The sequence below is a fragment of the Ornithorhynchus anatinus genome, chromosome 14, assembly GCF_004115215.2.
Source record: "Ornithorhynchus anatinus isolate Pmale09 chromosome 14, mOrnAna1.pri.v4, whole genome shotgun sequence".
NCBI classification, from domain to species: domain Eukaryota; kingdom Metazoa; phylum Chordata; class Mammalia; order Monotremata; family Ornithorhynchidae; genus Ornithorhynchus; species Ornithorhynchus anatinus.
The window spans coordinates 39,769,513-39,841,601 of record NC_041741.1 but is presented as its reverse complement, the minus strand read 5'-3'; the positions used below and the strand labels follow the sequence as shown (position 1 = coordinate 39,841,601).

At 41.8% G+C, this 72,089-nt stretch overlaps 1 protein-coding gene across 1 annotated transcript; it reads right to left on the bottom strand.

Annotated features, from left to right (window-relative positions):
• Nucleotides 1-17,886: 17,886 nt before the first annotated feature.
• On the bottom strand, nucleotides 17,887-68,362 carry TXNRD1 (thioredoxin reductase 1). Its single transcript, XM_007670028.2, has 15 exons — nucleotides 68,247-68,362; nucleotides 64,996-65,105; nucleotides 47,412-47,536; nucleotides 45,195-45,264; nucleotides 41,745-41,864; nucleotides 37,957-38,099; nucleotides 37,735-37,850; nucleotides 36,979-37,204; nucleotides 33,081-33,173; nucleotides 32,251-32,327; nucleotides 31,234-31,390; nucleotides 27,881-27,988; nucleotides 25,894-25,989; nucleotides 24,378-24,512; nucleotides 17,887-20,044 (listed from the first exon to the last, which is right to left on the bottom strand). Exons 5-15 carry the CDS (start codon nucleotides 41,815-41,817, stop codon nucleotides 19,982-19,984), a joined length of 1,287 nt encoding a protein of 428 aa, XP_007668218.2. The 5' UTR covers nucleotides 41,818-41,864; nucleotides 45,195-45,264; nucleotides 47,412-47,536; nucleotides 64,996-65,105; nucleotides 68,247-68,362; the 3' UTR covers nucleotides 17,887-19,981.
• Between the last annotated feature and the right edge of the window lie 3,727 nt (nucleotides 68,363-72,089).

Below are 72,089 nucleotides of genomic sequence, written 5' to 3'. Positions count from 1 at the left end.
GAAGGAGAGTGAGGCAAGGGAAGGAGACAGGCAGGAGAAGATGGAGGCAAGGGAAAGAGACGGGGGCAGAGGAAGAAGAATGGAGACAGGAGAAGGGGCGAGGAAAGGGGAAAGGGATGGGGAAGGAGAAAGGGATAGAGGTAGGGGAAGAGGTGGGAAAGAGGAAGGAGAGTGAGGCAGAGGAACGGAAGTGGGGATTGGGGATGGGCCAGGGGAAGGGGACTGGGGCAGGAGCAGGTTGCCTTGGGATGAGAAAAACTTAGGTGGGCTCCAGCCCCTCAGAGCAGTCATTCTAACAACCTACTGAGCACAACCTACGTGAGGCAATAAGTAAGACCCTGAACAGTCTGACCATTGACTAGTAAAGTAAACACGGAGGTTTGCCAAGAAGCTCAGAGAGCAAGACTTCCTTTGTTGGGGATGGGGCTGGTAGGGGAGGTGGTCGGGGGCAGGGCCGAGGGACATGTGATAATGGGCAAAGGGTTCGTCTGCTGCCGCCGTTTTCCTCTGCATCAAACCACAGCCTGGCGCCCCGGGTAGGCCGGGGCCTGGGATAGCCACTGTGCTGTAGGTCTGCCCCGGGAAACACTGGCAGAAATGATGGGCAGGGGGGTGGAAGGAGAGAGTAGGGCAGGGAAGGAACAATTTTTCCCCAGCAAAGAACTCCATGCTCCTCGGGGTTGTTTGTGCTCCTTAAAAAAAAAAGTGGGGATAAGGGCTTGAAAAGCTCTCTGTTGAATTCAGGCTGTTTTCAAAGTTTTAATTGAGCAGATTAGAGTCCCGGTACTGTCTATTCGGGCTTGGGTGTCTGGGTACACTGAGAAACCTTTCTGAAATGAGAAGACATTTGCCAAGAACAACCTTTTCTGGGCTAGAGTGAATTTCCACCCAAAGAAGGGTGGGGGAGATGGAAATTTCTGGAGCCTTTATCACTCCTTTCTCATTGTGGAATACAAATATTCTTCAGAAATCTGATTAGAAATCACTGCTTATTACCTCAGGATCCTATTTCTTAAGATGATTCATGCTTTAATTATGTTCTGATCCAGTCTGAGTGGATTCAAAATGACATTTAAATGCTTATGAGCAAAACAGCTCCTGCTTTCTAGACCCTGCCAGTGAACTTCCTAGGCCGCAGGGGGCATTTAAGCAGATTTGCTTTTATTTAGGTTTTCATTACTCGCCTGAAAACCTTCTGCCTGAAAACTGAAAACTTGCGAGAAGTTTGTTGTGGAGGCATCCAGACTCAAGTTGGTGATGGCTGCAAGCCAGGAGGCTGGGTGGACCCTAATGGCCCCCATAAAGCCTCCTCAGCAAGGCCACAGACCTGGACGTTAGGTGGCAGGGTGGACTCCAAGCTTTGTCTCTGCCCCCTCTGCTTGCCATCTCCTCACTCCTGTGACCCCTCCAGCACCCCCGGCAGCCCCTCAGCTGTGCAGAGGAGTTCCCACGATTTCAACCTCCTTCACCAGCTTGGCCTTGTGGAAAGAGCATGGGCCTGGGAGTCCAGAGGACGTGGGTGCTAATCCTGACTCCACCACTTGTCTACTCTGTGATCTTGGACAAGTCACTCAGCTTCTCTGTTCCTCAGTTTCCTCATCTGCAAAATGTGGATTTAATACCCGTTCTCCCTCCCTATTAGCCTGTGAGCCCCATGTGGGACAGGGACTCTGTCCAAGTAGATAATCTTGTATCTACCCTAGTGCATAGCATATGCTTAAAAAATACCATTAGGAACGTGGCTCAATGGAAAGAACCCGGGCATGGGAGTCGGCGGTCAGGGATTCGAATCCCGGCTCCGCCACTTGCCAGCTGTGTGACTTTGGGCAAGTCACTTAACTTCTCTGTGCCTCAGTTACCTCATCTGTAAAATGGGGATTAAAACTGTAAGCCCCACCTGGGACAACTTGATCACCTTGTATCCCCCCAGCGCTTAGAACCGTGCTTTGCACATAGTAAGTGTTTAACAAATACCACCATTATTATTATTATTATTATTATTATTGTTGAGAGCCATCTCAGGATTTAGCAGGTTTGACCTCTGCAAAACGGTCTTTGCTCGAGTGCTTCCAGAGCACTGCCACCAGCCCAGAGTAGGTCCTGGGAGTCCATCCAAGTCAGAGTGGGCAATTCTTTTGGCCAGAGGGTGAAACAAGTGGAGGGTTACAATCTGGTTGCTGCCACCTATGGAAGCCCCATCTGGAATCCCACAAGCTTCTATTTTGTGGTCATGGCATGCCCGGAGGTAGCATGGCTTAGTGGAAAGAGCACCAGCCTGAGACTCAGGAGAGCCGAGTTCTAATCCCAGCTCTTCTCCTGCACTACTGTGTGCCCCTAGATAAGTCACTTAAGTTCACTGTGCCTCAGTTTCTTCATTTGTAAAATGGAGATAAAATACCTATTCTCCCTATCTCTTAGATGGTCAGCCCTGCGTGGGAATGGTCAGCCCTGCGTGGGACAGGAACTGTTGTCCAATCTCATTATTTTGTCTCTACTCCAGTGCTTGACATATAATCAAGACTCTGGTTCTGGGTTCCTGAGGCTCAAGGTGAGCTCAAGACATCTCAAAAGTAATAACAGGCTCTAAAAGGCAAGCGTGTCATTGTACCATGTGGAAAGAAATGTTGGCTTTTTCATCTTCCCCAAGAACACTGGCAGTACTGTCCTCCTCAGAAACAAAGGATGGCTCATGGAGTCCTTTATTTAATAATAATTATGGTATTATTAAGTGCTTACTATGTGCCAGGCACTACACTAAGCACCGGGGTAGACACGAGATAATCAGGTTGGACAGTCCTTGCTCCACATGGGGCTCAGTCTAATTATTCATTCATATTCATATCTGATTGCATTTATTGAGGGCTTACTGTGTACCATGCAAGACACTAAGCACTTGGGAGAGGACAAGTAAGTAGGAGAGAGTAGAATTTAATCCCCAGTTTACAGATGAGGAAACAGGTCCAGAGAAGTTAAATGATTTGCTCAAGTCAGGCAAGTCTACCAGCAGGCAGGTGGCAGAGCCAGCCAGGATTAGAACACAGGCCCTCTGATTCCCAGACCCATGCTCTTTTTAGTAGGCCAGGCTGCTTTATTTAAAGATGGCATAATTGCAGTATTTGTTTAGCTTTTACTAAGTGCCAAGCACTATACGAAGCACTGGTATAAGCAGCTTGGACCCGGACCCTGTCCCGCCTAGGGCTTCTGACAATTGAATCATATGCCTGTGAATGTAACTGAAAAGACCAGTGCACAATTGACATTCCTTTTCAACTTTTGCTAAGAATAGGGAAGGGAGTGTATATTATTTCATTTAGTATATAGAAGTGAGGATGGAGATTAGGGACAAATTAGCTGCAAGGATTAATGTGTATTTGTTTATAGGTATATATAGCTATGTATGTGGTGGATCCTTCCTGTAATGAATTTGACCCTGATCTCCATTCTTTTCAGTGCTCATCTACTAGGAGAGTTAATATTACAACTGACAGAAGATAGGTCTTCTGGGAAGCATTATTAATGGGACAGATGCAACAATTTCTGTTATAATAAAACATGTTAGAAATCCTATCACTGATTTTGGTTTGGTTCACAGACAAAATCTCAGGAATCCATTTGAGAACACAGTCAGTCATGGGGAAACAAACTTGATAGAGATTTGGTAGTGATTAGGATGCTGAAGCAACACATATCTCTTGAAGAGCGGGCCAAAGAGGAGAGGCAAGGAGGACAAAGGAAAAGTCCCATTTCAGCACGCGTGGTAGCATTTAAAAAGATAATTTTTCATGAATTAGCATGATGTAATATCATGCAGGCTGTGAAAGTGACAGCTCGTTCACACGAGTTGCTAGTTAAAATATTCCCAATCTTGTTTTTTGTTTCCATTTTTTAAAAAGATTTCAAGCCAAATTGAGAGGAAAAACTAGTATGTAAATAGAGCAGAGAGCCCTGAGGCATGCGATATAAACTAGGCCATGCCTCAGGAGCTCTTTAGGAAGATGCTCAAAATTTGAACTTGTGGCCCCTGATTCTGCAAAAACAATTCATTTCATTTTCAATGTAACACCAGCGAAGTCCAGAAAATCGTCTTCTGAGGGCTTGCATGAGCTAGAGAAGCAGCGTGGCGCAGTGGAAAGAGCATGGGCTTGGGAGTCAGAGGTCATGAGTTCGAATCCCAGCTCTGCCACTTGTCAGCTGTGTGACTGTGGGCAAGTCACTTCACTTCTCTGTGCCTCAGTTACCTCACCTGTAAAATGGGGATTAACTGTGAGCCCCACGTGGGACGACCCGATTACCCTGTATCTACCCCAGCGCTTAGAACAGTGCTCGGCACATAGTAAGCGCTTAACAAATACCAACATTAATGAAACACTCCTAGTACAATCAAATATAGTAATTAAATAATATTCGACTTGGAACGAAGAGTTTAAAGTGGGTTAGAACCACTTGCTTTAGAGATTCAAATACTACTCTCTTGATTGTTCTCTCCCAAGTGCTTAATAACTGCAGTGTTTAGCACAGAGTAAGCCTTCGATGAATACCATTGATTGCTTGATTAGGAAGGAGAGACCTAAGGGAGTGCCTTGAAGTCAATAGTCAGGAGTCTGGGGAGGGTTGGGATGGAGTGGACCAAGGGAATGTTGTGTATGAGAGTCCAAGGATAATGACAAGTGTGTGTGCTTCAGGGAAAGGGAGGTTGGTAATGTTGTCAATTATGTCGGGAAAGTTAGGGGAGGAGATCAGCCAAAATTTATTGTGTTGGACACAGTCCCTATCCCAAAGCTTCCCTGATTAGTTTCTCATCTCATGTTATACTCCTCCAATTGCCATTTCAACCCCATCTAGTCACTTGAACACATATATTCATAACCTCCCAAAATATCCTGAAGGTTCTAGACTCCTGAGTTTCTAGATTGCCGTGTTCCAGCTTCTGGAGTTCAAGGCCCTTGTGGCTCCAGGCTCCTGAGGTTCTGGGCTCCTGAGTTTCCAATTCCTGAGGTTCCAGACACTCAGTGGGTCTGGGTTTTGGGGGAGGAGAAGGGTGCTGTTGCAATTGATTTCTTAGACCCCTCTTCACCCTAAGTGCATGCCCCTCTCATGTTCTTGGCTCTCCTGCTGGTTGAAGTGGTAATGGTATGTATCAAGCACCTACTGAATGCAATGCACTGTACTAAATGCTTGGAAAGGATATCCCCTACCCACAGCATCCCCTACCTGCAAGAGAAGTGTTGTAGTCTAGTCGATAGAGCACAGCCCTGGAAGTCAGAAGAACCTTGGTTCTAATCCTGGCTCGGCCACTTGTCTGCTGTGTGACCTGGGGCATATCACTTCACTTCTCTGTGCCTCGGTTACCTCATCTGTAAATTAAGACTGAGTCCCATGTGGGTTCAACCTAATTAGCTGGTATCTACCCCAGCACTTAATACAGTGCTTGGCACATAGTAAATGCTTAACAAATGTCAATTCTTGAAAAAAGGAGTTTACATTCTAACTGGGGCAATAACAACAGAACAATGAAACAATTAAGTGATCACTAAGAGCAGAACATTATGTTAAGCACTGGGGTAGTTAATCATATTTTACATCCAAGACAGTCCCCATTACACAGTCTAAAATTGAAGGACAGCATGGATCTTATTCACATTTTCCAGATGAAGATCTTGAGACCCCAAGAGTTTAAGTGGTTTGCCCAAGGTTACACAGCAGGCCTTGGCCAGAAACAGGACTCAAACCCAGGACTCCTGACTTTCAGGCCCAGCTTTCAGTGCAAGGCTGGGGTGTTGGTGGTGCTGCCCCACCTCAAATTTGTGGGCAGTGAGTATCCCTCCTTGGGGGTAGGCAAGTGTGGCCTCTGCCACTCTCAGTAAAACCTGGCTTGACTAGGAAGCCTGTGATCGACAACAAGGCACAGTATTTTCACCTTTCAGCTCCAAGATGGCCATAATTTGTGGGAAGCCCTGGAGAACTGACATATCCATAGACTCAGGGACCAAAAGGAACTATGAAGTGTCAGGAAAAATGTCATCCAGTCCTTTGCTCCCAGAGGCCAGGCTTTCCAAAAACTTCCCTCAGAGCCTTTGGCCAGCAAAATGAGGATGTCGCATACCCGGGTGAAACACACTACGGCAAACCTCCTTGACCTGCAAGGAAACATAACAGCCCCGAATGAGCAGGAAATGGCAGGTCTGACATGACTTACCTTCACAAGTCGCAGCATGATGGAAGGCAGTTGATGAATCCCCCGGGGTTCCTCTCTGACACTAGAAGCCAAATGGCAATGAAAACATTTGGGTTTTCTTCATTACTAAGTTTTAAGATCACTTAAATGGCGGAGAGTTCAATCAGACATAATTTCTTCTGTAAATTTTATGGTTGTGTTTCTGCAGAAAATTGGGAGCTGGGGGCTATGTTTTGTTACGTCTAGGCCAACAGTTTGAATGTTACCAATTTTATTCCCATTCTCGGAGGTGTTTTATCCAGGCCTTGGTTTTTAAGCCCTTAACGCCATTGGCCTCTTCAAGGAAAGCAGCTTGGCCTAGTGGAAAGAACATAAGACTGGAAGTTAGGAGGAGAGCTGGGTTCTAAGCCAGGCTCCACCACTTACCCACTGTGGAGGCTCTGGCAAGTCACTTAACCTCTCTGAGCCTTAATTTCCTCATCTGTAAAATGGGAGTAAAATATCTGTTCTCCCTTCCCCTTAGACTGTGAATATCTTGAAATCACCCCACTGCTTAGTACAGTGCTTGACATATAATAAACACTTAACAAAGCCCACTATTATTATTATTATCAGCAATACAGGTCAAACACATAGCACTTCTGAAAAAGACATGTATGACATCTCATTATTCCGCATGCCTGGAGTAACATATGTAATGCCATATTATCAAATGCCACCAGAGCCCACCATTTCAGGTTGTCACCTACAAACTTACCAGGGAATGCAATGCCTTTTCATTGGACTTTCCTCGGGGGAAAAGAACGGACAGTGTGTACGCACTTCCTGGCAACTCTGCCTTGCCTTCATAGAAGGTCATCCTTTGCGGTTTTGACAGAAACTCTCAGAGGACAAAGATAACGAGATCCAACTGGTTCAATTGCTCTGGGCCAGACTGGACTAATGTCAGTGTCCTGAAACCACTGGCTTGAAGAACTCTGGGAATAAAGTGGTTAACTCACTAATTGGTCCCGGTAGAGGGAGAGCTCAGTAAGCTCTTTCTGGAAATGAAGTCTGTGCAATCTTTTTCTGGGATGTATCAATGAGCATATAGAAGCGGGTATACAGCCTAGGCTGGGGATATGTCAGCAGAGCCAACTCGGTAAATATTTGCAAGGGAGGGAAGCATCCACAAGTGAGAAAGCCCACATTATGGAGAGAGAATGTTTTATGTTCATCGAAAAGACATTTGAGACTTTCTGGAGAGCAAGTCCAAAGTTGTACGTGGCTTGCGGGCAGTGGGGAGAGGAGGCAATGAGGCAGGGGAGGGAGAAGGGAGGCTATCTAAACACTAAAAGATGAAATGTGGCTCAGTTTTTTTAATGGAAAAAATGGACCTTTGCCAAGGAACATCTTGTTGCAAACGTTGCCCCATCTGGGGGCTCCTATGGCCCCTGAGCCAAGAGAAGGAGTGTATTTCTACACCAGGCTATCCTACCATGACCAACACTGGAAGAATCAGGACCAAACAGGACTCCTGAATTCTGTCCCCAACTTTGCCATCAACATTTGCTGAGTGATTTCATTTTCCTGCTTGCTGAGACTTAGTTTGAAAGTCAAAGTCCCAGTTCAATTGAGGACCTGATAGACTTTCTTGTATTTCCCTCTCCCTCACCTCCACTCAACTAAATTCTTCTTCACCAGAATAGAGGAAGTGAGCCTGGAGATTAGTGAGCTTAAAATGGCTATCTGTGAGCATACACTGAATCCTGACTTCTATTATTCCGACTGAGCACCACAACAGTAGAGGATAGAACCAAAATGGCAGTGGGGATTCAGTTTGAGTCCCAGAAGGACCTCCTCTGACTTTAATAGGGCTAGACTGTAAACTCCCTCTAGACTGTCAGCTCGTTGTGGGTAGTGAATGTATCAGTTATTCATTATATTGTACCCTCCCAAGCACTTAGTACAGTACTCTGCACAGAATAAGCACTCAATAAGTCAGATTGAATGAATGAATACTCTCTGGAGGGAATGGAAAAGGATGGGGGTAGGGGGAAGCTTGGTGAAAAGGAAGAGTCTTTTGACTCACATCTTTGATCTGGACTGAAGACTGGGAGTGACATCTTCAAGATCTTCTAGTAGGCTGGGCCTGAACTACAGAAAATCTCAGGGGGCTGAGTCAGGGGAAGAAGAGTGGTAGATGCGAGGATTTTTCTGATTTGGGTTTTTTTTGTTTTGCTTTGTTTAGTGGTACTCATGTCAGGTACTGTACTAAGTGCAGGGATAGCTAGAGTGTTAATCAGGTTGGACACAGTCCCTGTCCCACAGTCTAAATCAGAGGTAGGAGAATTTAATCCCCAGTTTACAGATGTGGAGATACTAAGTGACTTGTGCGAGTTCACACAGGAGACAAGTGGAGGAGGCAGGATTAGAGAAACAGAGTGGCTTAGTGGAAAGAGCACGGGCTTGGGAGTCTGAGGGCATGGGTTTTAATCCTGGCTTCGTCGCTTGTCTGTTGCGTGTGATCTTGGGCAAACCACTTCACTTCTCTGTGGCTCACTTACCTCATCTGTAAAATGGAAATTAAGACTGTGAGTCTCATGTGGAACAACCTGATCACCTCAGTGCTAAGAATACTGCTTGGCACATAGTAAGCACATAACAAATACCGTAATTATTATTATTATTCTTATTAGAACTCAGGTCTTGACTCCCAGGCCTGTGATCTGTTTCTCTGTGTTTCACTGTGTCAGGTAATGCACCTTAAGTGGAAAGCTATCTAAATTATGATTCCATGATGATAGGCTTCCAAATCATGTCATGTCACAGGAAAGAGATCTTGACATCACTGCCCCATTTCCTCATGGGTCCAGTGTGTAAGAGCAACAACCCAAAAGGTAAAAATAAGTGCAGAGACTCATCAAGAAGGGCATAGGAAATAAAACAAAAAAAATTCATGTTTTGCCCCTAAAAAAAATATGATCCATCCTCACCTGCAACACTTGTCTGCGATCCAGTCACCAGATTTTAGGAAGAAGATAATGGAGAGTACAATAGAATTAGTAGACGTGATCCTTGCCTTCAAGGATTTGAAATCTAGTAAAGAAGACCCAATAAAATAAATTACAAGTAGGGGAAGTAATATTATGTAAAGTCATGTACAAAAGTGCTGCAGGGGTAGAGGTAGGAGGGGACACAATTACAGTTTTCAAAACATGAACATGATGAATACACAATTGTTTTTGCCCAATTCCACTACATGAGGAGGAGAGGATAATTGCTGAAGGTTCAAGGGGTTGGGTGCAAATCGGACAAAAGGAAACACTTCACAGAGCAGGGGGTAAAAATATGTAATTCTAGATCCTAGGACTCAGGCTAAAAATATCAGTGGCTTCAAGAAAGGTTTAGAGAAATTCATGGGTGAGAAATCCAAAAGGATTAACAGAAGGAAAATCAGAGATCTTGAGGAAAGGTTAGTTGCATCGGATAGTGTACCAATTACAGTTAAGATGGATGTCCAGGAAATTGATGTCTATTGATGATCCTTGGAGGCAGATTACTAGAATACTTGGCTGGGTGGACCATAGGTCCAATCATGTAACGGCATTGCTTACATTCCCTGGTTTCTGTGTTCATTTTAGTGGGATATTTGGCTCAGATCAGAAATTTGAAGCTGGGAATAAGGCCACCTCAAAGATAGATTCAAGTGGACATTTGTCCAGGTCCCGGCCCTACTGGCAAACAAGAACGGTAGCATACCCGAGTCCCCAGTGCTCTGGACAACTGCCTCAATCCCCCGTTGCCCTGACCTAACTGCCACTGCCCAGAGCCTTGATCGCCAAGAGAATGTGGGGAGGTGACAGAAGTGGCTTTCGGGGAGGAAAGGAAATTTAAACCCCTCTTCCACCCCCAACTGATGGGACCTCAAATCTCTGGTTCCACTCTCCAGACCTAAGGAGTTCCCCTGGATTGTCAACCCCATCCAATCAGTCGTCCTCCTCCTCAGTAGTTTTTGAGCATTTCCGACACACCTAACATACAACTCCTCAAAGAGTCTAATAATAATAATGATGATAATGGTATTTGTTAAACTCTTACTATGTTCCAGGCACTGTTCTAAGCACTAGGGTGAATATAAACAAATGGGGTTGGACACAGTCCCTGGCCCATGTGGGGCTCATAGGCTCAATCCCCCTTTTTTGGATGAGGTAACTGAGGTCCAGAGAAGTGAAGTGACTTACCCAAGGTCACACAGCAGACAAGTGGCAGAGGCGGGATTAGAACCCATGACCTTCTGATTCCCAGGCCCGTGCTCTATCCACTATGCCATGCCAGTTCTCAATCCAAGAAGACGCTTCTCATTTCCTCCTCCTCCAAACCTACTCCTGAACATCAGCACCTGTGAGATCCCACTCTCTGGAGACCACGGAGGAGGGCAGATGACATATTCGGTCATGGGACATTCACAGAACAAACCCCTGTGCAGAATCAGGAAGGGGTTCCACGACAACGTTGGCCAAGGATTTGTTGAGCAATGGACAGCTTGCTTGCAGCGCCTTCCTCACCTCCAAAATCAGTTACTCATCCAGACACATAAGAATGAGGAGACAAATGCTGAAGAGAGGGAAGGGGAGTGGGGCAAGGGGGAACAATCCATATTGTTTGCAGATGTCCAATTTTTCTTGCTCATTCGCTTAATAGTCCTAGATATAAAACAACAAAAACTGCCATTGGAAAAAAGTGCATAATGAGCCAGAGACATTAAACTGCAGATGCCACAGGAGAGGCAAAGTAATTGCATTGCTAATCATTTTCCTGTCTCCTACATTTACCAGAAGACATACATTTCAATAACTATTATGTTCCAAATAGTGGCAGCATGAAGGGAGCTGAGCTGGTGGATATCCATAATGTAGCTGATGGGCACCAATCCATCATGGCAGGGAAACCTATTAGCACATTGCCTAATCCCAGCTCAGTACTCTCCAGGAGTTCCTGATTTCTCACCAGGAAACTGCCTGACTGCACTGTTTATTAACCAGTCAAGTCATTTGCACTGAGCCCAAGAGAGGAAAGAATGATCTGTGAGCATTTTTCTAACTGTTCCCAACATTTTTTTTTTTTAATGATTCTTGTGCCAGGCACTGTACTAAGCTCTGGGGTAAATACAACAATATCAGTTTGGACACAGTTCAATTCCCACACTGGGCTCACAGCCTTAATTCATTCATTCATTCATTCAATAGTATTTATTGAGCGCTTACTATGTGCAGAGCACTGTACTAAGCGCTTGGGATGAATAAGTCGGCAACAGATAGAGACGGTCCCTGCCGTTTGACGGGCTTACAGTCTAATCGGGGGAGACGGACAGACAAGAACAATGGCACTAAACAGCGTCAAGGGGAAGAACATCTCGTAAAAACCAATGGCAACTAAATAGAATCAAGGCGATGTACAATTCATTAACAAAATAAATAGGGTAACGAAAATATATACAGTTGAGCGGACAAGTACAGTGCTGTGGGGATGGGAAGGGAGAGGTGGAGGAGCAGAGGGAAAAGGGGAAAATGAGGCTTTAGCTGCAGAGAGGTAAAGGGGGGATGGTAGAGGGAGTAGAGGGGGACGAGGAGCTCAGTCTGGGAACGCCTCTTGGAGGAGGTGATTTTTAAGTAGGGTTTTGAAGAGGGAAAGAGAATCGGTTTGGCGGAGGTGAGGAGGGAGGGCGTTCCAGGACCGCGGGAGGACGTGACCCAGGGGTCGACGGCGGGATAGGCGAGACCGAGGGACGGCGAGGAGGTGGGCGGCAGAGGAGCGGAGCGTGCGGGGTGGGCGGTAGAAAGAGAGAAGGGAGGAGAGGTAGGAAGGGGCAAGGTGATGGAGAGCCTTGAAGCCTAGAGTGAGGAGTTTTTGTTTGGAGCGGAGGTCGATAGGCAACCACTGGAGTTGTTTAAGAAGGGGAGTGACATGCCCAGATCGTTTCTGCAGGAAGATGAGCCGGGCAGCGGAGTGAAGAATAGACCGGAGTGGGGCGAGAGAGGAGGAAGGGAGGTCAGAGAGAAGGCTGATACAGTAGTCTAGCCGGGATATAACGAGAGCCCGTAATAGTAAGGTAGCCGTTTGGGTGGAGAGGAAAGGGCGGATCTTGGCGATATTGTAGAGGTGAAACCGGCAGGTCTTGGTAACGGATAGGATGTGTGGGGTGAACCCATTTTACAGATGTGGTAACTGAAACACAGAGAAGTTAAGTGACTTACCTAAGGCCACAAAGCAGGCAAGTGGTGAAGAGGGCCTAGAACCCAACTCCTCTGACTCATAGGCCTGTGCTCTTTCCACTAGGTAGCACTGCTTCTTTGTGCTTACCTCAGAAGGTGGAGCACAGAAATTTGCTCTTAGCACAGAGTACTCCCCCCTCCTTGTGCCGCCCCCCCCGCCCCCCCCCGACTGTAAATACCTGGAAGACAGGGATTCAGTCTATTAATTTTTTGCACTCTCTCAAGCCTTTACTGCAGTACAGTAAGCACTCAAGAAATACTACTGAATGAGACTCCCCTGCACTGGACTTTTCTTAACTTTGACCTGCAAGACCACCTAGTCTGGGACTTAAATTGGCCAGCTCACAGGTGTGTCTGATTAAATGCAGAAGAGAAAAGGAAGATTCAAGGCAGCAGACTTTTAGAGACTTCAAAGCGTTCCAAATTGGGGGATTTAAATGGTTAACCCCTGCCCTAGATTCCTTTCTGTCTCTAGACTAGCCTGGGGAAACCTTCATCTATGCCAGAAAACAATCTATTAAAGGACCTTCCTACACAAAGCATTGCACTAAGCAATCTTTAGAGTAAATCAAACCATCATGGCCCTATCTCTTTACAAGCTTATTTGTTAAAACAAATGTTCCTGAGGCAGGCACTCAAATAAAAATGTACTCAGTGGGTACCAGAGAGCATAAACAAAAAGGAAGCACAAAAGTGAAACATAACTAGTCAAATATTTACATCTGTGCATAGATAAGTTTTCATTTTGAGTAAGGGGGCAAGCAGGAGGTGGGGTCATGAGAAAGGAGTAGTCCAGCCGGATACTAGAGGAGAAGGCAGGGATTCTGAGGTGCAGGAACACACACGCTCAGAATCTGCCACCAGAAACAGAGCGGCGTTCTTCTGCCAGAGATGGGGGGGGGGGCGGTGGCAAAGTGCAGCTGGAGCCGCCATCTTGGCATGCTCTGTTTTTCGGAACTGTCTTCACCGGGCAACGAGCTGCTCCCACTGCCCCAATGTGGGAGAGAAAGGGGGGGGATCAGCCTCCCACCTCCAACCCCGAATTTGAACCCAAGTACAGATTTTGCAAGCTAAGCATCCCTATGTTGTGACACTGAGCCCTTAAGCGTGGACAGTTGTCCTGGGAGACTGCCAAGTTGGCAGCTGCTAGATGTGCCATTTGCTCTCATCTGCTAGAGATTCATAGGGATTAATTCTGCTTTGATCTACACAGGATGTTGGCAAAACCGGTGTCAGGCACTACAGACAATAAATACAACAGCACAACAAAGGACAGGCTCTGCGTGGGCAGTTTGGTCAAGGCAAGGGGACACACATTGGGCTTTTCAACGTCTCTCACCCATCGGTGAACTGCACTGTCGGTGGCATCTTCTTCAAATGTGAACGGCACCTAAACAAGGATGTCAAGAAGCAGTGTGGTCTAATCCCCGCTCTGCCACTTCTCTGCTGTGTGACCTTGGGCAAGTCGCTTTCCTTCTCTGTGCCTCAGTTACCTTATCTGTAAAATGGGGGTTAAGACTATGAGCCACATGTGAGCCCCATGGACAGTGTCCAACTTGATCAGCTGTATCTACCCCAGTGCTTAATACAGTGCCTGGCACATAATAAATATTAACAAATATCATTCAAAAAGGATGTCAATTTAGAAAATGGTAGCTAAAGGAACATATATTTAGTGAATTAGCATAATCTATTTTTTAAACCTGGGGCTAATTTTTCATCATCAGCAGCATCTATTCAATGCCTACTATGTGCATGGAAAGCAGCATGGCAGAGTGGATACAGCACAGGCCTGGGAGTCAGAAGGTCATGGGTTATAATCCCGGTCCCTCAACTTGTCTGCTGTGTGACCTTGGGCAAGTTACTACACTTCTCTGGGCCTCAGTTCCCTCATCCGTAAAATGGGGTTTGAGACTGTGAACCCCACATGGGACAAGAAATGTGTCCAACCTGATTACACTGTATCCATCCCAGCCACAATGTCTGGCACATAGTAAGCGCTTAAAGCGGAAAGAGCAAGAGTTTAGGAGTCAGAGGTCATGAGTTCTAATCCCAGCTCCGCCATTTATCAACTGTGTGACTTTGGGCAAGTCACGTAACTTCTTTGGGCCTCGGTTTCCTCATCTGGAAAATGGCGATGAAGACTGTGAGCCCCACGTGGGCCAACCTGAGTATCCTGTATCTACCCCAGCGCTTCAAACAGTGCTCCGCACATAGTAAGCATTTAACAAATACCAACATTATTAACAAATACCACAGTTATTAGCACTAGACTGGGAGCTTGTGGAGTGGCCCCTGACCTCTCTCCTCTACAATCTCACATTTCCTCCTGTCTCCAGGTGAGAAAAATGAGGTTCTCCAAAACTGTGACTTGCCTAACTAAGGTCACACAGCAGACAAGCGGCAGAGACAACCAAGTCTCCTGATTCCCAGATCTGTGCTCTTTCCACTAGGCAACACAGCTTCTCAAAAGAAGCTCCCACAAACCAGTCAGTTGCTGTAAGCTTGGGCCCCAGTGAGAGGGAGCCAGAGGAAAGACAGACTGTAGATGGGCTGACATCGAGGTCAGTCTGCCGACATCACAGGTCTCAGGGCCTCATGTTACATTGTCCTAACATTGTCTTAAATAACCCTCATCTGTTTAGGACAATCCCAGTCCACATATTTACACCAAAGGTTGGCCTTATCTTGAGGTCTAATTACCTGCTTCAGGCAGGCGGTTGACTAAGTCATCCAGGATAGGAGACTGTTATGCTACGGTTCTCTGCAGCGATGAAAGGGGCAGAGAAGTGGAACTAGAATAGAAAAGAGGATAAAGCAGTTTCCATTAGACTTGGCTTAATGGAACTGCCCAATTTTATTATAAGAGGAGGGGGGGGGTTTGTGGAATCAAGAGGATGTGGACGGTCACCAACAAAGTTAGGGAGCCACACAGATAGAATGACCTTCAAAGCACACTGAGCATTGTTCCTTAATCAAGAGGAGGAATGCCGAGTCCTCACCTTGAATTCAGGAAAGTTCAATTTGTTAAGCAAAAGGGAGATACAGAGCTGATACCAGTCAAAATTAAGCTAGAAAAAAGAGGACTAAGGACTTTACAAAATGGTCCACAAAACACCACTTAAAAGAACTGTGCTTGTACCTCCAAAAAATATATACCAATTTTTAAATTCCTGGTTACATGCACAGATAAATTATAATTCTCAATTTACTGTATTTTCTGTTCTTAGAAACTTGAAAGATGTAAACTACATCTTGACTTGAGCCTCATTTGTGATAGGCCAGACCACAAGAAACTAATTGGAGCTTCTATTTAGGGACTAACCATATCTTACATTTTGTATTTTTAACTGCTTAAAGCCGACCTCATATCCAACAGTTACTCTCCCCCTCTTCAAAGCCTTATTGAAGGCACATCTCCTCCAATGAATGGGTCCAATGAGAGAAGCAGCGTGGCGCAGTGGAAAGAGCACGGGCTTTGGAGTCAGGGCTCATGAGTTCGAATCCCAGCTCTGCCACTTGTCGGCTGTGTGACTGTGGGCAAGTCACTTAACTTCTCTGTGCCTCAGTTCCCTCATCTGTAAAATGGGGATTAAGACTGTGAGCCCCACGTGGGACAACCTGATTCCCCTATGTCTACCCCAGCGCTTAGAACAGTGCTCGGCACATAGTAAGCGCTTAACAAATACCAACATTATTATTATTGAAGGCACATCTCCTCCAATGAATGGGTCTTCCCTGATTAAGCCCTCTTTTTTCTTCAACTCCCTTCTGCATCACCCTGACTTGCTCCCTTTATTCACCCCCCTCCCCAGGCCCACAGCACCATGTAGATATCTGAAATTTATTTATATTAATGTCTGTCAGCTCATTATAGTCAGGGAATTTCTTATACTGTTATATTGTACTCTCCCAAGAGCTTACTACAATGCTCTGCACGCAGTAAGTGCTCAATACACTTGACTGACTGACCTATGTCTTTCTCAGTTCATTCTTACTCTTTGTCCCTCTGCCTTAGTTTTCCCAAGAGACTGGGACCATGTCTAATCTCCACTATGTATTCTTTCCCACTACTTATTACAGTCCCTCTAGACTGTAAGTTCATTGTGGACAAGGAACGAGTCTACCAACTGTTATATGGTAAGCACTCAAATATATTTGATTGTTCTGCACCCAGTAAGTGCTAATACTATTACAATCACTACAATCCTGCCCAATTGTTCTCTTATAGTCAATTTCCCATCCGTAGGAATTGTTTGCGCTAAGCATCAGAGTGAAAGTGTTAGATTGATGAAATGATTGTCAAGTATGTAAAACAGGCACTTGAAGTTCTTAAACCAGTTCTGTCTCTGCCTGAGGTAAAGATTATTAATTTCTTAAACCTCTGTAAGTCATCACCTGAAAAAGGTATCTTCTTTCTCTTTGAAAGAGTTGAGAGTCAAACTGGCAAGTAAAATAGCTGATGCATTTCATCAAGCAAATTTAAATAGGCCAAAAAACCCCCCACCTATTTGTGAAATCTCACAGCTACAACACAATTTTATGTTCGAAACACACTGTACCTTGGAATTTGTTGTCAAAAAGCCTAACAATTTGCCAAGTCAGAAACCATGTCATTTTTCTCAAACACCAGTGAGACAAAGTCAATATTTCCCTGTTATCTGCTCTCTTGGGAAGCAGAATAATCAGGCTGAGAGGGTGTCCAGTCCCTGCCTTAGTCACTCAATGTGCATAGCTCATATCTCTAGTTTTTTGGATCTGTAAAATGTGAATAACACCTGCCCTGCCTCCCCCCCAACCCCCTACATACCTAACAGGGATTTGGGGGAACTCAATATAATGTCCATGCAATGCATCAAGGATCTTGCTAAGAAATATTCTATAGAAATAAAGGGTGTTAGGGGTATTTTCCATCTGAGAAACAGTATGTTGGATGGAATTTTGGGAGTAAATTTTGCTCTCAGCATGGGTAGGAAGAAAGGAATGGAATGGAGAAAGATATGAATCACTTACCCAGCTCTAAATACCACAGCAGAGGCTTTGACCTTAATAAGTCACATGAGGATAAGCTGAATCATGATGTCTAGAAGAACTACCGGTGGTTGTGAGCACTCAGGCATGGTGGTAGTCCAGAAGTGATGAAGTGGCGGTTGGGGGCAAGACATAACTGGGGATAAGATATTAATCAGGGAGACATGATTTAAGAAGGACTTTGGAGATGGGGAGACCTGTGTGTCAGATGGAAGAGGGGAAGAGGGCTTCAGGGAGGAAGATGTGTGAGCAGGAGGTTGATTTGGGAGAGATATGAATGAGGCACAGTGTGAGTCAGTTAGCTTGACAGGAACCAAGAGCATGAGCTAGAGGGAAATTCTTCCGCAGAATTTGGCTTGCATTCTCAGAAGGCCGCCCCCCCCCCCAGCCCAAGCACCCCTCCCCAAGAAGAGAGAACACACAAAATGATTATAAATATTATTTAATAGTTCACATTCTTGGAGAGTTTTTCAACATTTCTTTGAGAAAAACTACATTTATCTTGTCCTGAATCACAAATTCTTTGCTCGGACATTTAGTTTGAAGTCCAATATAATGATTCTCTTGCCTTCTTTTGACAAATGCATAGATACCATATTAACTGCTACTAGCAAGAAAGAATTATAACATGATGGACTGCTAACCTTACAGCAATCTCAGGACCATCTGCTACTTCAGAGATGGAGAGATTTTGATGTCGACGTGTGAGTTGGCAGATGGAGCACAGCCACCGTCTTAACCCTCCACCCTGAATGCAAGTCCAGTGAATGTTTCTCACTAGAACCATGCGAGTGACTGTGCGAGGGACCGGTAAGAACCCTCAGCTAAACAAGGCTCACCATCCACGCTCAGATCTGGTATTTGCCCACTACATCTTGCCACAGGAAAATGAAAAATCTGCTTCCTCGAGGGCCTGTCATCCTTTGAAATAAAAGTTCAGTGCCACAGCCACTCACAAGATAACCCTCCAGCCATTCGGCCCGGAGCTACACCCTCATTTTAATTTTTGCTCCCCTGAGACAAAAAAATGCCCAATTCAGAGAACTGGAATAGACAGTCAAATGGTCAGTTTCACCTGCCTCCAATTTAGAGATCTAACAAAAGGATAAATACCTCAGTACAAAATTTTTTGCCAACTACGGGCAATTAACTCAAAATATGCAACTCCCGTCTCCTCCACTTGGCTTTATATACAAATCCTTCAAATCGGCCTGTGGGCTTTAAAAAAAATTAAATAATCTATGAAAATAAGTTTCTTGAAAAAGTATTACATACAAACACATAGAGATTCAAATTCCAAGTGTGGAGGGCCCTATTTCCCTGGAAATGAGGTTTCTGCAAACAGGAATAAGCAAGATACACAAAGAATAGAGGAAAATAAACTAAAACCATTACCAGATTTTTAGGCTTTCTGCCCAAACCAAAGACTTGTAGCAAAAGTCAAATGGCTTCTACTGCCAAAGACCTTCATTTGATGTTGATTTTTGCCTGTAAGGCATTAGGGCTAAGGAGGCAAAGCCAAAAAACAGTTTAAAGGAAAAAAAATCAGTTTCTGACAACACAGTTTTCACCATTTCCTACTGAAGACCTGCATTTTGTTCCGTTGATTAGTTTTGATGAAAGTCAAAAACTGTTTTGTAGAGTTAGAAAAAAATATGTATACAACCTTCATTGGTGGCATATCCTATTTCACATTACCAAGATAACTGGCCACTAGTTGTCCTTAAATTCTAACTAAAATTTAGACAAAAACACCTGACAGTGAATGTTTTTGAAAACTGGTAGGGGAGGGGTCAAACCAATGGTTGAATCAATAATAGAAAATGATCTGCAGAATTCATGTCTACATTATCTAGATTTCTCAAGTCACAAAACACTTTCAACCAAAATATCCAGATAAGATACATCACAGGGTACTCAGGGGCCTGAATTATTCAGATAATTTACTAGTTAAGACTCACAGAACAGTTGCTAAATAAATTGCTAAGGAAAATTTTAATTCTCAAAATCTGAAATAAACACTGTAATCTCTCCTCTGAAGGTGGGCCTGTGCTGCAAGAGGAGGAGAGACTATTCGAATTTGTGAACTTTACAACACTGAATCTAAAAATTCAGTAAAAATCCATAGCATTATTATAGTTAGTATTACAACTGCTGAGAATAAGAAACTTAAAAGGTGGGGGGGTGGGGGGAATTTATCCTAAAACTGTGGCAGGAGTTTTTCCATCACAGCCAACCGCAAAATGCTGGCTTTTGGCTCTGACTTCATAAATGCAGCCCTTGGGTGCACTCCTGCAAACAGTTTAAAGTCTTTGAGAGTGACCCCAATGTTGTGCCAAACTGCCCTCTCCGATCATCACAGGCAAGTGACATGCGCCAACGTTGTTCTGCTCTGACGATGGAAGAACCCAAGGGTGTGGTGAGATTAGATGAAGGCTCTTCTTCAGATTTTCCTTGACGTTAGCTTCAAAAAAAAAATCGGAGTTTTTGGCGGCAGCGGCAGCAACACTGGGGTTTAACCTCAGCAACCTGCCTGGATAACGTTTCCTCCAGAGCGCTTAGTCACGGTCAGGGTGGTGAATATCTGCCGGGAAGAAAAAGCAAATCTTAGAATTCCTGTGCAAATAAGCAGTAGGAGGAGAGAGGGTAGCATAAGATCACTCAGGGGTATTTATTGAGTTTATTGTGTGCAATACCACAGACTATTGCGGGACACACAAACAATCCAGATTTGACTATAAGTCAGAATCAGTAACTTGGAGAGGTGAAAACTTGCTCTCTCCCACCTGTGGTTAACAGGAAACTAGATTCAGGAAAGGGTCGTTTAATTCTATAATTTTTCAATTAGAAGGATATATGATATCCACCTACAGGGAAACCAAAACTAGAGGTAGAAGTACTCTTTATGGTTAAAGGATAACCATAAAGGTTATGGTTGGCTTGGAATTAAAGGTTGAGTAGGTTGGCTTGGAATTAAATTTTTATCCTGCACACTGAGTCATAACTGTCAACCTTGCCTAGAATTCACTGAGCAGTTAGTGTGTGCAGAGCACTATATTAAGCTCTTGGGAGAGAACAATACAACAGAGTTGGTAGACACATTCTCTGCCCGCAAGGGGTTCACTGTCTAGAGGGGGAGACACACATGAAAACAAATTATAGATATATACATAAATGCTCATAAATGCTCAGGGTGAATATGAAGTGCTTAAAGGGAGTGCTTAGACAACGTGCAATGGAAAGGGAGTAGGGGAAATAAGGACCTAGTTGAGGGAAATTAGATTTTATTAAGCCTTTTAAGGTACAGAGAGTGGTGGTCTGCTGTACATGAAGAGGGAAAATGAAGGGGTTTTGTTTCTTTTTTTTTTAGCAAAATGAGGTAGCTATGGGCTCAAGGGAGTGTTTTTGTAGGACAGAGACTACATGAGTACGTTTGAAAGCAGTGGGGACGAAGCCATTAGAAAGTGAACGGCTGGAGATGGCAGTTGAAGATAGCGGTCCCTGGAGAGAATATTGCCCTCAACCACACATTGCAAAAACTTTAGTAATAAACATACAAGAGTGTGGCATGGACTTCATAAACTTAATCTAATCAAAGAGTTCTATTTCAGATACAACTGCAACTAAAAACACCTTCATCACATCCTAAGCCCCTACCTAACTAAACTGAAGGAGAGCTAGAAAACCAGTTCTAATTCTGAAGCATTCGTTGTGGTTTAGGGAGACTCAGTGCTGTTGGATGTGCAACGAAGAATTGCTGAGGTTACCTTTGGGGAATTCCAAATAGTTATCTTTATCTTTGTCCATCCACCACAGTTATTCTCCCTTTCAGGGAGCTTAAACACCCAGAGTAAAGCAGAAACCGGCATGAGAAAGTGGGTAACTGAGGAGGACTTTTTGAAATGCCCCCTTCCACCACCCAAGATTTGAAAACTTATTGTTTTCAGTGCCCAAGTCTGAATAGCACTGTGCTAAAATAGGTAATTTCCTGGATGGGCTGGCTTAAACACAGTCTTTCCGGGAGAAAGGGGAATGAATTGGGAAGGTCCAGCCTCAAAAATTCTCAGAATTTAACTAGGGCAGAGCACTTGGAAATGTAAAATTGAATCCTCACCTATAAAATGAGGATTCGATACCCTCCTCCCTCCTTCTTAGACTATGACCCCAAATGGGACAGGAACCGTATCTAATCTGATTTACTTCTATCTTGCCCAACACATAGAACAGTGCTGGACACATAGTAAGTGCTTAATTATCATAATCATTAAATGTATCCCATGAACAAAGGAAATCAAATTCTTAATGGGCATAATTATATCAACTGTTCTATATAGAATTAAAAGCTGAACACAAGAAATGGCAGCTAAGGAAATGGATATCTAAAGTAATTGGGAGAATAAGAATGGACAAAATGAATTATAAAAGCAGAAATGAACTAAATCTGCAACCAACCGATCCATTCTTAGAAGAAAAGCATCTGAAGTGATAGGGATACATCAATCAATCATATTTATTGAGTGTTTACTCTGTGAAGAGCCCTGCACTAAGCATTTGAGAGTGTACAGATACAATATAACATACACATTCCCTGCCCACAACAAGTTTTTCTTTGTATCCAACAGAAAGGATGAAAAGAAAAACAGAATACAGAGAAGCAGTGTGGCCCTAGTGGTTAAAGCGCAGTCCTAGGAGACAGAGGGACCTGGGTTCTAATCCTGACTCTGCCACCTGTCTGCTGTATGACCTTGGGCAAGTCACTCAACTTTTCTGTGCTTCAGTTACCTCATCTGTTAAAATGGAAATTAAGACTGTGAACCCCACGTGAGACATGAATTGCATCCAAATTGATTAGGTTGCATTTACCCCAGCACTTAGTACAGTGCCTGGCACATAGTAAGCACTTAACAACCTAAGGAGCAAAGATAGAGTTGCCAGGAACTATATTCCAGTTAAAAATAGAAGGCTAGGGAATGATGGAAGGCAAAAAGGGATGACGTGAAAAGGACGTCAAACTGAAATGGGACAAAAATGGTGAGAAGTATTTCCCAATGCAGGGAGGCATGATGGGAAGAATGGTAAGGAAGGAAAAGTGGATTTTCTTATTCCATTATTCAAAGCTTTTTGTTACTTTTTGACATTTAAACAAAATAAGTATGTTCAATTTTTAGTGTTAATATCCTGGACCAAAAATAAAATGTATGCGATCCAACTGCTTCATTTAGTATTTGAGGTTTACTATGCAAAGAATAGTCTTCGATGTCCTTTAATCTTTCTCGTGTTTGTGTGTATGCCTTTTTCCCAAAGCCACTTTGGTTTAAACTGCCCAGTGCTGCAGAAATCAATTGGCATCAGATTCTCCTTAGAGAGGGAACAAAAAGAACTACAAACTAAAACCTGCACATTTCAAGCATGATGAAAATACGGCTTTTGGATTCTTGTTAAATAAAAGTGTAATAAGGATAGAATATAGGATATAGGATAGAGATTATTAAAAGTTCTCAGACAGGCATCAGTAAATTATTCACTTCTTCCCCTTTTCAGTATGCAAATGTATCAAGTGAGGATGGTTCATGTAATAAAACCCTGCACCTCTCTTCCCCCTGAGAGAAAAAGACAGAGGAAAAATTAAGCCATCCACTGCAGTTCTGTGGGAATTGAAATGTGGGGTTTGTGTTTCCCAATCAGTGTTTTGGAAACACCAAAATCTGGTGGCTCTTGGTGTTCACGGACTACTGAAATCCAAAACTCTACACTACCTGCCACTGGCCAGTGGGGACCAAATGCCTGCTCTGGTAGCAGTAATGGAGCCAACGACAAGAGTCTTCCCTTCAGGGAACTTTCAGATTGAGTCATGGCAGATGATTAAAGATGGGTATCCTCCATAAAACATTTATTTGGGATACAGTAAGAAAAAAGCCCCATATTGTGGCCTTTAAAAAAACTGCTTATTAAAGGAAAAAACTGATTTAAAAAACCCACCACTTTTCTTGAACGTTAAACAAAAGATTTGATGAGACGGATTCTTGCTCATCTCATTTTCATACCCATTTGATATACTTTCAAACCCATCCTCTCTTTACTGACTACTCTCCTTACACTTTGATTATTTTGTCAACACAAAAGCTGGAGATGCAGTATCAGGAGAAAAACCTTTTGAAGCTGCCCACTAAAAATTCATCACAAAAGATCTCTAAAGGAGCATTTCAAAGGAGGTTGTTCCTCCTAAGTGATTATTTTTTCCACACACACATGACTGTCAAATTACCACTCTGAATTATGTCTAATCAGCTCCCTTCAACTGCAGCAGTTTAAAGTCCAGAATAAATTAGTCATAATATCTTCACACTGAATAATTCTAACAAAGAACATGATTCTCAGGTGTGAAGATTTACTAAAGCATCTATCACCTTAGGCACCGGAACTTTTTCTTCCTTTTTGAGGGCTTCCACCAGGTTATTCTTGGGGATGAATACAAGATCATCAGATAGGATACAGACAGACTTACTGCCTAAAATAGCCCAACAGTCAGTCAATGCTATTTATTGAGCAGTTGCTGTGTGCAGAGTACTGTATTAAACGTGGGACAGTACAACAGAACAATCATTTAAAATTACCCAGAATGAAGCCTAGAAGCTATCAAACATCTGATTTCCACAAAGAAGGGAGGATTACAAATAATCCTGCTGAATATACTTAACCCCATCAGATGCATCTGTGATGTACTTAACGCAGAAGAAATAATAGGCACAGACCTCACGCCTGAATTCTGGAAGGCCAAGGTACCACCCTAACTCTGCCCAGGGTACAGTAGGCACAGCACCACTTGACTGTCAGCAGAAATGGTGAAGACAAGATATCACTCCCACAGAGACGCTATTTTGAGACGCTGGGTGAAAACAAGGGCAGTAAGCACGTACCTCCGCACAGACCGGGTGAATTCCTATTGTGCTGTCCAACTGCTCTTTGGTCAGTCCACACTTGAGTGCAGCGGCAAAACCCTGAGTAACTTCTCCGGCATTGGGGCCCAGGACGTGGAACCCCACTACTCGCTCCTGAATATTTAAACACAGACATTACGTTAAAGTTAGTTTGTTCCTCTTGAAAATTGGTAGGTGTCCACGGCTCATCCTAAAACTCTGTCTTGAATGTTGGCAATATTGGGATCTCCATTTTAAAGTTAAGGCCTTACACACATAAATGATAAATACACCACACACTGTTCACAGGACTGAGGTGGCACAACACAATTAAGTTTCTGGCCTGATAGTTAGAACACATAAATGGTGAATACCGAGGAATAGTCATTTTCGGGTTGTACATGTGTTCATTTTGCAAGCATCAAAGAGGTGTGGGTAGGTGTGTCTTGCCCCAGGAGTTTAGGGTTTATGTCTACAAAGAATTTACAACCGAGACAAATTCAACCTTCTCAGTGAAAACTGATAGCGAGACACTAAATGTCTCAAATTCTGATACATTTTTAGCAGACAGGGCAGTGTGAGAGAGAGAAAGAGAGGCTGGAAACAAGAGAAGCAGTATGGACTAGTTCACAAAGCACAGGCCTGGGCATCAGAAGGACCTGGTTCTAACTCTGGCTCAGCCACTTGTCTGCTATGTAATCTCAGACAAGTCACTTAACTTGTCTCTGCTTCAGGTAAAATGGGGATTACGACTGTGATCCCCATGTGGGACAGGTACTGTGTCCAACCCAATTTGCCTGTATCCAACCCAGCATCTGTGTCAAGAACATTACTCCTCAGCCTCAGTTCAGGCTGGAAACAGGACAACAGACTGGCAAGGGTCAGGCTTGCCCAAGTCCTTTACCTGGGCTTCTCAATGACTCTAGTAAAAGAAAGAAAGAAAAACCTCTTTGCAACCAGACTGTGATAGCATGGCAGCCTACACAGCAATCAAAAGCAATGAATTCCCATTTTTGGTCCATGTAAAAATCAGTGATAGGGGTTAAAATATGTAGATTTTTCTTATATGGCTCAAATTTCTGCTCAAGTTGTACATGTTAATGACCTGCAAGGTGAGAATTTAGATTCCCAGCTAAGATTCAACTGCTTTTAAATAAATCTTGAGAGGATAAGGTAAGGAGGACCCACCCAGGCCTTACCACTGAATGCAAAGTAATAATTTAGCAATGCTGGCTGTAGGTACAGAACTGGATTTCTCCAATGGTGATTTAAAACAAAAAAAAGGACATTTCCCTTTCAAAATATCCATTCTACCATAAAAAGATAGCTTGCTATAAATTTAAAAATTTCTGATTCAATTATTTAAATGCAATGAACGATGGTTCATTTCCCCATTTATTGATGGCCAAATAAAATTCTCTAAAGGGTTGGCTAGATAAAAATAAAAACATTGAACCCACATTCAGATATGTAAATCAAAATACAAAATATACTGCTTAAATCAAAATACACTTACATTATCTTTAATATTGCAGATTATCTTTGCATAGCATTTGTTGTTATCTCTGGATGGGACAGTCCACTCCAAAGGCCAGAAATAACTATGGTAAACCTGAAAATGCATAAGAACAAATTAGTAAAAGAAGTGGGCAGTGCTAAAAATGGGAGCTCCAACAATTAAGATTGCTTTCTTCTGAACAGGAATGCTTTGGGGGACCCTAGTCACAAGCCCCACATCAAGCCCCTCTATTTTGGTGGTTCTTGGCATGACCAGCAGAAGGATAAAGAACTACGATGGGAGAGGGAGTCCCCTTGCCTCTAAGCTCACTGGGGGCTGGGAACGTTGTATTGTACTCTTCCAAGCACTTAGATAAGTGCTCTGCACACAGTAAGCGCTCAATAAATACCACCGATTGATTCAGGCATTTGTCGTCCCACTTGTCCATCTCAGTGATCCCAGAAACAGAGAAAGGGTTGAACCACACCCCACATCTTTCTTCTCTCCTTTCTTCCCCCAAGTGACCAACAAGGCTGACTCCTTCCACTCTCACTCATCACACATTTGGGGTGATGGAAAAGGAAAGGAGAGAGGCAAAACAAGGTTTGACCCTTTCTACACCCATCACTCACTCCTTTCTTTCTAGCCTCAAGCACCTAAAACTCCAGGATGGGGTGTGATATGCAGGTGAGGGGAAGCCTTCAGAACGGCTGTTAGCTCAGCTCTGCTGAGAAAGTCTCAGTTCTGGGACCGAACCTCAATTTAGCCAGGTATAAATGAAACTGATATCCAAGCAATCATGGTTGGAATAATTCCTACACTCATCTTTCCACAGCAGTTGGCACCTGAAATAATTATTCCTTTTTCAGATGCACTCCTAGCTCACTCTCCCATGAAAGAACTTCAGAGAGAGAGCACAGCAGCAGACAACTTTTCTGGTGTGTTTAGGCTGTGTTCCCGCAGGAGGATATAAGCTCCTAGTGGTCATGGATCACAGCTACCAACTCTCTTGTCTTGTGCTTTCCCAATCCTTGGTATTTGTGGAGCAAATATTGTGTACAGAGCAACATACTAAGATCTTGGGAGAGTATAATCCCAAATGCTTACTGCAGTGCTCTGCACATAGTAAGCACTCAAATACCATTGATAAATTGGGGAAAAAAAAATCAAGAAACCCAGTAAACCCTCACTAAAAATGACAGTTGTCAGTACTCAGAAATCCAACTCTTTGAGGAGAGAACCCCTTGCCACCTGTTCCTTTGGTAGTTCACTGCCCATATTTAATTCTTCCTGCTTGAGTACTCAATCCGTCCTTGAGTATTAACACTTGTTACATGCACAGAGCAAAACTATCATCCTTATGAATGTTCCTCCCAAAGCTGAAAACTAAAATGCCGGGAGGCAACAACTTTTCAGCCAATGCTGCCAATTGGTAATACAGTTCCGTGTAAAATGTAGAAAACACGTTACCAAAAGGAGTTTAAAAAAAAGCATTTGTCATGCTACTGATATTCACATATAAAAGTGGAAATTTAATAATTAAGGAATGAGAAGAAACATATCAGATTCGAACTATCATGTAAACAAGCAGGTGCCCAAACAGCTTGGGCCCAGAATGTTCCACACTCAAAAGGATTTCCTGAGGGTATGGATTTTTGCTCTTGAGTAGTCTAAAGCCACATCAAAAATATGAAATTTCATATAGACACATATAAAGATATATCAGCTTCATATTTTGTTTAGCTCCAAAATGATATATGAATACATATAATTATTTTGAGTATGCTTTTCTGTTAGTAATGAGGAAACTTTATATTTTGAAATCAGGCTGAAAGCAGCTGTATCCAGGGAATCTTCCTGAAATCTGGAAGCATTGAGAGGCAGGGGTCACCAAAATGTGACCTAAAAGTAACAGGGATAAAGAAAACGCTTCAGACTTAAAAACTAAGTTTTTAGAAACCAGTTGGAAGATGGGGTCTAAAAAACAAAGGAAGAAATCATTTACCTCAATATTTTCCTCTCCAAATTTTTCTGCAGCTTTCTCCTCAGAGAATCCACAAGCACCATATTCCAAGGGTGTAAACACAGTGGTAGGAACATTATCATAGTCACACTGTTAATAAAAATCAGAGTTAAATGAGCATCAGTTTAGTGACAGCTCTTGACATTTCAAGAGGTTTGCAACTGGGAGAGAAAAAAACCATGAGGACATAATAATAATGATGACAACAATAACGATGGTATTTATTGTTTACTATTTGCCAAGAACTAAACTAACTGCTACAGTAGATTCAAAATATTCAAGGCAGGCAGAGTCTCTGTTTCACATGAGACTCACAGTTGATGGAGGAGGAAGACAGCTATTTAATGAGCAAAGCCTAGTAGTTACAGAGTCAGTAAGACCTGGGTTCTAATTTTGGCCTACCACTTGTCCACTGTGTGACCTTGGGCAAGTCACTTCTCTGTGCCTCAGTTATATCATCTGTAAAACAGGGATTAAAACTGTGAGCCCAACGTGGAAAATGGGCTGTGCCCAACCTGATTAGTTTGTAAGTGACCCAGTGATTAGTACAGTACCTGGCATATAGCAAGCATTTAACAAATACCATAAAAAAAAAAGAGGCACAGAAAAGTTAGATGACTTGTCCAAGGTCACTCCACTGTCAAGTTGTGGAGCTGGGATTAGAACCCAGGTCCTCAGACTCCCAGGCCCTTGCTGTTTCCACTATAAACCATGCTATTTCTCTATCGGCAATGCAGAGTGTGCACCTTGGGAAATGTTAGAAGGCACCAGAGTAGCTTTAGTCTCCGACAAGGTAAGCATTTACCATTTCTCACCAGTAGCTCCCCTGCTGCACTTAGTGAAACCCTGTCTCAACTTTCCTACATAACAGCCGGGCAATACTGGGGGCACGGGAATATGCAGGTGCTCCAAGGAAGCATAAAATTAGGTCTGGAGGTACCCTGGGTTCAGAAGTTCAGGTCATAAAACAGCTCTGTCACAATCTTGTATATAGAACACCATGGGTATGTGCACTTCCTTTTTCTCCAAAAAGAGGTACTGGACACTAGTTACCCATTGTGAAGCGAAAGGAAGCTATTGATGTAGTTTCACAAATTCAGGATTTAAGTAACAGTGACAGAAAAGCTCTCAAGTCAAGATCACTTTCTCTCCTCCTAGCCCTACCAACAAAAAACAATAATAAGTGTGGCAAGCACTATACTAAGCACTGGGGTAGATACAAGATAATCAGGTCCCTCATGGAGCTCACAATCTAAAATGGAGGGAGAACAGGTATTGAATCCCCATTGTATAGATGAAGGAACTGAGGCAGAGAGAAGTGACTTGCCCAAGATCATACAGCAGGTACATGGTGGAGCCAGGACTTGTGACTCCCAGGCCCGTGCTCTTTCATTAGGCCAAGCTGCAATGATTGCTAAAAAGTGAAACATAGCCCATGAAATATCATATTTAACATGTTTGAACCAAACAGAGAGGGGGACAAAGAAAATCAAATTACTTTAAAAAAGATCCTGCCATTTTAGAGGCAGGTGTGAGACAAGCCCAAATCCAACTGGCTCAGTTTGCTGTTTGTCTTTGTCAAGATGGACGTCACCAAAAATAACGGTGGCTCAATCTGAACACCCTGTAGGCAGGCTGCTTTGCTTACAGACACGGGTAGGTGTGTGTTCGTTAGTCCATGTTGTGTGCAATTACGGCCTCAAAACAGCTGTTTCATAAGAAATGATAAAATCCTTGGTTTTAAATCAGATCAAACAAATACTGTCCTTCCTCCCTCCCCAGCTACACAAACACAACGATGCCCTTGCATCATTATAATTTAACCTCCTCCTCAGTTTATTCACTATTCTGGGGATTTGGTGAAGCATTTAGGATATCAGTACCTAAGGCAGGATTCATATGTTTTTCAATTTGGTAAAGTCCCCATGAGAGCCCAAATGAACAATACAAACCACTGTTACTCTCATTCAGGGCAGATCATGTTCAGTGTGGATGAAGAAACAAGCTTGGGGGTCTTGGAAAACACATAATTACAATTTAACCACTTGGCAGATGTGATAGGTTTTGTATTACAACCACACACAGAGTGAGGAGTACGAGGAGACTGAGGGGAGAATGGAAAGCCCCAAGGAATTCTGTAACCAGTGATGGATTTGGAGCTGTCATGGATGTAGAATTTAATTATGGGCAATTTTTTGTTAATCCTTTCCCCATTTTTGACTCCCTCAAAAATGAAAGATCAAAAGTAACTGAATTGTCCTTGGATATACTTTATATACCTTCCAGTCATTTTTCTGCTAATCTGATACTCACAGGAAGCCTGATTGTCTTTCAGAGGTCTTTAAATTTCCAGACAGTAAAATCTTGACCAAAATCGTGCATGATATGACATTTGCCATTCCTTTGGTCCTAGCTATCCCACTTGACCTTTAACAAAAGTATTAAATCCTATTTCTGCAACCAAGTGAATTTTTTTTTTCTGGTTCTTCACATTTTGAATAAACAAGGTCTGGTGGCAGTGTAATCAGAGCTTTGGCTTTCAAGACCAGGGGATGTATTAAAAATATGCTTGTTTTACTTGAACAGCATTTCAGGTTTCCATTACCAGGATGCTATCAGACTAAAATAAACTCATAATTAATCACATCCAATAAACCTCTAATGACTAAAACAGTTAAGACTATAAATTTTACCGGAAATGCCTTTTTTTTTTTTTTTAAAACTGGCTTGGGGGAATTTTTCTTCTTTGTTCACTTTCAAGAAGATTTGCAGGAACGTAAATGGCTTAGTGACACATTTTGATACTTTATAAATATTTAAAATGGAAATACTATAATGCTTGCTCAACATATTTCAAAAGTAAAGAAAATAAATGAAAGGGAACATTTTAATATTCAATCAAGAAACTTGTTCATTAATGCTATCACTTTGATCACCAAATCACTTTAGAGACTATTTAGAGCCATAAAAGGATTTAGGAAATTACTTTGTAAATCAGAGATAATGAAATTGATGTAAATGCAGCTACTATGGCGATTATATGGAATGTAGCAGTGGTAAACTTTAGTTAACTGAATTTAGTCCATTTTACTGTTAGTGTGCTCTCAAGGGGGTGATAATTTCACAGTAGATCAAGTCACAGATTCATAACTCCCTTAATTTGGGTTTGTTTAAAAGCAGCTAAAATAGCAGGCTGCTTGAATCGGTAAGAGAAAGAAGTCAATTTTATTTTTTTTTTTAAAGGAAAGCAAAGATGTGAACAGCCCCTGAAGCAGAGAGGACACAATGCTGGACTTAATGTGCCTGTGATGTGCTAGTTGCCACCGAGGGATTACCTTGACTGTGGAGCCAGAATAAAGCCTCCGGGCCAACAATCTTCCTGCCTGGATTGCTACAGGTGTGAGTTCCAGTTTGCCCTCCAGCACATCCCCAATAGCATAGATATAAGGCACATTGGTCTGCTCTTCATCAGTAACAGGGATTTTTCCCGTCCTATAACAAAAACAAAAAAAAAGGGCATATGAAGTCTCAGTGGCACCCTCCGCCCTACCCTGAATAAAAATCCTTCAATTTATGGAGGCAAAACTCTGTAACCCTCATCTGACAGCCATACACACTGCATTTCTCAATGGCCGGCTTGGCAGATGGAATAAAACTGCACTGGGGTCTCAAGGACAGCTGAGCCTGCTGTCCAGTGTTGAAAGAACTGGAAGATTGTTGAGGTTATTGGACTCAGAAGAAAGAAGCAGACCTCTTAACTCCAAACCTGGAAGCTGACTGGTAAAATAAGTACTTGGGGTCAGAGAAGGACCAAATGCTAGATCCCAAAGTCTTATTCACTCCCTTCCAAAAAAATCATATAGGCTATTCTTAGAAATAACAATAGTGTCCTCTTGGAAATAAGCAAATGTGTGTCAGGTGGGAGAGAGACATTTCACATAGTGTCCAAGGAAGCTTGTGAATCACAGCATATGCTCTTCTCTGAACACAAAATATGTTCCATGTTGCTGGACAATGGGTTCAGGATATAACAGACTTCCTATATGATCTCAAGTTGAGGGGGTTACTTAACTAAGTAAAACAGAAAGGACAAATTTAAAGCAGTTGACTGCTGGGTGACTCTCTCTGGATCCAATAAAAGACTAACATATACTAAATCTTCTACTTAATTTTCTTTTTTGAAATTCAGGATTACTAAATGGGACAGAAAAAAACTATAGCCTACTGTAGAGTAATCTGAAAAGAAGAACTGCAGGTCTATAAAATGTAAGACCATTTTTAAAATCTAATTGAGGACCTTTGACATGGGTCAATCCTACTGAAATAGTAAAAATAAAGATGACTTTTCTTACTTTTCATTGATCTTCACTCCAACATTTTCTAAGCCAATTTTTCTTGTGCATGAATCTCTTCCTACTGCTAGCAACACCTGAAAAATAATAACTGCATTAATGATTTTCTGGAATAGTTTTTAGAGGGACTAAACCTTGATTGTCACTTCTCTCCTGCACTGTTACAAGTGCCTTTGAACAAGAAAATGCAGTGTGTAAGTGAAAAACTGAAAAGGTACCTTGGTCTTTATTTTACTTTCTTTTCAAAAATTAATCACTAAAATGCTTCACTGGCATTGGGTTTTTCTGGAATAAATGGGAAGTCCTGCTTGAATCTTATATTTGGCACTTTTTTTTACAACCTCTGATCATATCAGTATATACAACATATTTTTTTTTTCCAAAGACCTGGGAAATACCACCCCGGTACTATTTGTGACATGAGCTGAACAACAAGAATAAGATACAAAGGGAAATGCATTACCTGAATTATATTTTCTGAGCATAATTCTGTGCTATCTCTTTTTTTAAAGAATCACAAATTATAAATGAAAAATTGATGATAAATTTGGGGAAAAAAACAACAAAAAAAGATTTTCCCCCTCTGGAAAACATTACCTTAAAACCTCAACCATACTAAATTTACAAAAAAAAAAAAAAAAAAGATATTCTCTGAAAGCTAGATCTAGGCAGAAAATGTGATGTGATTATTTATGAGATATTTGAACATGGACTGTCAAATAGTAATATGTAATGTGTGCAGCTATTCTGGGCACCACCCAGCATAACAGTGCATAATTAAGCAACATGACTTGTCTTGGAGTGAAGAAATCAACATAAATTACACTTACAGTGTTGTACTCTCCTTCGATTGTTTCTTGGCCATCTGTGGACTGAGCCACCACTTTGAGTTTGCCTGGCATTCCTTCTTCAATCTGCTCAATCTAGAATGTTGGAAAGCAGAACTAATTTCAGATGAGGACAGGGAGTAGAATTCATGCCCAGCATTGTCACCACTTTCTTAAAAAAACACAAAACTTTAGGATTCCCTAAGTATAGAATAAAAATCAAATTAATAACTTTGACACCTCCTTTCCATCACTTTGACCCTTTCCTCAAGTGCATGCTTGCTCTTATTTGGCTTTTATTCCCTACCTTAAAGTGTGCCAAGTATAAACTGTCCACCCCTATTGTTTGTAGGGCTTTTCATCCCTGTATTGACATTAATGAAAAATGAGTTGAAGTGGAGAGGGGGTGTTAGAAGTGTTTTGAGGAGGGGAGTACAATGGGTGAAGACCAAAAGAAAATTATTGTAAAAATTGGAAATTAACTGAGTTTCCCTAAACTAAAGATCTAACATCCCAGAATTCCTCTCCACTATGTAACTACATTGTCAGTACTTCAATTCCACTAGCTTGACTTTAAACCAGAGGAGGCTTCTTGTGGATTTCAAATGCTTCCAAGTAACCATACTGAGAAGGGCTGCAAGTGACCCTAGAAAAAGCCTAGTCTAGGAAAAGGAGGGTCAGGAAAGGCACTTAATGACAGACAGGGTCGCCACAACCATGGTCTGTCTGAGCTGACAGTCTGGAAGAAGCACATGCTGATGGAAGCCCTCTCCATGAGTATCAGCCCTACTACTACTACTACTAATTATGGTATTCATTAAGTGCTTACTATGTGTCAGGCATTATACTAAGCACTGGAGTAGATACAAGAAAATTGGGTTGGACAAAGTTCCTGCCCCACATGGGGCTCAGAGTCTTAATCCCCCTTATAGACATGAGATAACTGAGGCACAGATAAATTTAGTGACTTGCCCAGTATCACACAGCAGATAAGTGGCTAAATGCTAAAATCCTATCTCCTCAAAGAGGCCTTCCCTGACATATTTCCCCACCCTATCTGTCCTTCACTCTGCATCATGTATGTTCTTGGAATCTGTGCCCCTTAAGCACTTTGATACTAACTTCCAGCCCCACAACACTTATGTACATATATATATCTCCTTATATCTGCCAATTTCCCTTATCTGTAATTTAATATCTGTCTCTTCTTCTAGACTGCAAGCACTCTTTATTGTATTATACAGTGTGCTGCATTTAGTTAAGCACTGAAGAAATACCTTGTAGAAAGAGCAGAGGCCTGGGAGTCAGAGGACCTGGGCTCTAATCCCAGCTCTGCCAGTTGTTTCAGGTATGACCTTGGGCAAATCACTTAACTTCTCTGTGCCTCAGTTACCTCATCTGTAAAACAAGGATTAAATCCTCCTCCCTCCAATTTAGACTATGAACCCCAAATGGGACAGGAGTGTGTTCAACCTGACAAACTTGTATCTACCTCAGTGCTTCGATTAGTGCTTGAACATAGTAAGCACTTAAATACCATATAAAAACAACTGATCGATTGGAACACGCTGAGGTTCCCAGAGAATGTGATGCTCTATGAGTAAGACCACATCAGCACACACCACTGAAGCCACTGAATGCCTAGCACTTAATGTCCAGAAAGGACTACATGTGTTTATTCCATCTTGCAGATGTCTTAATTTAAATGCAATTTCCACTGACTTCACTATGAGGATTTAACTGCTTCTGTAAAACACGAATTAAGTAAGGATTGAAAGGGCTCTGAAATTTCTATTCAAGCATTTCAACATAATCATTCCTTTGTTTAGGATGAGTGGTTTCATTTGGTGATTTGTTTCCCCCCAACCCACCCCCTCTAAACATATACATATAGACCTCAGGGAGAATTCTGGGGGAAGGTTGGAATCATCTTCAGGGGCAGGAATATAGGGCCCACATCAGGGAGCCTTTGCTCATATGGAGAGTTTACCTCAATCACCTTTCATTCATTCAATCATATTTATTGAGTGCTTGCTGTGTGCAAAGCTCTGTACTAAGCTTTCGGACAATGCAGTCTCTGTGGCCAGCAAAGGACCCTGCTTAACACAGCCCAGAGGCAATTTGACCCCTTATCCCCACCTTCTCTTCAGCTGACCCCAGCACCACAAAATACAATGGAAAATCTGCATAGCCTTGGAATACATTCTTCATCAGCTATTTAGATTTCTTTTCAATTTAACAATATTGAAATATGCAAAAATCCCCTCATCTTTGAGCATCCCAAAGGTTTTGTTCAAAAGCCTTTGTTCAAAATAGGTACCCAAATGCAGCAACTCTTTTTACAGTTACTGTCCACAGTTCAAACCTACCTTTCTTGTTCAAACACTTTTTTATCTTGCCAAACACCCTGGAGCTAGCTTAGTATTAGATTTCTCAAACATTTCCTTTTAATAATAATAATAATAATAATGTTGGTATTTGTTAAGCGCTTACTACGTGCAGAGCACTGTTCTAAGCGCTGGGGTAGACACAGGGGAATGAGGTTGTCCCACGTGGGGCTCACAGTCTTAATCCCCATTTTACAGATGAGGTAACTGAGGCACAGAGAAGTTGTGACTTGCCCACAATCACACAGCTGACAAGTGGCAGAGCCAGGATTTGAACTCATGATCTCTGACTCCCAAGCCCGTGCTCTTTCCACTGAGCCGCTTCTGGATGCACTCTCGAATCTAGTGAGAAAATTCAGCAACGATTGATAAGATTGAGGCAATCCTTTAACCTGACAAGGATACTCTTGTACTGGTGTTTCATCACTAGAATGACTGTTTCAGTATCCTTTTATAAACCAACTCTCAAGGGCCCGATCAGAAAAATAAAAAGTATGTACTATCTCACACAAACATATTTCTTTTAAACATTTCTATGAAACCAAGAAAGGTTCACTGTTTTCTTCAAAAAACCTTTCCCAAGACACAGTCTCCTGTATATTTTTTAGGATAATGCAAATTTACTTCTATATGTGGTGAATTATTTCCTGCTCTGAATCTTTAGATGCGAAAACACTGATAGTCTACAGTAGTTCCCCATTTTTTTTTTTATTTTGGGGGGGGTATTCATTCATTCAATCGTATTTATTGAGCACTTACTGTGAGCAAAGCACCGTACTAATTGCTTGGGAGAGTATAATGATAATGATGGTATTTGTTAAACCCTTACTATGTGCCATACGCTGTTCTAAGTACTGGGGTAGATAAAAGCTAATTGTTTTAATTCCCATTTTACAGATGAGATAACTGAGGCACTGAGACGTTAAGTTAAGGTCACACAACAGAAAAGTGGCAGAGCAGAGATTAGAACCCATGACCTCAGACTCCCAAGCCTGTGCTCTATCCACTAGGCCACAGTGCTTCTTTCTGCAATATGAATTTTATTTTATCTACTGGCTTCCCTAATATAAATGCTAGCTAATTTTTTAAGATGATGAATAAACTTTCAGATCTTCAGATGATGTACTATAAGATGAGTACTAGTCTGTGCTAGGACAGAATTCTGGCAGACTGCAAGCCCCAACATATCTCCCCACAAATGGAGAAACAATGAAAAAAATGGCAGAATATTGAAACTAAGCACATGGAGGCCAGTTCTGGTATGTGGAGGAAGAAGAGAAGCACAGCATGGAAAATATTTGGAGGTTAGGAAATTATCAAGGCAAGAGAAAGATAGAATGGGAAAAATATCAACTTGATAGCAAAAGGAAGTGTTTTAACGAATTAGACTGGATCTACAGCACGGTAATGTGTCCGAAAGCCTTGTATGTCTCAGAAGTTCAGGATCTTTTTCGAAACCCAATGTTGCCTCCCTCCCAAACCACGTTCAGAAATGTTTAGACCACACCGCTTACTTTAATGGGCACAAACTTCTTTATAAACTTGATACCATGTTCTTCCATGTGTTCGCCAATTTTGTTGGCCATGTCCTGGTCAAAACCCCTCAAGAGGATGGACCGTACCATAACAGTGACGTCCAAACCAATACCAGCAAGAAACCCAGCGCATTCAAGAGCAACGTATGATGCTCCAACCACGAGAGTCTTTCCTGGGCAGTAAGGTAAGGAGAAGAGGTCATCGCTGGAAAGAGTGAAAAGAAAAAGAAAAAAACATTAGATAACTTATCAAACAATGATGTTTTATGGATCCTTTGCCTCAAAACATTTTCAAGATTAAGTAAGCATTGTTGCACAGCAATACATCTTTGAGATAAAGCTGGCTAAACATTACATACTGAAGTCTATATAAAAATGGGCTTGACTCCCAGTTATGTTTGACTTGGCAAAATTTGGCCAAGTGTCTGCTATTATAAAATGGAGATATGATAGGTGCCAACTTATTCCCTCTTAAGAATTCTGAGAGGGATGAGATAAGTGTTAAAGATCCGGAGTCCCAATGAAAAAGCATCATTGAGTTCAAGGATGATAATGCATGCAGCCTCTAATTCTTTCAACTTCCATCTGAAGTGACCTCCAATAGTTAACCGAAAGTCATCCTGGAAGAAGCAAAAGCTAGTAAAATATGGGAAGGAATTCTGCTTTGGTTTCAAGAATTTGGCTAGGCAGGAGTACTCAAAATTGGGGAAAAGACAAATAAAATCCATCTCTTACCTGCTGATGCAATATTTTTTATCTCCAGGGATGCCCAAATAACGTGGTCTTTCACCAGTGGCAATGAGAAATTTCTCTGCAGTATAAAAATTCTCTTTGCCTTTTTGATTTGTTGCCTACAAGGTAACAATACAATGATTTACACCAAAATGGAGTTTTCCCTGTCAAAAAAGTACCTCTAAAACAGTGACAGAAGACAGTGTGGGCATTCTTTAAAATTACCTTAATCTTGTGCGGCCCAACAAACTCTCCATACGCATTCTCATATGTGACTTTGTTCTCTCTCAGAGCCACACGGTAGCCCCAGTTCAGGGAGCCAATATAATTCTGAACTGCTTCTGTCATGCTCTCCCAATTATGTTTAACTGTTGAGAAAATGGAGAACATTCAAATTTTAATATATTTTACAAAACAATTTTCCCAGGCCATCTTTCTCTGGCCTGTAAAAATCAGAAAATTTTGGTTAAAAGAAAGAAGAATTAGGCATCCTGGTACCCCCTGCTGGCCAAAAGTGAACTTCCTCACCTCCTCAGCCTGAGCCTCCCCCCACCCTTCAAAAAAGGAATATTTTTTCAGAACATTGTTCCAAATCCAATTCTGAGCTGTGACCGCTTATTTATCCCGACCTTATTTTCTACCTAAGGTGCCTAGCCTGCAAGAGGCGGCTTTCCAATGCTCAAAAAGAAATAAAAAGTTCAGTTTTTTGATCTCTTTTATTTCCCAAGTGCAGAATAAAGCCTTTCATAACAGAACTTGGTTTGTGAAGGTAGCACTGGGAATACCTTGACTGCTTTTTCCCCTTAGGTTGTTTCCTCAAGATTTCATGCTAAAAACATATTCTGTCATCTAAATAAAAGAATGCTCGCAAGACACTAAACTGTCTAAAATGTTTTCACAAGTGTTCTGCCCTTGAATTTTCTAAACGAAAAAATGTAGTTTGCTATTCTAAATCAATCTCTAACCAGCAGAGGTCTCTCTTCCAAATTCATTAGTACCCTAGCTCTGCCCCATTAGGAAACAGTTTACTAATCTGCAAAATTAAACAGCCGAAAGTAACTTTTTCAGCATACACAAACAGGACTCACTATATTGGTAATGAGATTAAATGGCTTTTCCTTGCCTTTATATATGTAAAGGATCCCACAGTTTAGAGTCTGCCAAAAATGCTTAATTCCTATTTCATAATTTTTTTAAAAAAAAAGTATTTGTTGAGTGTTTACTATGTGCCAGGCACCATTCCAAGAGCCAAGGTAGATGCAAAGTGCTCAGGTTGGACAAAGTCCAAGTCCCACAGGAGGTCACACTCTTAATCCCCATTTTACAGATGAGGTATCTGAGGATTTAAACTACCCAAGGTAACACAGCAGGCGGAGCTGGGATTAAATCAGAGGTCCTTCTGACTCTGAGGCCCATGCTCCATTCACTAGACCATGCTGCTTCTCTAATTTTAAAATCAGATCAAAATTTATTCTGATCAAAATTGTGACATTCTGTGCCCCTAAAGTCAAATGATTAGACCTGGTAATATATATGGATGTTTCAACTATGCAGTAGGCATACCCAAATGTAGGTTTTCAATTAAGGTTTATGTAGCTATGAGGCTGGATTATTTAAAGGGGTCAAATAAAAATAACACAATAATGACCCAGTGACATAATACACCCAATTTAGGAGGCCAGAACAATTTTAGCTTCAACTGGGATATTTTCTCTGCACCATGCAATTCAAAATTCTCAAAAATATAGAATATAGAATAAGAGCTCTCCCTTTTTTTTTACAGTAACAATTCAGAAATGATTGGCTCAGACAATAAGAATTACCTAGATCAGATTTAATACATTTATTGGCAGAGGAACAATTTAATCTGAATCAAAGCAGCTGGATTACAGATAGTTTAGGAAATTTTGGGATTTTTTTCCAAACTCTCAATGTGAAAACTGATTTACTTTCAAATTGCTTTGGAGAGGGTAAGAAAGACCTGACCACCAGAATGCAGCTTCAAATCATTCAAAGTATATACTTTGAATTACTTTATCTCTCACTACACACTGGCTCAGTGGAAAGAGCACGGGCTTGGGAGTCAGAGGTCATGAGTTCAAATCCCAGCTCTGCCACTTGTCAGCTATGTGACTGTGGGCAAGTCACTTCACTTCTCTGTGTCTCAGTTCCCTCATCTGTAAAATGGGGATGAAGACTCTGAGCCCCACATGGGACAACCTGATTCCCCTCTGTCTACCCCAGCGCTTAGAACAGTGCTCTGCACATAGTAAGTGCTTAACAAATACCAGCATTATTATTATTATTACACCAGAAGAAATTTGCAGGACTTTCTTTTTCCTGACATACAAATGCCTGAGACTGATTTACTTTTAATTTTACAACTGCTTTAGGACTTTTTTTGAGGGTCTAAAGTAAGTTTTAGGAAAGAGGCCATTGCAGCTTTATAAACCAGAAGATTTTTGTGCTTTACTGCAACATTTTTCAATAATACTACTGGTAATAATAATGGTATTTTAAAAGAGCTTACTATGGGCTAAGCACTGGAATAGACACAAGATAATTAGATTGGACACATTCTCTGTTCCACATGGGAGTCACAAAAAGACAATATATAATCACTGTTCATTTTCATTTCAATAGTCTCCAATTTGCTATTTTCTAGTTGTTACTGAATTTATAACATCCAACTTAGTATATTTTGATGGCTGAGTTACTATTCCAATGTTTATTACTCTGCCCAAAGTAAAAATATGCCAAACCTTTCTAGATCCAAATCAATTTTAAAGGCCATTTAAATATTTCATAAAAGTCGCCTGTTGAGTTTTTACATTAAAATGGGCAGGAACCAAATTCAAGCAGACTACTTTATGACTGAATCCACAAATGGCTTATAGATCTGTTATTTCTTCACGGCATGCTACTGCTTACCAAGATTTTAGAGTCAGTGACATCTAGTAAAGGCACCTGCAGTATGTGAACCTGGGGAGTTCTTTTAGTGAGTCAAAATTTGCTTCCATCTTCTTTTCTCCAGTCTTTAAATGAGTAGGAATTCATTCATTCAATCCTATTCATTGAGAGCTTACTGTGTGCAGAGCATTGTACTAAGCTCTTGGAAGAGGACAATATAACAATAAAACAGACATTTTCTCCCCTAGAGCTCACAGTCTAGAGGTGGAGACAGACATTAATATGGGAAGACCCAAGGGCTGAAACCTGGGGCTACTGTTTGGCTTTCCAGCAGTTTTTGACCATTCCTAAGTTGAAGGTCCAACCAGTCTTTTTCTGGGAGCTTTAAACAACAGGAAAAACCACCATGTTTTTCTCAAAACAGGCTTTTTTGAAACACATTCTCTCTGTCTCACATGACAAAGCTGTCTGGAGGAAGATGGGGGCAGCAGACCCAATCACAGCGTGATTCTGTCTCCAGGACCCACTTTCTGAGGGTCCCTAACTATACAGTCCTCAGCGTGAACTCACAGAAGATGCACCCAAATGCTTTGGGGCTCGATGATTCTGTTCCCCTATATGACACCGGGCCCCAGCAGGCCCTTTGGGAGAACTGGGCTGCACTGGTGACACAGCTTTATTTTAAGAGGGAACAAACATAATAAAAATGCATTTCTATACAACATTCCATAAACTATGGATAATTCAAAGTAATATCTGAAAATGTTTTTACGTGGAAGCATCTTCTGCTTTCAGTGATGAAAAAAAAACCTCTCCAAGTAGAATAATTTCTTTGGCCTCATCACTATTAATTGGTAGCAACTTGAAATAAAAAATACTTAAACTGCAGGGCTTTTATCTATAAAAGCACAAGCTATAAAAATAGCTTTCATTTTATTCACCAGAGTATTAAAAATGAATAGTGCAGCACAAGATCAACAACCTAAGCCTGGTCCAAAAAAAAACAAAAAGCACACCACAGGCAATATTGGCTTTCATTAACCTATAATCAGTGGCATGTACTGAATGTCTACTAATTGTAAAGCACTATACCAAGAGCTTACCTGTCTCTTCAACTTGCCATCCATACTTGCGAGAATCTTGTAGGGCTTGGCCCAGTAAAGCAGCCTGGTGCATCAGTTTCTTCGGTATGCAACCCACATTCACACATGTCCCTCCAAGTCCTGGAACAAAACAAATCCACACCCCACTTTATTCTGCTCAAAGTGCAAGCAGAGTTGAACAACCACAATATATTATCTCACATCTTTCTTCTGATCTAGACAGCCTAATAACCATAATATTTTTATAAAACTCTTCTACATAAAATGCATTAGCCTAATAATAATTTTAAAAAACAAGTAATTTTGTAACCTTTCTCCTGACCAAAGTGAACAAAGTCCCTTATTTACCTATACTCTTTCAATGATCCCTTGCAACAGTTCTCCACCATCATCTTTTGTAATATTTTACATGGGGCAACATGTTGAGGGGAAAATAATTTGCCCAAGATTCACAATTAGCCAAATGGCAAAACCAGATCTTTAGTCACAGGACAGTGATTACCCCTTTAAAGAACAATTCTATCTCTATAATCCAACACTTAAAAGAAAAAAAGTAGTCATTATAGTATGTATTAAGTGTGAACAAAGGACTATGTTCTGGGGAAGACTACATGTAATTAGGCAGGGTTTTATATAATCCTTTTATTTTATAGTTCTTCATGATTTTGCAAGGTAGGAATAGCTGTCAAAGTTACCACAAGTCTTGGTTAAACAGTACTGCCACTTCTCAAATTAACAGATGTCAACTCCTTAATCCCAGAAAAAAGTGTTCTATAAAATCCAGCTGGAGCTTCTAGACACACTAGGTAGTGTGTCATATAGTGATGCTGGCTATGTCTTTGAAGCTTCAGAGTGTGAAAACAGAGTGGCCAGATTAAAGTTATATTTCCCATCTCTGCCTTGCCCTGCCAAAAGTCAAACAGGTTGCATTCCCCTGTCTAGTGTGAAATGTATATTATTACTGAAAGTGAATGCATGAGAGGCTATTGATCTAATGACTAAAATCTAGTTCAGAGCATCCTGCACTGAATCACAAACTACCCGGAAAGTATGTCTTGCTTTTCCTCACAGATTAAAAAAGTGAAAACATTTTACTTCTCCAGAGCTCTATTTGGATAAGTTAATAAAAAGAAATCAAAGGTCAAATATAACAACCCCTAGAAAGCCTGAAAAATTCATTCTTATATTGCACTCTCCTGAGTGCTTAGAACAATGCCTTGCACACAGTAAGTGTTCAATAAATACAATTGAATGAATAAAAATGTAATATGTCCTAGAATATGCATGAATTGAAATGAAGCACTGGTATTTATTTGTTGGTAATTTTTGGTACAAAGAATATTAATAGATCTGATTATACTGTCTGTCCTCTGTTTTTCAAACTACAGCTACTTTGGTGGAGGAAAGAAATTTAGCTAGTGTCATTAACAAAAATGCCATAAAACCCATTAACAATAATAATAATAGTATTTGTTAAGTTCTTACTATGTGTCAAGCACTCTCAAGCACTGTTCTAAGTGCTGGGGTAGATACAAGCTAATCAGGTTGGACACAGTCCCTCTTCCACATGGGGTTCACAGTCTCTATTACCATTTTACAGATGAGGTAACTGAGGCAGAGATGTTAAGTGACTTGCCCAAGGTCACAGAGCAGACAACTGGTGGAGCTGCAATTAGAACCCAAGTCCTTCGGATTCCCGGGCCCAGGTTCTATCCACTAGCCCATGCTGCTACACTTAACCCACTAAAGAATACAATTGCTGGGCTTTGAGATTCATCTGGTTTTGGACTATTCCCATTCACCCAGGCTCCAAGAATTCTTACTCAAGGGTAGAAAAGTGGCAGGGAGAATGGCTCAGGAAAATAAAACCAGCACTCCAGGTGCAGATAAAGATGGACTGCTTTCCTTCATCAAGTTTAACTAAAGTGTGTTATTTAATAAGTTCTCAATGAGACCTGCTTGCCTTCAGGATGCAGGAACTGAGTTCTGTGTTTCCAGGCTACTGGGATATGTACTCTGGCCTCTATATCTCTACAGCCTACCAACTGGAAGAACCTTAAAATAATCACATCCTGCATAAAGGAGTGAAGCTCACAGAAGAACTTCCAAATAAACTGGTGGAAACTGAGTGCAAAGAAATATATCTACACTTCCTTAAAAGTAAAACGGCACTGTCATCACATTTGCAAATAAACCCTTTTAACAGAGCAGTCAAATATATTTAGAAGTTCCAGTTGGTTCTCTATCAGTGTACATCCTAATTTCTGAGAATTCTAAGTTTCAATACCATGGGTTCAAAACACAAAGCATGAGCTTCAACAAAAATCAGGTTTCTTTTATTTCCATATATCCTTAAGATTCAAAATTTTAAGTCCCAGTGAACTTGGCTCCTGAATACCCCTCAAACAGAAAAACACAAAACCTACTGTAAAAATATGAGTCATTTAGTCAATATCCTCTACAATTGCCAAGTTTCAAGAATCATCTTTGAAAAAGAAACAGTTCAAGAACAACCACATAGAATAAACATACAAATGCTTCAGAGAGGCCTCTAGACAAGGGGCTGAAATCTTTTGGTTGGTTGCCAACGTGGGGAAGGAAAATACAAGATTCAGTTCTCAATTACTATTATCCTGAGCAAGTTCGTTCAGTTGCCCAAATTGCTTTGATTGAACTTGCCTAGGGGTATAGTAGGGTATTTATTAATTTTGCTGCAGATGAAAAAAAACAATCTTCTTCTGGTTAATTTATGCAATCACAGTGAATAATGCTCACCCAATTCGGGTAAGTCAGATTTAAACTAAACTCTCCAAAGTGCTTCATGAGCAAATTACACCCTCACTCCCATGGACCCATGCCTCATTTATTCAGCTCTCAAGTCTACATAGCCCCTTAATGGTTCTTCATTCAGCAACATCCTATAAATTAATCAATCATATTTACTGAGCGCTTACTATGTGCAAAACACTGCACTAGGCATTTGGGAGAGTAGAATATAACAGAGTTGGCAGATACATTCTCTGTCCTCATGAGCTTAGTCTAGAGGGAGATATAGAAATACATAGATGAGCTTTCACAGGGTGTGTGTGTCTGTATGGACTGAGGTGAGTTCCACATAATCCATTTCTAGCAGTGAGACTCTATTATGTATTTTATATCATGTAAATCATTTCTCTGGGTTAAAAGCAATTTCATTTGACCTCTCAGGACTATCCATATTGTCACCTCCCCAGGGTTATACCCAGGCCCAATAGTTCCTGATAGAGGAGACTGACCTACAATTTTTTAATGGTATTATTAAGTGCTTACTATGCTCAAGTACTATACTAAGTGCTGGGGTTAGACAAAAGATAATCAGGTCAGACAGTCCCTGTCCTCATTGAGCTCACAGTTTAAGTAGGTGTCTATCCAAAAAGTGGAATTCACACTTGAAGTTTCAATGAAACTTACCCCATCTATTTCCAAGAGGAGTTGAGTGACAAAATCCAGCCCATCACTTCTTGCCATATTTGGCTGCCTCCTGGGGGAATAAATTTAATAGGTTCACAGCCCAACATGTGCTGACAAAAGCTACATGACAGTCTATAATCACACTGGTTTTTCATTAACCAATAATGACTGACGCATGACCAGTTATTAATCCCCAGAATATTTTGCTTGTCAGGTTCATTATCATTTCCAAGTGATAAAAATTAAAAACTCCTACACACTGCAAGCAACAAGTGTAATGGGTACTGAAGTTTTAATTGTAAGTGCAAAACATTCCTAGAAAATTCATGTCAAAAATCCTTGGATCCTCACCTATTTAAACCTTCTAACAATATTAAAACTTTAAAAGATCCAGGATATTTCCTAGATACCTGGCAGCTACCTGGGAAAAAGTAAAACACCTTCCTCTCCTCCCAAAAAAAGAAATCAAGCAATCTTTACTTGGTCAGCTACTTACTAAAATTCACAAATCTTAAGGCTGAGTTCACTCTTCTATCAATTGACAGAATTAGTCAAGTCAATTGCTGCTAAATATTACAAGTCATGCACTTAAATTTTGCATTTTTAAAATTACTTGGTAGAATTTAGTTTTGAATATCAACCATATTTATTGAGCATCTATATGCAGAACACTATACTAGGTACTCGTGAAGTACAACAAAAAGGTAGAATACTTGCTGCCTTCAAGGAGCTTACTAGAAGAGACACCATGCATACATTAATATGCATTCTAGAAGAATGAGAGGGAATATATGTATTAGGCAAAAGTAAACACTTTGGTTTCCTGAAATCTAATCTTTGTGTTTTGCCCGACTTCACAGTTTTTTCAACTCAGAATTAAAATAACAATATAACAATAATAATAATAATGGTGTTTCTTGGGACTTACTAATGTGCCAACGCTGGGTGGATAAAGTATTAGCAGATCGGGCACAGTCCCTTGCCCAACGGGAAGGAATATGTTTGTATGTTACCTGCGTGTGGCAGAACACCCAGGTCCCACCCAGGCAGAATTATGCATTCATAATAAATAATTTCTGACTTACGATATACCAGTTTATTCAACCGGTGAATGGAAAATGAAATTAGTATGGCCTTTGGTTACTCTTGCACTGTTTACTTTGTGGTTAAAAAAATATTATTCTTCTAACCCAGGTCATTATGTAGCTAACCTCAAATGAGAGAACTTCCTTGTGAAACAACAATAACCCATTTCAAAATAAACAAGTAGGTGTTGTCAGTGGTGACATTTTTGGTTTGTCCTGGACTTTCCTAAAATTTGTTTTAACCTTTCTTCCTGATTACCTTCAGCAACCACCACAATTTCCCTATCAGCATTTGCCTCTGGATTTAGGATGACTTTCCTCACTTGCAAGATGTACCTCTGCTCTCAATTTGGTTACTGGGGGAATTCCAATGACGCACGCAAACCCTCTCTTCTTGGTTCCTTAGATCTCCTGGGTATTCAATTTTCTCATGTGTAAAGGAAGGATACATTATCTCACCGAAAAAGTTATTTTTCCTACAAAGTTCTTATTTGTCTCAACACCACCAATGTAATGTGATTTGATATCATCAGTTCAATTTTAAAGAGGTGCAGTCACAAAAATATGGTGGCAAAGAGAGTGGCAACACAAACTATTCTTTCAAAACCACTGGTCCAGACTTCAAATTTTCATTTTCAAGGCTCACAGATTTATTTCAGTATGATTCTTGAAGAGCGAAACCTGACCACCCCCAATCTTACCAATGCCTAAAATAGAGGGTTCTGTGGCTAATATGGATAAACCTTCCCTGATAATGAAGACAAGGTGGGGAAGGGAAAGAATCTCATGCTATGCTAGAATCTAGGCTGCAAAGAAAATTAACTCTAAGAATCTTCACAGACAAAAACTTTCAGAGCTTCTCATGAATCAAACCAAAAATTTTAGAAAAGCTCAGCCAAAATAGAGAATGGAGTTTAAACCTTTTTCCATGAAGAATAAGCAAAGTAACTTTTATTTAGTCTTCCCCAACAGCTACATTCAAATTTCCCTTCTACATATATGGAAAGACTTCCAGGTAGAACAACTTCTAAACTCTCAAAGAGCTTTTCTAAAGATCTAATTTAATTTTCAAAGCCAGAAAAGTTAGTCCCTTAGTAAATTACAATACCATAATTAAAGCTGGTATACATACCTTCGCAGCTGCCAGTCCTCCAGAACCACCACCAATGACAATGAGGTCGTAGTCAAAGGACTCAGGAATGTTGTTGGCATTATTCATTTTTCAGGACCTTTTGAAGTCTGCCTTCCTTATAACGCCTGAAGAGCAAACACAAAGAGAAAGAAAATTCACTTAAAAACCAGCACAATTCTGTAGAAATGATGCCATACCTATGCTTTAAAACAAATAATTGCACAGAAATTTTGAAATAGCTTTTTGGTTTGAAGTACCAGAAGAGAAAAAAATACATGGGACTTCTAGTTTAAAGCCAAGGTCTCAATGAAATTGAAAAACTACATCTTTTCAGAAACCCCAGTAACTCTTTATGATATAACTGACCCTTTCTATTACTCCATCTATCTGTAACTTGTCTCTCTCAACACTAAACAGTAAACTCCTTTGAAGCAGGAATTAAGTCCTTTTTATTGCCCAATCACTTAGTACAGTGTCCCTTACACAATAGGCCCTTAAATGCTTTTGTTTAATGCTATTAACCGCATTTCACTGTCACCATTCCTCACAACTCCTACAGCAGTATTTTATCAACGGGTCTAAAGATACTCAATCAGCACTCTTTTCTCCATTTTCTTCTCCCACTACACCCCAACTCGCAAACCTCATTCTCATCTCTCTCATCCTGACCTCGGGTTCATAATATCAATTGTGCCTGCAAACTCTCCTACTCATGCACAGACACACACCTCACTGTGCTGGGCCACTGCTTCTCCATCTTCAAAATCCTTCTAAATCACATCTCCTCCAGAAGCAGCCGACTTTATTTCTACTATTCATTATTTTATTCCCCCACCAACTGCCACTTCAGTACTTCCATGCCACAACTACACTTGAGTCCTCACTGCTCCACCAAAGCATTTCATCCTAGCTGTCATTTACTTTCGCATCTGCCTCCCGGCTCCAACTCCTCAGATAGTGAACTTCTTGAGGGCAGATATCAAGTCTACTAATTCTATTGAACTCTCCTATATGCTTGGTTGGGGCTCTGCATACAGTAGACACTCAATAAATACTACTGATTAAAGTGACTAAGCAACTAACTTCTCGGGCCCTAAAAGGAAGCCCAAAAACCACAAGAAAAAAAGTCAAGGAGTTATCCCAAAAGAAAAATTTTAAAAATTTTTTTCTCTCAGTTCTGTTTTGAATTTCACTAGATTTTCATTTGCTGAAAGGAGATACTTGCTTTCTCTTATCTAGGCAGAGGGAGCCCAGCCTAGAGAAAGGGTAGAAATAAACAAATGAGCGTGGAGCCAGTGCAAATTCAACTGGCTGTTGGAACATTAGGAATGTATTTTTAAATACCTACAGTTTATGCTGAGACACAAGGACTTTCAATTTCAGCACGAATCCTGTACATTTAACCTTTCTTGTGGTTTAATTATCTGGTTTTATTTTACTGAGATTATTCCATCTTAAACATACAATCATTTTGACAGATTTAATTAATAAATTACATCATAATTTGCTTATGCATGAAGTTCTTTGTCTCAGAATAAGGATGAATGAAATCTCAAAAATTTGCACTAAAATATTAGTCTTGGAGTGAATTGAAAATCAAGTATCTTCTCTGCTCTCTTTTACATTAATTGCATTTTAGGCAACTGGAAAGCTACTTGAGAGGGTCTATCAAATTTTGTACTCAGTCGTCCATAAAAATAGCTTAAAAAATCAGTTCCAGTAATAGGGCAACATAAAAATGACACCTCCTATTATACTCTTTCCTGCTTATGACTTCCAATTAATGTTCACGTCTCTATGATTAAATCAAGAAAACTTCAGGAAAATACAAATACCCTCTTTAAAAAAGAGTTCAGTCTTGAAATTAAAACGAAAATAAGACAGGCCCTTAAGACTTACCTGCTCAGGCTGAATTGGATTCTCCTGCCTGTCACCAGAAGCAGAGGGAGGGTGGCAGGGCGGAGGGGCAGGGACAGTGGGCAGGAGCTAGGAGGGTCAGTGGCCTGGGACTCTGGGGCCGTGGGAGGGAGCAGGGGGCGGCAGTTTGGAGCCGGATAGAGAGCTGAGGGCCTGAGTCTCCTTGGCTGCCTCCCTGAGGGCAGGGGTGATGGTGCCGGGATCAGTCGAGAGGGCCAGGAAGACCACCAATGCTCTCCCTGGGCAAAGGGGTGCCTCACTATTGGCCTGGCAGGTGCACTGTTAAAGGTCGGGACACCCAGCCAACAAAAGCCTGGACATTCGAAGGGCATTGTGGCTGATACTTCACCTTCACTCAAGACACTGTGGAATGAAAAGAGAATAATAATAATGATAATAATGGTATTTATTAAGCGCTGTGTGCCAAGCACTGCTCTATGCTCTGGGTAATGAGGTATACATTACAATATAAGGTAATGAGATTGGACACAGTCCCTGTCCCACATGGGGCTCACAGCCTTAGCCCCCAATTTCCAGATGAGGAGTGAAGTGACTTAGCCAAGGTCACACCAGATAAGTGGCAGACCCAGGATTAGAGCTCATGACCTTCTGACTCCAAGGTCTGTGCTCTATCCATTGCGCCACGCTGCTTAACTCAAAAAGGCCAGTCATAAGATCCTGGTGGATTTGAACTATGAGCACCAGGAAATCCCCACTCCCAAAGTACTCACTGGTCTCAAGACATATCATCGATGACATTTTCAATTTGAGTTTTCCATTAACATGGTTTTGGATTTAGCAGTCCAGATGTTCCTTTGCTGCAGAACAGGAAAACAGTTTACCTTTGGACTTTGGGTTGTTGGAAATCATTAACTTTATTTCCCCCAGACCTAGCTGTTAACAGGGATTAGGGGGTTAAAAATTTGAACAATCTTATTAGCCATTTCTACATAACATACAACAAGATTCTAATCAGTAAGCAGAAGCAGAAATTTAGCTTGGTTAAATGACCTAAGACGATCATAAAACAGTTAAGAAAAATGCAAAGTCATGATGATTGGACTGATACTTATGGACCATGAGTAGGGTTACAGTGTTCCATTTAATCATTCATATTTATTGAGCCCTTACTGCATGCAAAGCACTGTACTATATACTTGGGAGAGTAAACAGAATTGGTAGACACACTCTCTGCCCACAAGGAGTTTAGTCTACAGGAGGTCGTAGACACTGAAATAAATTATGGACATGTATATAAATGTTGCAGGGAGGAGGATGGGGTTATTATCAAGTGCTTAAAGGGTACATATCCAAGTGCTTAGACAGAGCAGAAGGAAGAGAGATTAAGTTTTAAAAGAGAGGGGAAAGGTTAGCCTTAATTTTGAAACCATTTCATAATGTTGGTATTTGTTAAGCGCTTACTATGTGCAGAGCACTGTTCTAAGCGCTGGAAGCACTGTTCTAATTTCTTAGCTCTTTGAGGTTCTTCTACATTCGAGATTAATATAGTAGTCATAAATGACAGTTCTTTGCATCAAACCCTTAGTACAGTGCTCTGCACACAGTAAACACTTACTAAATACCATTACTACCACCATATGAACAAACCCCTCTCCAAAATTCAACCCAGACTTGGGCCCTAAAAATAACTATGGGTTCTAAACATCAAGGTTAAACAATAGTCAAGTTCAAGGAATTTGTCCCTTGAATGAAAAAGCATCTATTTCTTTCACGTTTAAAAAGTTAAGAAATATAGAGTCAGTAAATCTCCACAGTTTACCCACACAGATATGTATCCAATCCTGAATACATATGCAGAAACAACCTAGTCACAACTGTTTGATATTCACACTATAACTTAGGTCATTTCCTGGAAAGAAGTCACAGACAAGTTCTCTTGTCATACCGCAAATTCATTCCTCACCTACAGAAAGGTGATACCATATCTTCTCACAAGGGATGGTATGAAGAAATAAGTAGGTGCCCACATCCTGAGAGACTCCCATGTGACAGAAGTATAGAATTGTGCAAAGCATCATCAACATCATCATGTTCTCAGCAGACATACTTCAATCATTTCCTGGATACAGGAAATAGACGCCGAGACTAGTCTTTCCTCTAAGTTCAGTCATACTCTTCATGAACAGTCATTCCTCATCCTGGGTTTGAAAAGCCAGTGAACAAAGGGACTTGATGGAGACCTGAAATTCCCCAAATAAAATCAAGACCGAAACTTAGATTAAGTGGAAACAGCAAAATCAACCTACAGGGTCTCAAGTCCTATTGTAGCAACAAATAACATAAAAATGTAAAGGGAAGAGGTAAGGAAAATTAATCAAGGAATTGTGATACAATAAATATAATCAATCAGCAGCATCTATTAAGCTCTTACTGTGTGCAAAAGCCCTGGGCTCAGTATTTGGGAGAGATGGTAGACAAGATCCCTGCCCACAAAGTCTAGAGGAGCAACCGACATTAAGATACAAAATATAGATAGGGGAAATACAAGGATAATGCACAATAAGTGCCTGCAGCGCTGGGGAGAATATCTTACGTTCTCAGCCTCTTCCACCCACAGGAAGCAAAGATCCAAATTAAAAAGGCCCCAGCTTTCTGAAAGTCTGAATACAATCAAGCTGAAGGCTGGACCATCCTCAAGTACAGAAAAGAGCGTTATTAGTATTCTGATCACAGTTTTTTTCTTTTGATCTCCATATCAAGGTGGAGAAAGAGAAAATGATAGAAAATTAGGGAAGCAGCATGACCTAGTGGAAAGAGCACAGGCTGGGACTCTAAGGATGTGGATTCTGATCCTAGCTCCACCACTTGCCTGCCTTGTGGACTTTAGGCAAGACCTAAATTCTCTGTGGCTCAGTTATCTCATCTGTAAAATGGGGATTTAAATTCTCCCTCCCATTTAGACGGAGCCCCATGTAGGGCAAGGATTGTGTCCAACCTGATTATCTTGGATCTAACTTCTCTGTTCCTCAGTTGCCTCATCTGTAAAATGGAAATTAAGACTGTGAACCCCACAAGGGTCATGGACTAAACCTGATTAGCTTATATGTTCCCCAGGGTTTAATACAGTGCCTGGCATATAGCAAGTACTTAATAAATACCATAAAAGTCTACCCCAGTGCTTAGTAGAGTGCTAACACATGGTAAGCACTTAATAAAATCAACCAATTAATGGTATTTATTGAGTGCTTATTATGTGCAGAGCACTATACTAAGCACTTGGAAAAGTACAATACAAAATTAGTAGTCACATTCCCTGCCTGTGATACAGCTTACAAATGTCATTTTTTTTAAAAATCACCTACCCAGCACTTAGTACAGTGCCTTGAACATAGTAAGCACTTAAGAACCATAAAAAATTAAGATATAAAAGCACTCCTTATCACATCTGAGTCTATAGGACAGCTGAAGTGAAAAAAAGGTCAAGCCTGGCAAGAAACAATGGTTATAATAATAATAATGTTGGTATTTGTTAAGCGCTTACTATGTGCAGAGCACTGTTCTAAGCACTGGGGTATATACAGGGTCATCAGGTTGTCCCACATGAGGCTCACAGTCTTCATCCCCATTTTACAGATGAGGGAACTGAGGCCACAGAGAAGTAAAAGTGACTTGCCCACAGTCACCAGCTGACAAGTGGCAGATCTGGGATACGAAGCCATGACCTCTGACTCCCAAGCCCGGGCTCTTTTTACTGAGCCACACTGCTTATCTAAGGTGCTTCTTCACTGGTTATCAATGATGGAATTCATTTATCAATGAAAATTTATTGAGCACTTACTGTGAACAGAGCACTGTAACCCATTCCTACTGCAGACAGTGGCCTCCCTATTACTGCTTCAACTTTGCTTGTCTTACCTTCAACTTTGCTTGTCTTCCCTCCAACCCCAGTTGCATTCCTCCACTGTTCTGCCCTCTCATCATCTCACATACCCCTGCCCTGCTGGGGAGGCCAAATGCAAAACACCTCTCTCGCCCTGACAACTCCAAAATACAACCACCAGAAACCACGGGAAACTCATCTCCACTACCATGTTCTTCAGCAACCTAAAAAGGGTTCCATCTTCACTACCTGCTTCCTGCTGCTCAAATCCTGTTTTCTCCATAACTACTTTACTCCTGTCGGTTTATATCTTTCTTACCAGTTCTTCTCAAATCCATTCTTTCCTTTGTTCCCTCAGCCCTATTTCAAGCCTAAAATCACCTTACATTCAGACTACTGCAACTGTCTCCTTCTGCCCTCTCCGCTCCCAACTCCTCTCCTCCTTAATCTATTACGGCAGCAAGATCATCTTTCCAAGTGCCTTTTCAAACATTGCCAGACCGATACAGTCAAGGGAGAATACCTTACCTCCAGACAGAGCAGATACTAAGAAACAATTTGCCTCTAGGTAAGTAGATGTCTACTTCCTTCAGACAAGATGGAAATTCTCAGACACACTACCATCCCTAACATCATAGGGATATTTCCTGCCAATGCCTGCACTAAACCCAGTCCACTGGAAAATTTTCCCCATCTACTGTCTTGCATTAACCATTTCCTGCATATCCACTCAGTATCCAGACTACAGGAGAGTAAGAGGAAAAATCTGTACCTAAATTTGAGATCATTTGTCATTTCCTTCATCATCATGTCACCTGGTTAGAAAGCTAAGTCCAAGGAGGCAAATGCTGACAGGGTCTTAGATGTTGCAGTTGTCAATGGCTCCACCCCAACAGATTTAGGGAAAATGTATATTGTTCAACAGGAGAGATTACAATATAATATAATGGTTTTGTTAAGAGATCTTACTATGTTGCTGAGCACTATACTAGGCACTGGGGTAGATACAAGATAATCAGGTCCCACATGCGGCTCAAAAATCTAAGTAGGAGGGAGAACAGATACTGAATTCCCACTGTACAGATGAGGCAACTGATGCACAGAGAAGAGAAGTGATTTGCCCATGGTCACATAGCAGACAAATGGCAGAGTCAGAATTAGGACCCAGGTCCTGATTCTCAGCCCAAGCTCTATCCACTGGGCCACCCTGATTCTCTATCAATTGTTTATGACAACAGTATTTGAATGCATACTGGGTGCAGAACACTGTACTAAGTGCTAACAGAAGGGAGAATGAGTATTGACTCCCCATTTCACAGAGGCAGAAATTGAAGTACTAAGAAGTTATGTGGCCTTTTTTATGGTATTTAAGCGCTTTATTATTACCCTATCTATTTTGTTAATGAAGTGTACATCCCCTTGATTCTATTTATAGTGATAATGTTATCCTGTTTTTGTTTTGTTCTGTTTTGCTCTGCTGTTCGTCTCCCCCGATTAGACTATGAGCCCGTCATTGGGCATTGATTGTCTCTATCTGTTGCTGAATTGTACATTCCAAGCGCTTAGTGCAGTGCTCTGCACATAGTAAGGGCTCAATAAATACTACTGAATGAATGAACATGCCACACACTGTACTAAGCGCTGGAGTACAAGCAAATAATCAGATTGGACACAGTTCACATTCCACTTGGGGCTCAATCTTAATCCTCATTTACAAAATGAGGTAACTGAGGCATGGAGAAGTGAAGTGACTTGCCCAAGGTCACACAGCAGACAAGTGGCAGAGCCAGGATTAGAACCACTTCCTTCTGACTCCCAGGCCTATGCTCTGTCCATTAGGCCATGTTTGCACTCAGCAGGCAAGTGGCAGAGCCGGGATTAAAACTAGTCTTTGCTCCAATCCATAATACATAGACCCTGGAGATTTGCCTGCCACCAATCGCTGTACCCCACTTGCAAACCCCACTTCCAAGGTTTCATCCAATCAATTTTCTCTCTAATCCCTCCTCCTATGCTTCCCTCAGTTCCTGCTCTCCACTATTCTAAGCAAGTTTTCCTCCCCCCTGCAGACCCCATACTTGGCCCCTCCCTCTACTGTCTTAGGCAAGGCCCTCCAGACCAGTATTTTCTTTAACCAATGAGTCCCCGGTTTCCCCAGTTCCCTACTCTTGTTTCCCCCCCATACCAGCTGCAGCAGGAAAAGAGGCAGGAAAATGTTACTGGGATCCCAAACCAAGTTGTGGACTCCCATGGGGGCTCATCTCAATATCTGTGGAAATCCCACGGTAAATAGCTGTTGCCATGGATGATGGCTCATATTATAAAATGAAGAAAAAGGACCTGGGTTTTCTAATCCTGGCTCTGCCATGTACATTTAACTTCTCTCTGCCTCAGAGAAGGATTCAATACCAGTTCTCCCTCCTACTTGGACTATGAGCCTCACTTTGGACCTGATAATCTTGCATTGTCCCAGTGCTTATTACAGTACTTGGCACACAGAAGTGCTTAATGAACACCACTATACTATTTATTATTATAACCCACACCTTTCTGTTCATTTCCCAATTTCTTTGGAGAACCACAAAACCACATGTTGGAAAATTCTCAAGAAATTATTCATGCCTTACTGGGATATATTTATATAAACCACTTTTTAAATGATGACTAAGTGTCTGATGGCAGACCTTCACAATTCACAGGAATTACACTGCTTGAGGGAAAAGGAAAAGAAGCTTATAGTATTCAAAATTATCTGCTTTCATAATGTAATCCTTTCATTCAAGACCAAATTATTGGCAGTGTTTCCAACCAAGGTGTGCAAATTGTATTGATATGCTAAACCACTTCAAGCAGGGGTAAGAAAGTGGTCTAGGGCTTTCAATCAAAGAAGTTCCATGAGAATGGATTCACCCAATATAAGTCCTAAAAAGCAACTGCAGTGTTGAGAGAGAGAAAGAGCAGAGGAGTTAAATATCAGGTGGGGATGAGGCATTCACCCTGCACAGCTTGTCAAGGGAACAGGTGTACCTTTTCAAACAAGACCATGTGGCATTGAACACCATTCTTCAGTACCTTCACTTCTCTTCACTTGACAAGCAGCGTGGCTCAGTGGAAAGAGCACGGGCTTGGGAGTCAGAGGTCACGGGTTCTAATCCCAGCCCTGCCACTTGCCAGCTGTGTGACTTTGGGCAAATCACTGAACTTCTCTGTGCCTCAGTTACCTCATCTGTAAAATGGGGATTAAAAGTGTGAGCCCCACGTGGGACAACCTGATCACCTTGTATCCCCCAGTGCTTAGAACAGTGCTTTGCACATGGTAAGTGCTTAACAAATACCACAATTTTGGGAAGCAGCATGGCTCAGTGGAAAGAGCCTGGGCTTCGGAGTCAAAGGTCATGGGTTCGAATTTCTGCTCTGCCACTTGTCAGCTGTGTAACTGTGGGCAAGTCACTTCATTTCTCTTGCCTCAGTTACCTCATCTATAAAATGGGGATTAACTGTGAGCCTCACATGGGACATCCCGATTACCCTGTATCTATCCCAGCTCTTAGAACAGTGCTCTGCACATAGTAAGTGCTTAACAAATACCAACATTATTATTTTCACAAGGGAGACAAACATCAAACAGTTGAGGGGCAGAAGATATAGTAGAGTAGAAGACCACTGTGAGACAGATTAGTATTCAAGTGTTTAAGGGATATAAGACCAAGTACATAGTCAATGCAGAAGGGAGGGCAGATGGGGAAATAAGGAGTTTAGTCTGGGAAGACCTTTCAATCAACACAAGTTGTCAGAGGAGAGCTCCCTAATTCCCAAATGGCATTCTATTCAAATCACATAGTAAAAGCAATTGGTCTCAAAACCTGGGTGCATTTTGATTACATAACTGAAGCTCAAGAAGTAATATCTTAACCAGAGTTGAGGGTTTCTTAAAGGCATTTGTTAAGTGCTTACTATGTGCCAGACACTGTACTATGTGCTGGGTAGATACAAGTTACTCAGGTTGGATTTTGTCTCTGTCCCCTATGGGGCTCACAAGTCTTAGTCCCCATTTTACAAATGAGGTAACTAAGTCACAGAGAAGTTTGGTGATTATCCCAAGGTCACACAGCAGGCAAGTGGCAGAGGTAGGATTAGAACCCAGGTCTTACTGATTTCCAGGCTCATGCTCTACCCATTAGGTCATGCTGCTTCTCAATGCAAGTTAGCAATGGGGTGGGGGGGGAACTTAAAACCACTTTTAGGCATGTATTTGATTTCAAAGAATGCATTTTGTGTTCTAAATTGTTGGCTAAGCAAAATCACCTCTGTGGAGGATACTGGTTTTTGTATTTACTCAAGGAATATCCATTATTTGTACTATTTTGCATCAACTCATGTGTAAGTAATCCAATATTTTAACATATTAGCAAAAATAAATTATGCATTTTGACTTCCTGATTCTCTGAAGTTTACAGGGAAAAAACTTACTTGTACTATGCATTTCAATCAATGGCATTTATAGAACACTTACTGCGTGAAAGACACTGTACTAAGAACTGGGGAAAGTACAATTCAGATTGTATTTTTTTTTTTTAAAGAAAATATGGCATCTTGTTTAAATTATCTTCAAACTATAGACTGAATTTAGAACTGAAGGTTCAGGATCCATTTCAAGATAAACTCATCACAAAACATTGTCTTTTCTAAATTCTCTATATGGCTATATCATCCCTTTGCATGAAACAAGTTATCATCATTAATAGTATTTCTTGAGAGCCTAAGGGTGTGCCCCATAACATATTCCAGTTGTGTGTACTTAAAGAAATAAGAAATAACTCTGGATTACTTTAGTTAAGAATGAATTGCAAACTCAAAGAGCTTTTACGATTCAACACCTTATATGGTGTTTTAAGTTCTTTTCCTCCTGCAGTCTGAGGTGGAAAAGCCATTTCCCATGCACTGAAGAATACTAAACTGTCTTTTTACACAAAAGAAATTTAACATTCCCATTAGCAAAGGCAAGAGCAAAGTGTTTACGATATTGGGAATTGAGTCAGTAAAAAGAAAACTACATCATTAATACTGGGCTCCCTCAAGAACACGGAAAAGTACGGAGCTAGAATGCTGAGGAAATAAGACCAAACTTAAACCAAGCCATGTGGATTGAGTTAGCCCAAACCCAGGCTTAATTAGCTGAATACTCTTTGATGATGTTATTAACATAACTTAAGAATGCCAATGAACAGCATTGGCTGTTTAGGCAGCAAAGCCAAATGACAGCTGAGTGAGTCCCAGAAGTTAGTACTGAGATCGATAATTTGCACTCAGACACAAATTTCTGACGAACAACAAAATGAAGCAAGCTAGTTGTGTAGTATTGGTAGATCAGAGCTTTCAGATACATCTCCACTGGATGATTTCCTAGGACATTCAACTAAATTACTGAGAGCCATCCACAACTACCAGGGTCAAATGGCAGGGTCCTGTCATTTGGTCTCCACCAGTAAAAGAAGCCAAGGTTTAAGAAATGACTGCTCTTTGTCTATTATCTTTTTTCCTTTCATTTTACAGGCTGGTTTCAAAGCTTCAGTGGAAATCTTATAAATATCCTTTGAACCCAATACAGGTAAAGAGCCCAAGCAGCTGGAGGGTCAGGACTAGAAGCCTTTGAAAACTCAGTCGGTCACTCGTATTTATTGAGTGCTTACTGTGTGCAGAGGACTGTACTAAGTGCTTGGGGGAATACAATATAGCACTATAACAGAATTCCCTGCTCAGAAGAAAACACCAACCTGGCCTCCCAATTAATGGCATTCTCATAAACCAGCAGTTCTGAAATACAGTTTCTAGAGACAGGCAAGAAAATGTCTTCCCCTTTGGAGACTCTTACCTTTGATGCTGCTGCCAATCAGGGCTCTGGACTTGGCTCTGGGCCCAAATGTTCCCAGAAACACTTGGGACATGAAAGTCCTTCTACTCTCGGGTCTGCCATGTAAGCGACATGATTGAGAAGTGAAGGATGAATATTATCAAAACTACTTGCCACTTGGTTTCCATATTCACCCAGGCTGACAAATTCCAATAGTCATATTCCAACAGCTATTTAAATTGGTCTGTATTTATATGGGAAAACTCCAAAAAGATAAGCCAACATTTCTGTTCCCTCCAGTACTTTTCCCATAATGCTCTGAGAGTAAAACAGTAATAACACTAATTTACTCTCTAGAGAGCCTTTCATCTGTGGATCTCTAAGTTCCTTAAGAAATTCTCATAACCTGTTTGTGAAGTATTACTAATCCCATTTTACAGATGTTTCTCAGAGACTGAGTGCCTCCATGACAAGCCGCAGACCACACACAGGAAGGACTATAAGAAAGTTCTAATATCCTGTCAAAATAGAAAGAGATTTTCTGGATGCCCACTCTGATTAATTTTTTTTTTTACTAGCCACTCCAGGACTACAAAAGCGTGCAAACACATAATTGTAAAAGCTGCTGCCCAAAAGAAAAATAAGCAGAAGGCGGAAGCCTAATTCTAATTAAAGAATCTCGATCATTACAGGAATGGACCTTGCTTCCTGAGAAGTCTTGAATCACATACTAGTGCAATCACCCACACTACACACCCACAACATTTTTATCTCAAAGACAATTAGCTCTGTATTTTAACTGTCAGGAAAACAACACATAGCAACTCATTCTTCGGCATAAAATATATTTTAGAAGTCCTTAAAAAAGAAAGGTAGTATTAAAGAGATGCTCTTATCTATTCAGGGTTTTTGAGTATTCTAATTTAATATGAAGAAGGGATACTTGAAAATATCTTAAGCTCACTGCTTCCCACCTAATCTAGCCAGTATGTTGATCAAGCTGGGAGAAACAGTATTAAGAATACAGAGAGAAAACATTTTCAACATCAACTTCACCAAATCTCATTGGTAACCAATTTCAGCTGACATTTGTAGACCTAGAGAGAGAAGCTTTTTGACACGATTAAAAGTGGGTTTTGTGGCCCACACTAAGAATGTTAAATTTGGAAAGTTTTGAGGTTACACAAAGTACATAAGTGTATGAACAGGACCAGACTTCTGGTCAGGATCTAGAACAACCAACTACTGAAGCAAGTTAAACATTATCTGGCTCACTCCTGAAGGGCCTCCTGCTTGATATCTTAAAAACAAGTTTCTAGAGGTGAATAGCTATGATGGGCTGGAGTATACCTGAGGCAGCCACAACTAAACAAACAGCCCCTGCTCACCCAACAGCTGCTTGCCTACTCACTGGTGCAACCTGAAACTTTTCGGATGAGGAGACAAGCAGTTACCTATGGCTCTTCTACGGAGACAGGAAGCAGAGGGCAGGCTACAGTGGTTGGGGAAAAAAGCTGGCATAGGGGCCTGGTTGCCTGGCATGTATAGCTAATAATGATTGATAAATGTTTACTAAGTGTCATGGTAATCCTGTTATTGATAACCAGTAGCTCTCAGACTTTTCTGTTAGAGGGAGATTACCAGGGCCCATAAAAAAAAAACACACATTTCCACACTGTTGTGAAGCAAAAGGCAATTCCCTCCTTGGTTTTGACCACGAGGCTAGCCGGAAAGGGCAAAGCAGAAAAAGTGGTTAAAGAAAAGAAGAGGGGATGGGTTACTGATCACATTAAGAAGCCATTCTACTGTTAGACTGTTCAGAGCTTCTCTTTCTCATTCACTCATTCAATAGTATTTATTGAGTGCTTGCTATGTGCAGAGCACTGTACTAAGCGCTTGGAATGTACAATTCGGCAACAGATAGAGACAATCCCTGCCCAATAATGGGCTCACAGTCGGGCTTCCCCAATACCATGACCAAATTGTCCTGTATTAATTTTTGAATCCAAATGTGCAGACTGGTGAATAAGTGCTGGATAAAGAGACAAGGGGAAACAGCTGTATTGAAGGTAGGTACCTCCAATTTAAAAAAATGCTAATCAGTGGGGAGAAACTGAAAAAAAATCAATTGAATTTATTGAGCATTTACTATGTGCAAGGCACCGTACTAAGCACTTGGAAGAGTACAATATAACAGAGTTGGTAGACATTCCCTGCCCACAGAGATCTTACACTTTAGAGGAAAAGTCAGTCAGGGCTGTTCTTCTGCCTATTCCAAACCACCATCAGCCCCTTCTCTTTACCCTCCTACAGGTGGAAAGGCAGTGAAAAAACTGCTAGTGGGAACACAAGGGAAGAGGCTGTAAGAGGACCACAGGAATGGCCCAATAATGTCACAAGTACAGCAATAACCAGGGCCAGCCAAGAAAGTAAACCATTTCCAACTTGGACCTGAAATCGTGTGTTTGCCTCTGACACCGTTTCAGTATGCACGCATGTGGTGTGGTACGTTTCTAGGCTTGCCTGCAGTCCTACGTATGGAATGTCAGTGGGTCAACTTTTAAAATAAATGGGGATGTTAAGCAAGAGCCAGAGTTTAAGAACAAAATGAGGCGTGAAGTGGATTAAATGAAAGAATATCCTGTGGTTATGAACATGATGTATGCAGATAATAAAAGTCCATAAAGGAACATTTTTTTCTATCCTGGTAAAATTGTTACTTCTTCCAGGTGAGAATCTAGCTGCAAAACTGAAAACACATTTCGGGGAATCACTTCTTCAGTTGCCTCCCTTTTTAGTTTTGCTTTTACTGAGTGAACAGTAGTATATTATTCAACACCTCAATAGGCCTGCCCACCTGATTCTCCTGCCTCCACCTGTTCTATCTCCACCTACACTTTTACTCCCACTCTCTAGCTTCTACCCTATGCTCCACTGACAATTATCTTCAATTTTTTTCTGCACCTTCACCTCTAAGCTGCCTAATTTTCTACCCACCCACCTTCAAATACTTCTTCCTAATTACTTTTTCTTAAAAAAAAATATTCCTGAACTAAATAAGAGGGCCTGAGGGAGGCCAGACATACCTTTGGAGCCTGCCGGATACTCATCTTTTCCCTAGGCAGGGTACCATACATTCTTTGTCACTTAGGTTACTATCAGAATTCAGTGTCTACGAAATGATAAGATCCCACAAAGGGTACTTAGGAAAAAAAAACCATGGCTTCCCATCCAGACCAGATGGGGTCACTTTAATCAAAACCTATCTCCGTTCTACACATAACAATGGATCCTACACAAAAATTAAAAGTCACTTAACATCCTTACACATGACATAAGGAGGATGTAACAAGGAAATTAACTTTCTCTGCATTTGTAATTTAGGGGGTTAAAACTGGGGTGGACTTAGGCTCTGGATAAAGTGCCAAATTTTGTGGGGAAGTGGTCAGAAAAAAGGTTAACATTTTTTCAAGTGCAATTTGGGCCCTATAAAAATATCTGACCACATTACAACAAAATAAACATCATAGAAGGATTCCTTATAGGATTTCAGGGTGCAGAAGCATGGTCACCACAGATAATAACTATTATCATCACCATCATTATGTGCTTATTTTGTGCAAAGCACTGTATTAAGCACTGGGGTAGAGACAAGATAATCATGTTAAACAATCCCAACCCCACATAAGGCTCACATTCTAAATAGGAGGGAGAACAAGTATTTAATCCTCCATTGCATAGACTGTGAATTTAGAGGCAGGGAACATGTCCGCTAATTCTGTAGTTCTGTACCCTCTCAAGTACTTAGCACAACACTCTGCACATAGTAAGTGCACTAATGATTGACTGATTTTGCAGATGAGGAAACTGAGGCACAGAGAGGTTAAGTAACTTGCCCAAGATCACACAGAAGACAAATGATGGAGCAATGATAAGAACCCAGGTTCTCTGACTCCCAGGTTTGTGGCTCCTTCTAATAGGCTATGCTAGTTATCACAGATGTGATGAGGTACTGGATAAGGACTTCCACAGAAGCATGGTGTAGTGGATAGAGAATGGCCTGGGAGTCAGAAGGTCATGCATTCTAATGCCAACTCCACCACTTGTCTGCTGTGTGGCTTTGGGCAAGTCTCTTCGCTTCTCTGTGCGTCAAGTATGTCATCTATAAAAAATGGGGATTAAAAGTGCAAGCCCAATGAGGGACAGGGACTGTGTCCAACCTAACTTGTATCTACCCCAGTGTTTAGAACAGTGCTTGGCACATAGTAAGGGCTTAACTAGTAACATTATTATTATTAGTGTGCAAGAGACAGATTCCTCTTTAAGTGGGAAAAAAAAAATCAGAGAAAATGGTTATGAGGTTCAAAATAAAAATTACTAATTTTTTCTTTAATGAATTATCAATCCCTTTGCTAAAAGATAAAAGCACTGTTTTCAAAGTTTATAATTTTTTTATTAAAACTATTTTATATTTGAAATTTTATAGCTATAAAGGCTGACAATAGATCGGTTTAAAGGTGGCAAAAAAGTAAAATTCATCCCTGTGTTACCTACTATAATATAAACTTTAAAAAAAATGGAATATGGTAGGCATCTTTCCTCCCCTCACCCAACTCTCTTCTAATTCATTTGCTTTCTACCTTCAAACTTTGACCCACTTCGAGCACCACCACTTCAAAGGTAATATAAAGCCCTTTTGTAATTCAGTTTCTGTGTAATGCAAATATAATAAACTAAAAAGAATCACACCTGGCTGCTAATTAAAAAAAAAAAAAAGCTGGGTGCCAGAGTTGATTCCTCGTGCATTTAAGAAGATATATTCCTATATTTTGCTCAATTTCTCTATGCATAGAAATCCCACCCCATTAGAGTATTAATATTTGCTTTATAGTTTCTAAAACCACTTTGGATACCACTAACTTTAGTGGAAGTTCACAAGGACTCAAAACAAACACATCTGATTGGGAAAAATGCTGCGAAGATTTCATGCCGATAACCACAGTCAGAAAGCACTTCACAAATATTAATTCATTAAAGCACACCTACATTTTATAGCAAAGAAACCAAGTTCTGGGAGACTGAACCATTCCCAAATTATGGGTAATGGCTCATTTTGAGCCAAACGATGAAACACTTTGGGCATCTATTTGACTTATCAAAATCTTGCCTCTGGTGACCTGGCCTGGCTTCCTTCTCTTCCTTTGACTTCCCACCTGCCTGAGGATGGACAGGCAAGCCAACAGGTCCTGTGGTCAGGGCAGGCAAACAGGCAGGTGGGCAAGGAGACAAGCAAGCCCAACCAAGCACACAGCCTTCCACCTGCTGCTACTGAAGTGACCTCTCAAACTCTTTATCTCCTTAAAAGGGGCTTCTCTCCTTCAATCACAGACCCACATTTCCTTCTTTTCCTCCAAACCCTACTCTCTCTTTCTTCCCTTTTTTGCTCCCCACTCCTGGGGCACCCAACGGCCCCGCCTCTCTCCCAGGCTGCTGGGTCATCTGACCAAAGATCTGAATTAATACCACAACTTTCTGAATGGGCTCAAAATGGGGACCTTAAGGAAAAACTTGCCTCCAGGTCGCACCCACTCCAAATTCCCACCCCTGAGGCAAGGGCCCCACAAAACCACACAGTTCACATTTCTGCTACAAAAGTTACTCTCTTCAGGAAGCTTTTTTTTTTAATTATAAAAAAGGATCCACTCCATTTAAAAACTAAAAACTATTAGAATTTTTTTAAGCCCCATTTGATTCACAAAATTATTTTAAGGGTCCTCTCTGAAATATTTTCAGCTACTATAATTTACACGTTTTTTGTTAGAGACAAACACACCCACGCAGCTTTTTCTATTAAGATCATAAGCTTGGTTTACAAGTAAAATTTGCCTAAATGTTCAACATACACAGCATTTAAAACACAGGGTGCTCCCTTGTGACGACCAAGGCTCAAACCGTACCGTTCACGTATATCCTACCTTCAGTGTTTTGGCATGACCTCCTATATGCTCCTGTTTCACAAATACAATAGGGGCTGCGGTTTCTGAAGTTAATTCCAACAGAGCTTCCTGGAGTTTCTGACAATCCTCTGTGACACAAAATAAGAGAGGGCAAAGTCTGTAATGTCTTCCTTTATGAAGGCAGCAAGGTGAACTGAAATCACGAGGGGGAGTGGCTTCTTTCACAATTAATTCACTTCCCTGTGACCTTCATTACTTAACCCCGGGAATAAAATACAATGTTTCCTGAGGCTATGATGACTCAAATTGCAACGTTGGCATGACTTGGCTTTATTTCAGCCAAAGACAGAAACTCCACATCCTGGGAGTTTAACTGATTTCAGAACATGAAGTTCATGAATTTATGTGGTTACAAACAAAAGTATTTACTGCATATCAAGACATGTGGATATAGAGGCCCTTACCACAGAATTAGGAAAAGAAGTCTTAATGGCTCATGAAAACTAAATCCTTTACTCTTTTTTTTTAGTGGTAATTTGTTAAGTGCTTACTATGTGCCAGGCACTGGGGTAGCTACAAACAATTCAGATTGACCACAGACCATGTCCCAAATGGGTATTGTCTTAATCCCCATTTTACAGATGACGTAGCTGAGACATAGAATCCAAGGTCACACAGCAAGTAAATAGTGGAGTCAGCATTAGAACCCAAAGCCTCCAACTTCCTGGCCCAAGCTGCTTCTCTTCATTGATTTACATGAAGTGGGAACATTGTTATATACCTAAAAGGTATTTTAAACATAGCTTTTCTAATTTTTAAAATAGCTTTTCATTTGGTCTGAAAATATTTGATATACACAAAGTCCCTAATGCCAAAGAACCTTCTTAAAATATTTTTAAGCACAAGCTGGCTGGTCTCTTGAAAGTCCAAAAATACAAAAGTAGTATTCAAGATAAACACTAGGGTACATACAAGATAATCATATCAGATACAGTCCTAGTCCCACATGGGGCTCACAGTCTACATAGGCGGGAGAATAGACATTTACTCCCCATTTTACCAATGAGGAAGCCAAGGAACACAGAAATTAGGTGACTTGTCCTAGGTCACACAGAAGGCAATGGTAGAACTGGGAGAAGCAGCATGGTGTAGTAGAGAAACCACACGCCTGGGACTCAGACAGTCATGGATTCTAATCCCATCTCTGCCACTTGTCTGCTGTGTGACCTTGGACAAGTCACCTAATTTCTGTGTTCCTTGGCTTCCTCATTGGTAAAATGGGGAGTAAATGTCTGTTCTCCCGCCTATGTAGACTGTGAGCCCCATGTGAGCCTACTTGTTTTGTTTTGCTGTCTCCCCCTTTTAATGATAATAATGCCCATTGTAGGGCAGGGATTGCCTCTTATCTGTTCCCGAATTGTAAATTCCAAGCGTTTAGAATGGTGCTCGACTGAATGAATGAATTCTCTGGGCCTCAGTTACCTCATCTGGAAAATGAGGACTGAGACTGAGCCCCACATGGGATAGGGACAGAGTTCAATCTCATTTGTTTGTAACCTCCCCAGTGCTTAGTACAGCACCTGGCACATAAACACTTAAATAGCACAACTATTACTATTATTACTAGATCGCCTGATTTACAGACCTGTGCTCTTTCCACTAGGCAATGCTGTTTCAGGGGCTTTCATTCAAGAGCACAGCAGCATACGAATATGAAAAACAGGCACTATCATCCCACCTTGCAGAAGGGAAAACATGTAATTCCTTCATGCCAGGGTTTCCCCAAATCACAGAGTGATTCAAAGATGAATGGACAACTAATCCCCAGATGTTACCATCACAGTGTCATTTCAAGATTAAAAAGTTAACGTTTTGGAGTACCCCTCAGGGAGGTAACTGTCAAACCACCCCACGATTTCCCTCTTGGTCCACAAGGCAGCCCTTGTTAAAGACAGAGCATCAAGCTGGACAAACCATTTGCCTGATCCTTGTTTTATCCATATATGCCAGCTCAGGGGTAGAAACCGGGAGAAGAGGAGGAGGAGGGGAAGGAGAATGGGGGGAGGGAGAAGGAGAAAGAAGGAAAAAAGGGAGGTAAGAAGAGAAAGAGGGGAAAAATGAAAGGGAAAACAGAGAGGGGTGGGGAGAGAGATGAAAGGGGAAAACAGGGCGAGGATGAATGGGGAGGACGGAGAGGAGGATGGGCAATGTCGGAGAGGGGCAGGAGGTTGAAAAAACAGTCATTTGCCATTTAAAAGTCTCAGCCTCCAGCGCACCGCACAGGAGAGCACCATGTTTACACAGTTGCTATAAACAGCCCGACTTGTTATCTAGCAGCTGATGACCCATTCACCCTCCCCAGGCCCAGCTCCCCCAGCCCCAACGACCCCAGCTCGCCCAGCCCTCTTCCCATCCATCCTCTCCAGGCCTAACTCCTCCAGCCCTCTCCCCATCATACCCTCCCTAAACCCAGCTCCCCTAGCCCCAGCCCTCTATCTACCCACCCCAGTCCCAGCGCCCCAGCCCCCTCAGTTTTCTCCCCATCCACCCTCCCCAGGCCCAGTTCCCCCAGCCCCTCCAGCTCCCCCAGTCCCAAAGGCTCCAGCCCTCTCCCCAACCACCCTCCCCAGCACCCCAGACCACTCCCCATTCCCCTCCCCAGGCCTAGCACCCCCAGCCCTCTCCCCACCCACACTCCCCAGCCTCCCAGACCACTCCCTCTCCCCAGGCCCAGCTCCCCCAGCCCCAGCCCTCTCCCGAACCACCACTCCCCAGCCCCCCCAGACTACTGCCCATAACCCCTCCCCAGGCCCAGCTCCCCCAGCCCCAGCCCTCTCCCCACCCACACTCCCCAGCCCCCCCAGACCACTCCCCCTCCCCAGGCCCAGCTCCCCCAGCCCCAGCCCTCTCACCAACCACACTCCCCAGGCCCAGCTACCCTAGCCCCAGCCCTCTTCCCAACCACACTCCCCATCTTCCCTTCCCAGGCCCAGCTCCCCAGCCCTCTCCCGAACCACACTCCCCAGCCCTAGCTCCCCCAGCGCCCCCTAGACCACTCCCTATCCCCCCTTTCCCAGTCCCAGCTCCCCCGGCCCTCTCTCCATCCTCCCTCCCCAGCTCCCCCAGCCCTTTCTCCATCCCCCCTCCCCAGGCCCGGCTGCCCCAACCTTCTCCCCCTCCCCAGTCCCCAGCTCCCTCAGCCCGATCTTTCCATCCAGCCCAGGCCTAGCTCCCAGGGCCCCCGGCCCGTCGTCGGGGGGGTCTCTTACACAGGTCCGATGAGCCGAGGCGGCGGAGTCCCTTACAGAGCCCCAAGGAACCGGGGCGGCCGGCGCAGGCTTCCGGCCCAAGTGCACAGCGCGGGCGCCGGCGGCAGGAGGGAGGGAGGAAAGAGGGAGGAGGCTGGGGCCTGGGGAGGCCTGGGGCCATACCCTCCAAGCCCCGCCTTTAGAGCTAGGGCAAAATGCCAGACTCACAGTGACAAAGCAGAAAAAGAAAAAGAAGAAATCCCCCCACACCAAACAAAAAGCACGCCTTTGCTCCCAAGGGTGGCTGCCGCTTTTGGAGGGTTAAAAAAAAAAAAGTAGGGTATTTTGGTAAGCCCTTCCTACGGTGCCGGGCACTATTCTAAGCACTGGGGTCGACAGAAGGTAACCAGGTTGGACACCGTCCCCGGCCCACGTGGGGCTTAAATCCCCATTTTAGAGAGGGATAATGGAAGGACAGTCCACTGAAGGGACTTGTCCAAGGTCACACCAATGACGAGTGGCGGAGCTCGAAATGGGAACACAGGTCTTTATGATTAATTGTGCCGGTTATTTTTTTTAATGGTATTTGTTAAGCACTTACAATCAATTATCTGTCTTTTAGACTGTGAGCCTTGTTGGGCAGGGATGGTCTCTATCTGTTGCCCAATTGTCCATTCCAAGCGCTTAGTCCAGTTCTCTGCACACAGTAAGCGCTCAATAAATATGATTGAATGAATCAATCAATCGTATTTATTGACCGCCTACTATGTGCGGATCACTGTACTAAGCGCTGGGGAGAGCAGAACAATGCTTGACACATAGTAAGCGTTTAACAAATATCATCATTATTGTAGTGCCACAGAATTAGCCGACATTCCCTGCCCATAAGAAATTTACAATCTAGAGGGATACTATGAGCCAGGCACTGTTCTAAGCGCTGTCTACGTAACTGAATAATCTAATTAACCTGTCTAGGTCATTCACTTGCCTTCAAGGTGGTGCTTTTTGACTACACACACAAATCACAACACAACACACTCCCTAGATCTCCCCTCCCTGTCTCGATCACCGGAACAAATAGCACCAGTCTTGGGGAATTCCTGAAAAGGGAGGTAAAATTAAAAACCAGTCTTTCACTACAACCTGCCCTAAGGTAATGGAGTCATCTGTTGGGGAGTTTCCCCATTTAGAAGGATGTTGCCAGACTCTTAGGAGGCTTTTTTAGTCCACCCTGACTAATCCTGAAAGGAAAAAAAAAAGGGGAAACATTACGGAAGGAGCATTGCTTAGTGGATAGAGCACGGGCCTGGGGTCAGAAGGACCTGGGTGCTAATTTCGGGTCTGCCATTTGTCTGCCGTGTGACCTTGGGTAAGTCATTTCACTTGTCTGCACCTCCGCTACCTCAACAGTAAAATGGGGATTCAGACAGTGAACCCCATGTGGAACAAGGACTGTCCAACCTGATTATCTTGTATTTATTTCCAGTGCTTAGTACAGTGGCTGGCACATACTAAACGCTTAACAATTCCATTTTAAAAAAAAGACCGACAAAAACATTTCCGGCCACACACCCTCGATTGTGCATATTAACAACACTACCAATGAAAGAAAGCAGCTTCTTAGCTAAAATGATGTGTCACTTAGCTCAACTATCCAGTGGAGGATGGGGAGGGGTGAAAGAAGGGTATATATGTCCATAGTCTAGATATAATAATCCCATGTATGATTATTAAATATCCGACTATATATGTCCATAGTCTAGATAATAGTTAATAATCATAATTGTGGTGCTTTTTAAGATCTTCTATGTGGTAAACACTGTACTAACTACTGGGGAAGTACGGTCAGATCTGACGCAATCCCTGTCCTTCATGGGCGGTCAAAGTCTAAGTAGGGGGGAGAATAGGTATTGACTCCCCATTTTACTGAAGCCTTGCTAAGTGACCTAAGGATATTTGCACACAGTAAGCACTCAATAAATACGATTGAATCAATAAGGACATAGAGCAAACAAGTGGCAAGTGCTTAGTGCTTAGTTCTCTCCCAAGTGCTTCGTATAGGGATCTGCACACTGCACCCAATAAATACCACTGATTGATTGACTGGTCGCTTTCCAAAATTTGGTTAGAGAAATTGATTTTTTTTATGGTACTTAAGGTACTTAAGTTTTTTATGTTAACTTCGTCCTAAGCACTGGGGTAGGTACGAGATAATCAGGTTGGACACAGTCTCTGTTCCACCTCCATAGTTTTCTGAAAAGGAGGTGGGGGTGGTGGGGAGAGGGAGGAAAAAATACAAACAAGTCTCCCGGTTCTTTCTCCTACCCAGACTGTGAGCCCCATGTAGAACAGGGACAGTGTCCATCCCGATTAACTTGTTCCCCAGAGTTTAGAACAGTGCTTCTCACATAGTAAGCACTCAACAAATATAGGTAATTAAAATTAAATCTCTTTGACTGAGACCCCATACCTTTCCTTTAGGAGAAGCAGCATAGCCCAGTGGAAACAGCATGGACCTGAGAGTCAGAGGACTTGGATTCTAATCTCAGCTCCACCGCTTACCTGCTGTGTGATCTTAGGGAAGTCAATTTCTCTGTGCCTCAGTTCCCTCTGCAAAATGGGTTAATACCTATTCTCCCTTCTGCTAAAAGTGTGAGCCCCATGAAGGATCTGACTACTTTGTATCTATCACTGAATACAGTGCTTGGCACATAGTAAGCATTTAATAAATGTCATTATTATTGTTGTTATTATTTCTCCAGGTGTTTTATTTTCTCACCAATCGACAATTATTCAAAGGGAAGGGGAAGAGAACAAGAGCTAGTCTCTGACCCCAGGGAGGACTAACTTGCTCCAAGCCACTTCTCAGATATGTTTGTAAAATGGGGATAAGCTACCTCCAACTACTCACCTTCTAATAAGCGACTTTGAGATCCCATAGATGAAAGGGCCTATAGAAGTGCCAGGTGTTATTATAATTATTACAACCTTTAACATCATTACTCAGAATAGACGTTAATAACTAAGAAATAGAAAAAAAATCCACTCCCAACTTACCCAGGATATTAGGGATCAGAGGCATATTGCTCTCTGACCAAAGGCAAAGCAATACTAGAGTTTATCACCCTTTAACAACTTGGCCTTGGTGGTGGTTCTGAAGGCACAGGGGTGGCTGGGGGCAATTGGAAGAGAGAGAAAAAAAGGAGTCCTATTCTGTACATATTGCTGGATTGGAATGGGCCCATACAGGTTTGCCTCTCTGTGGGGAAGGAAATTTCGCAGGTGTTGGACTCTCCTTCCAGGCTCTCTCTTCTGGTTAAAAGATCCTTCCTTCCCTTTAAGTGAACCCAGAGACTTATTTATTGTTTTGGGCCTAGTCATCCCATAACTAGTACAAGGATAGGTAGGTCTTTACTGTCTCTTCCCTTTCAAAAAGATTGGAAGCTCCCTCTAGATTGGAGGCTCTTTTTGGGCAAGTAATGCGTCTACCAACCTGGTTGAATGTATTTCTCTGCCAAGCGCTTAGTACGGTGCTCTGCACATGCTCAATAAATACCATTGACCAATTAATTGATTGACTAAAACAAGGAATAAGGAATCCTTCTTCCCACCCAACTCTTCCCCCCTTCCATCAGCTGCTTCCATTCAGGAGCAAACTGAGTTGTCCCTATCTTGAATGTAATGTTACTGCTGGGTATCTCACTACCTCCTCAGATCCAGTCAGTTCTGCCTCACTCTGCCCCAGAGCTAGGCTGGAGCTTTGCTGGTCTCCTTTTTAAACATAAAAATATTTCCCCAAACCCAGATGAAAACTTTGGGATCCTTATTTTCCCCTCCAACTCTCAAAATTCCTTTGAAGTTGAT

Excerpts from the sequence above, each read along its gene's own strand:
- TXNRD1 (XM_007670028.2), bottom strand. The coding sequence starts at position 41,817 with ATGCACCAGGCTGCTTTACTGGGCCAAGCCCTACAAGATTCTCGCAAG. Across the intron at positions 37,205-37,734 it reads AAAAAATATTGCATCAGCAG|CGATGACCTCTTCTCCTTAC; the intron begins GTAAGAGATGGA and ends CACTCTTTCCAG. Across the intron at positions 24,513-25,893 it reads TCTGCAATATTAAAGATAAT|GAGCGAGTAGTGGGGTTCCA; the intron begins GTAAGTGTATTT and ends TTAAATATTCAG.